Raw genomic sequence first — 72,089 nt, forward strand, 5'->3', positions numbered from 1 at the left:
GGGAGTAGCTCTGGGAATGCTCAGGAGTTTGTACAAGCTCCACCCTTGGCTCCGCCCATGACTCCTCCCCCTAGACTGCTGTATAAATACTCTTGTCCAGAGCCAGCCTGCAGTTCATCGAGAGTTCAACGGGTAACAGGCTGGCTCTGTAGTAAGTAGATTAAAACCACTTTTCATATCTTAAAGCACGTGTCTAGTGAATTGATGGTTCCATCACCGACTCAAGTGAGAGCTGCCAAATGTGCGACCGCTCACTCCATGGCCGCCACCGGAAGTCCACAAAGCAATGTATGAACGTACCTATTCGGGTGCTTATGACTTTTTTTTTACAATGAGCAAAAGAAATGCAGTATTGAAACAGGTTGAAAAGCCAACACGGTTTAGAAGCAATCTAAAGAATGGCTGGATTGGAAAAAAACTCCTCGTTCACCAAAAATTACCCGGCAGTATTCATCATTTTAAGTCACTGAGCATCCGAGAGCGCCAATTCACTACTATCGTCATCTGTGCCTTCAAATTCCACACTGGAGAAAAATTTCCATGCTGCCTTTCTGTAGTTGTTATCCATGGTGGTTGTATAAACTGTCCAGATGCATCTTAAATTATGTTTTTGCTGCCAATATGTGAGTCTGAGATTAAACCAGGCTGTTTCCAAGCTTAGTGTCATATTTGACCCGAAGATGAACTTCTGACCTCATATTCATGCTTTCACTTAGCCGTCACAAAGCTCAGTCCATTACAGGAGCCGCTCTTCCATCTATTGAGTCTGTGTATATTCCTTGCTGCCTTGGTGTCTTAAAGGAGAGACACGAAGTAGAAAGGCAGAGAATTGCAGTGAGGGTATTCCAGAGCTTGGGAAACATAAAAAGACCCCTCACATCCTGTTTATTCTTTTTTTCCAACTTCTCCCATCGCACAGAAGATACAAAAGCTTGAGAACCCGTTCTAGCAGATTCAAAAACAGCTTTTTTTCCTGCTGCCGCTCGACTCTTGAATGGCCCATCTATACTTTAAATTTCGATGCATTTTTCCTTTTTCACAGGTGATAATTATTTTTTGTATGTTGTACTTATGTATAGATGTATGGGGTGATCTGTTAGGTCTGTATGCAGAATAATACTTTTCACTGTACCTTGGTACATGTGACAGATTTTATCAATAAACAAGAAACAAATAAAAGTGCCTGTTTCTCCCTTTGAAGCATTGCCCACATGCAACCCTGTCTCAGCTTATCTGCTGCTGAAGCCGTCATTCATGTCCTCATTACCTCTCGACTTGACTATTCTAACAAACTGCAGGCTGGTCTCCCCCTCTGAAATCTTGAGATCAATGCTCTGTTACCTTCCTACCCTGTGCTCGCTGACCTGCATCGGCTCCCGAGCAAGCAGTGTCTTGATTTTTAATTTCTCACCCTTGTTTCCCAGCCTCTTTATGGCCCACCCATCTCTATCTCTGTAATCACCTCTTGCCACACAAACTTCCAACATCTCTGCTCTCCTCTACTTCTTGTGCCTGTGTATCCCCTATTTCAATTGCTCCGTTACTGGGACCAGGCCTCCAGTTGCCTAGACCCCAAGCTCTGGAATACCTTTGCTACACTTCTCTTCCTCTCTACCTCGTTTCTCTCCTTTAAGACACCTCTGAAGACTTACCTTGTTGTCCAAGCTTTTGGTCATCTGACCTTATGCTGCTGGGTGTCATACTTTGTTTCGTACGTTGCTGTGATGTAACAAGTCTAACCCCAATATAGTGCTTCTCCTATGTGCTAGAACACAAGCAAAAGTCACAACAAATAGTCCCAAGAGGGAGACCGACGGCTGACTTTGTCTCTTGGGCTGCATGAGAATCTAAGGAGGCTGGCAGGAGGGAACAGCCACCTTGAGAGACAGTAAAGCCATGTATACGCATTCCTCTTATCTGACCTCCTCGAAAAACTCTATCAAGTTAATGAGACACAACCTCCCCTTCACAAAACCATGCTGCCTCTCGCTAATACGACCACTTGCTTCCAAATGGGAGTAGATCCTGTCTCAAAGAATTCTCTCCAGTAATTTCCCTACCACTGCGTAAGGCTCACCGGTCTGTAGTTCCCTGGATTATCCTTGCTGCCCTTCTTAAACAAAGGAACAACATTGGCTATTCTCCAGTCCTCCGGGACATCACCTGAAGACAGTGAGGATCCAAACATTTCTGTCAAGGCCTCAGCAATTTCCTCTCTTGCCTCCTTCAGTATTCTGGGGTAGATCCCATCAGGCCCTGGGGACTTATCTACCTTAATATTTTTCAAGACGCCCAACATTTCGTCTTTTTGGATCTCAATGTGACCCAGGCTATCTACACACCCTTCTCCAGACTCAACATCCACCAATTCCTTCTCTTTGGTGAACACTGATGCAAAATATTCATTTGGTTCCTCTCCCATTTCCTCTGGATCCACACATAGATTCCCTCCCCTGTCCTTCAGTGGGCCAACTCTTTTCCTGGCTACCCTCTTGCTTTTTATGTACATGTAAAAAGCCTTGGGATTTTCCTTAACCCTATTTGCCAATGACTTTTCGTGACCCCTTTTAGCCCTCCTGACTCCTTGCTAAGTTCCTTCCTACTTTCCTTATATTCCACACAGGCTTCGCCTTTTCCCAGCCTTCTAGCCCTGACAAATACCTCCTTTTCTTTTTGACGAGGCCTACAATATCTCTCGTTAGCCAAGGTTCCTGAAATTTGCCATATTTATCCTTCTTCCTCACTGGAACATGCCGGTCCTGAATTCCTTTTAACTGACATTTGAAAGCCTCCCACATGCCAGATGTTGATTTACCCTCAAACATCCGCCCCCAATCTAGGTTCTTCAGTTCCCATCTAATATTATTATAATTAGCCTCCCCCCGAGTTTAGCACATTCACCCTCGGGCCACTCTTATCCCTGTCCATCAGCACTTTAAAACTTACTGAATTGTGGTCACTGTTCCCAAAATGCTCCCCTACTGAAACTTCTACCCCCTGGCCGGGCTCATTCCCCAATACTAGGTTTAGTGCAGCCCCTTTCCTAGTTGGACTATCTACATATTGTTTTAAGAAGCCCTCCTGGATGCTCCTTACAAACTCTGTCCCATCCAAGCCCCAAGCACTGAGTGAGTCCCAGTCAATATTGGGGAAGTTGAAGTCTCCCATCACAACAACCCTGTTCTTTTTACTCGTTTCCAAAATCTGTCTACCTATCTGTTCCTCTATCTCCCGCTGGCTGTTGGGAGGCCTGTAGTAAACCCCCAACATTGTGACTGCACCCTTCTTATTCCTGATCTCTATCCATATAGCCTCGCTGACCTCTGAGGTGTCCTCCCATAGTACAGCTGTGATATTCTCCCCAACCAGTAGCGGAACTCCGCCACCCCTTTTTCATCCCCCTCTATCTCGCCTGAAACATCTAAATCCTGGAACGTTTAGCTGCCAATCCTGTCCTTCCCTCAACCAGGTCTCTGTAATGGCAACAAATCATAGTTCCAAGTACTAATCCAAGCTCTAAGTTCATCTGCCTTACCCATAATACTTCTTGCATTAAAACATATGCACTTCAGGCCACCAGTCCCGCTGTTTTCGTCAACATCTCCCTGTCTGCTCTTCCTCAGAGCCATACTGGCCTTATTCCCTAGTTCTCCCTCAATGTTTTCACCTTCTGACCTATTTCCCTGGTACCCACCCCCCTGCCATACTAGTTTAAACCTCCCGTATGACACTAGCAAACCTCGCGGCCAGGATTTTTATGCCTCTCCAGTTTAGATGCAACCTGTCCTTCTTATACAGGTCACACCTGCCCCGGAAGAGCTCCCAGTGGTCCAGATAACAGAAACCCTCCCTCCTACACCAGCTGTTTAACCACGTGTTTAGCTGCTCTATCTTCCTATTTCTAGCCTCACTGGCACGTGGCACAGGGAGTAATCCTGAGATTACAACCCTTGAAGTCCTGTCTTTTAACTTTCTACATAGCTCCCTGACCTCCTGCTGCAGGACCTCATGCCCCTTCCTGCCTATATCATTAGCATCAATATGTACCATGACCTCTGCCTGTTTGCCCTTCCCCTTCAGGATGCCCTCTACCCGTTCTGAGACATCCTGGACCTTGGCACTAAGAGTGAGCGAGGACAGTGATGCCAGGGGTACGGAGGTGGTTACTGACCCGAGCTGATGGAAGGAGGTTATTCAGCTTACGGCATTGCGTGCCGGTCCTCTTGGTGAGGCTGGCAGCAGCCACACCCCCTGCCACCTCACCCCAGGCCTTGTTCAGTATGGCAGCTTGAATCTCTACCCCACCCTGTGGAAGAGGGGGTTCCTCCTCTCCCCAATGCCATCCAGTATTCGGTCAATCTTTGAGTCCAGGAGCCTTGGAGCTAGTCTTTCCGATGCCATCATCTTGGCTGGAATGAGGGTCTGTGCTGAGTGGACTGTTTAAAAACTGCTCCAGCGTGTCAGGCTCTGAACACGAATCCCAACTCCAGCAAATCAGATTCCAGAGGGACCAAGACTCGGGACGGCAGCATGTGGGATGCATGCTGACCCATTTGCATGACATCAATTTTTCCTGGCCGGCCCTCTGAGTGGGAACACACGCGGCGGGATTCTCCAATCCCACGGCAGAGTGTCCACACCGTCGTAAATGCCGTCGCATTTTACAACGGCTTGAACCCCCCTACAGGGGGACAGCACAGCATTGAAGCAGTTCGCGCCGCTCGAGCTGCTGATCCCAGCATGAACTGTGGGCCGCGGGATCCGCGCATGCACAGTGACGCCGGCACCAAGCGTGCATGCACAGTGGCCTCCTTCAACGCACCGGCCCCGACACAACATGGCGCAGGGCTACGGGGGCCGGCGTGTCGGAAAGGAGGCCCCCAGCCAGAGAGGCCGGCCCACCAATTGGTGGGCCTCGATCGCGGGCCAGGCCACATCTGAGGCCCCCTCCGGGGTTGGACCCCCCCCCACCCCCCACCCCCTTACAGGCCGCCACCCGACGCTTCAACGCCGAGGTCCCGCTGGCTCAGAGCAGTTTAGAACGGCGTCGGCGGGACTCGGCTCTTTTCTTACGGCTGCTCGGCCCATCCGGGCTGAGAATCGGGCTGGTTGCGGAGAGTGGCCTGCGACCGGTGCTGCGCCAATCACACCGGCGCCAAAGGCGCTGAGCGGACAATCGTGTGTCAGAGTCAGAGCGGTGTGGCCCGTTCGTGGGGATTCTCCGGCCCGGCCCAGGGCTGGGAGAATCCCTCCCACTGTTCCATGATCCTAAACGGGGGGCAGCACTTCGACTCCAGAATGGAGAATCCTGCCCTATGAATGGTCCCATTTAAAAATAAACCAGGAGACAAGCTTTAGTCTTAAACAAGATATAACCCTACTGCTGAAACTTATTTAGGTCAGATTGATGAAGGTATTAACTAAAATAGATACAAAGATCAAAAACAGATAAAAAATAAAAAGATACTTAAAGATGAGAATTCAAATGGACTATTCAGAGATATCCAGATGGACAAGTCCGCAGGTTTTTGGGAGAGAGGTTTCCTATTCCTTACTATCTCTACGGTTACAGCATTTGCACATTGCCTGGACTCATTTGGCAGGAGAGCGGTTAATTTCTTTTTTTAAAATTTAGAGTACCCAATTAATTTTTTCCAATAAAGGGGCAATTTTAGCGTTATCAATCCACCAACCGGCACATCTTTTGGGTTGTGGGGGCGAAACCCACGCAAACATGGGGAGTATGAGTTAATTGCTTAATACTTTCCTCTTTGTCCTCTCTTGGCCAAGGACCCTCCCTAAAATTATTTCTCAGGGTTCTTCCTGCAGCTCCGCACATAAAATGACAATTCTCTGGCAGATATTGGGTGTGGTTTCACAGCCGCATTGTGCTGGGTGCGAATCGGACTGGCCGGTTAGATCACAGGAAAGTCTGAAATCGGAAACCATGCCAGGCGCCGATTGGTTTCTGAACTGACCGGCCCACTCCCGTTGGTGAGATCTGGATCCTGCCACGGCGTGGTGAAAAACCAACGAAGGAGCCCCTGGAGGGGGTCAGCTGCTGGATCGTGCACACCCATAACAGAGGCAACTCCAGTTTCTGCCTGCCACCCCAACAAACAGCCCCAAGACAGAGCCCTGTCTGTGGTAATACGGTGAACGTGACTTTAACACCCACTGACCGTAACGGCCTCAGGCTATCATTAATAGGGAATTGGCAATGTTAGTAATGTCAGCATTTCACAGCTTCCCAGTGGTTGCACGATGTTTGAGCTCTGTGTTCCTTGCTTTAGGCTGCAGAACTGCATGAAGACCTAGGCCGGGATTCGCGGCGGAGGAGAATGGGGTGTCGGACCCGCGACGCCTTCCCGGGATTCTCCGAGAATCGGCGGCAGTCACGCACGCGCGGTCAATGCGGCGCCGGTCAGGGGCCGTTGAAAGTGGCCCCGACGCGATTCTCCGCAGACGACCAGCCGAGTTCCCACCGGCCTGGTTCACGTATGGTTCCATCCGGCGGGAGCTCGGAGTTGCAGCTGCGGTGGCCGTCCTGGTGGGGGGCGGGGGGATCAGTCACCAGCGGGGGCCTCCACGACGGCCAGGCCTCCGATCGGGGGCCACCGATTGGCGGGCATGCGTGATCTGGGGGGGGGGGGCCTACTTCATCAGCGCTGGCCCCCTGTGTGGGTTCGCCATATCTTGCGGGCCAGCACCGCAGGCAGTCGCCGCGCGCATGCGCGGATCCGCGGCCGGAAGTGCAGGGCCCCGTATCGGCAGCCCGAGGTGTGTGGAACACTCTGGGGCTTTGCAAACCCTCTTACAAATGGAGAATCACCCCGGACTTTGTCACGGCCATTTTCTCACGGGCGTGGGGAGATAGCCCCATTATTGGAGAATCCCACCCTCAGTATTCTGTTTGCTGTTGCCTTTTCTGCTTCTAAAGCCTGGTATGAGGCATAGGAAAGCTGTGAACAAGCCTATTACCAGTTTGACGAAGGGGAAAAGATGTTTTCTCGCTCCACTACTATGCATTTTGTTGGTGTGGTTTTCAGGTAATGACTGTTCCTGTTTTGAGATTCTGCTGCTAGAAGCAGCCCGAGGAGGAGAGAGAGGGGGAAGCATGCTTGCTACAGCGATGCTTGCGGCTGTGTTTCTGGTTGCAGCTGCCATTCTGCTTCTTTGACCTGGAGTGAGGCAAGGAGAGGATTTTGGCTGGCCTACTACCAGGCTGAAGATGGAGCAGGGTTTGCTCTTGCAATATATCTTCATTGGAATATTTTGTTTATTGACTTTTGACTGTTGACTTATGTCTAAAACTGTGTGTCACTTGTTAATGCCTCCATTGTTCAGGTGGTCCGGTCCTAGAACTGGATAGTGTCGGGAGACCAGATGCCGGTACTTTGGGAGAGGAGGGGCGGCAGCTCTGTTCACCTGAGAAGCTCAGAGGTTGTGTCGGGATGCCTTTGTGGACTACTGTGACTTTTTGTGTTAGTGCTCCCGATTTGGGAGCCATGCAGGTTGCTGGTGTTTTTTGTTTTCCTTTTGTACTGTCGTTGGTTTATGTTTAACTGGTGGAGATTGTATGCTTGATATCATGTCCTAGTGGTTTATTGTTTCTCGCCTAGCGGCTGTGTGCTCACCAGTTGCAGCCCCTTCTGCTTCAATAACCCGGGGTGTGGCAAGCTACCCATGCAGGTGAAGGGGAGAGGTTCTCTCTCTCTCTCTCTCGCTTCTGCTTTGCTCCGTGCCATCATTGGGCGTCTTTCCACTGATGTGAGGCTGTGACTGGGACTGGGGGGGGAGGGGGGTTTATGAGGCAGTGCGGGAGCGTGCGCTGATTACGGGTGTTGGCGGCTTTGTTTTCTTGTAGCTTGTTTACTGGTTTTGTTTGTGGATTCTGTAGTTGTTCTGTATTTTGCCTTGACTTTTGTATGATGGACCTGTTCTTAAACTGAACTGTGGGGATGGGTGTTCTCTCTCACTCCCCCGCCGTGCCCCATGTCTCTGTGTCTTTTATCTGGTGGACTGTGATGCTTTTTTCACACACTCTTACAGGCATGCACATGCAGCCATTCACTCATATACTCCTTCATTCACGCACACTCTCACCAACATCATGCACGCACTGTTTTCTGCACACGCTTTCCTATATACACGAGGGGCATCTTTCCACTGATGTGGGGCCTGCTGCTGGGGTGGGGGAGGGGGGTGGGCTGGCTTCGATGTTGGTGGTTTCATTGCTTGTTGATTGTTTACTGTTTTTTTTGTCTATGATGTCTAGTGGGTAATTTCAGTGCATTGCTGCTTGCTCTGTAATTTGTTTTGTTTTTTTGTATTGTGGAACTGTTATTAAACTAAAATATACCCAAAAAGGCCATGTCGCAGGCGGGTGTTGCTGCCTGGCATCCTGATCAGACCGTGAGGCCTGGACACTCTGCCTGAACACTGAAGGCCTCAACACCACAGAGGCAGCAGCCGAAAATCAAACACCCAAGAGTTGGACTTTGCCACTGGGGACATCCCCGTGGCCAGAGGGTGGGTGTGTGGATCAGGGACAGTACAAGGACCGGGCCTCAGGTTGCCCCGCTCCCCGCACCCCTGATCCGCACAGTTAGGGTCTGGGGGCTGGTGCCCAGGGGCCCCTGCTGTGGTTGGGGGAGCGTGTGCAGGATGGGGCCCCCAGCACAACTGGCTTGTTGGATGGCACGCTGAGAGATGCCAGGGAATGTAAGGGTGGGGAGGGGGGGGGGGGGGGGGGGGGGGGGGGGGGGCTCGAACGATTTGAGGGTGCCGGCTTGGCAGCCATCACCGATTGTCCATCGCTCACCCTCCCCGATTCCTGCCAGGTATCACGTTGTGGATGATATTGTGGACTCCATGGCAGCTGCCCTCATGGTGGTGGTGGTAGTCCAGGTGACCAGGCGCAGGAGAAGGCGGCAGCCTGTGTGCAGGATTCCTCTAATCGCCTATGGACCCACTGGAATGTCCCTGACATCCCCCTCTGAATCTCCCAGTCACACCATAGTGTCTGCATCAGCTCCGGGTAAACCTGGTCCAGAGGCTCAGCATCAGGCTGGGACCCAGCTGGGTCCTGGGATCCAGCAGACCTCTGACTGCTGTCTCGCTGGGGGTTTCCTGCCTCCACCTGATGTACATCAGCAACTGTTGGTGCTCATCTAATTGTGCCCCAGAAGCCTGTCCACTAATTCTCCCCACTGATGTGTGTGTCTTTGCATTGGTGGAGATGTTCTATTGGGAGGGGGGGTGGGGGGGGGGGGGGGGGGGGGTGTGGGGGCACCCCAGAATGGCCAGCACCATCAGATGGAGATCCTGCTGGAGAATGGACATGTGGTAAGTGGGACGGAAGGATCATTATCCCTGGCATGAACAACTCATGCGTGACGGGTCATTTGGGCGGGGGCCGGTGGATAATCACCTCTGTGACACAGGCTAATCTGTCCTCGGCCACCCTTGCAACCCTTGCAACCTCCAGGGCCCACTCCTCATAGGGGTGACACCGTGGGCAGCACGGTAGCAATGGGCAGCACGGTAGCATGGTGGTTAGCATAAATGCTTCACAGCTCCATGGTCCCAGGTTCGATTCCCGGCTGGGTCACTGTCTGTGCGGAGTCTGCACGTCCTCCCCGTGTGTGCGTGGATTTCCTCCGGGTGCTCCGGTTTCCTCCCACAGTCCAAAGATGTGCGGGTTAGGTGGATTGGCCATGCTAAATTGCCCATAGTGTCCTAAAAAATAAGGTTAATGGGGGTTGTTGGGTTACGGGTATAGGTATACGTGGGCTTGAGTAGGGTGATCATTGCTCGGCACAACATCGAGGGCCGAAGGGCCTGTTCTGTGCTGTACTGTTCTAATTCTAATTCTAATAAACTCTGATGTCCGGCACATGGCTGCCCGTCTTCCCATCTGTTGTGGGCCATCTTCTCCAGCAGGGCCAAAGAGAGGACATTGTGAGCCGCACGCTTCATGTGTCACGTGGTGGGGTGGGAGGTGAGGGGGTGGCTTTGGCAGGGATCAGGCAAGGGCACCTCTGCCTGTGATGGATGGGGTGCATAGGTGGGTGGCAGGGTGTGCTGGGGTAAAGGCACGGTATTGTGCCCGGGGGGGGGGGGGGGGGGGGGGGGGGGCGGTTCCACACACGGGGTCATCAGTGGGCGGGATGTGGCGGAGGCACCGGGGGTGGCAGGTGGGACCAGTGCCAGTAGGCCGATGCCAATTCACCCGTGTGGTCAGGTGGAGATCGTTGAGTTCTTAAGGCACTGGGTGCCGGTCCTCCTTGTGACACCCCAGAGCTGACGGCCGCTGCCACTGCCTCCCAAGCGGAACTGGCTGCCCTGTAGCTGAATCCTCGTGGGGACAGGGCATACGGCCTGGACTCCACCACGTTCAACAGTCAGGCCAGGTTGGCATCTCCGAATCGTGGAGCAGGTCTCCATGGTGGCATGGCTGCGTGCGGTCTGTGGTTTGCTCTGTGGGGTCAGTTTAAGTGCTGCTTCTCCTTACTAGCGGAGAGCAGCCGAGCATGGTACTGGCAATCAGCAGGTGGGACAGTCATTTCTGACGTGAAGCCTGTGGGGCATCATTACTAATTAGCGTTGGATACCGGTGGTGGTCTCATTGGGTCGGCTGTCTGGAAGCACCCGGCAATTACTGCTCAGAAATGTTTCCATTAGATCGTGCCCATTATATAGTTCCAAAACTTAAAATGGCTGCTATGTTAATTTCTACGAAACATAGGTCTACCAGGAGAACAAGTTAATTCTGCTGAAGTCCTTTGAAATTCCTCCTGTCTTCTGGTCCCTCAGAAGAAAAGGGTTTTCTCACCTTTTAGAATTCAATGAACATCCCTGGAGAAGCTTTGCAATTTTACTGACTTTTGAAAGGCAGCTGTAGAAATGTGAGTCTGATGAGGTTTGAACGAACACCAGAAAGTGCCATGTTGTCTGTCCATACTTCCATTAAAAAAACTCGACATAAGGTTTGAAAACAGAAATGTGCCTTTAAATCAGTGATCCTTAAAACATGTAGTATCATAATACACATCAATGACACTTACTTCACGGATACAGACTAAACTCACCAGAAAATGTTAACACTTTGCCACTCAATTGTAAGTGAAATTTGTATGACATGATAAGTCTGAATTATTGCCAAATGATCTCTCTGACTCTGAAAATTTACTTTTAAAGGTGTGTGGACTCTAATTCTTTCATTTGTTACTTATTATTAGAGACTTTAACAAAACAAGTTAACCCGATGTCTATGTATTTACATTATGGGGGCGATTCTCCAATGTTGAGGCCAAGTGTTCGCGCCGTCGTGAATGCCGACACGTTTCACAACGGCCCATATGGGGCCAGCACGGCGCTGGAGCGGTTCACGCCGCTCCAGCCTGCTTACGTGGCGCGAAACGGGCGCCGTGCCAACCCGCGCATGCGCAGTTGGGGAAGCCCAATCCTGCGCATGTGCAGTTGGGCCACGCCATACTGCGCATGCGCGGGGAACCTCTTATGCGCGCCGGCCCCGACCCAACATGGGGTCGGTGTTCAGGGGCCGGCCGCGCCAGGAAGTAGGCCCGGGGAGGGGGAGAGGCCAGCCCGCCGATCGGTGGGCCCCCCCAGTGAAGGAGCCCCCCCCCCACACGCACCCCCCCCCCCCCCCCCGAGCGTTCTGCAGAGTTCCCGCCGGCAGCGACCAGGGGTGAACGGCACCGGCGGGACTCTGCCGTGTCGGAACGGCCACTCGGCCCATCCGGGCCGGAGAATCGGCGGAGAATCACCTCGGAGAATCGCGTGCCGGTGTCAGGCCATCGTGGCGCAGTTGCGGCGATTCTCTGGCCCGGTGCGGGGCTCGGAGAATTGCCCCTTATGTATTTATGTAGGCCCTATGTTTTTTTTCATGTTTGGAATGATCTGTCTGGACTGTCCACAGAACAATACTTTTCCCTGTACCTCGGTACAAGTGACAATAAAACAAATCCAAGTCCAAATCCATTTTTTGATTGTTTTTCTATCTTGTTTTATCTCTCTCTTTTAATTCAATCTTTCTTTCCCTATTTTGTATTTCACTTTCTCCACCTGATTTGGTATTAAATATTCTAACACTTCCAGGTTCTTATTCTGCACTGCAGTTTAATGATTGTTCAATCTGATTGATTAATGTGGTTTACACAGCTCACAGATGTGCTCTATAAGGTGTTGATAGTTGGCCGACAGGAACATTCAGTGCAAAAGTTCACAAAAAATATAAAGGCAAGAGCAAATGCAATATGGCACTGACTGCAAAATTTGGAAGGTCTTGCGACATCATTCACAAATGTTTGAGATGAAACTCCTCCATCCTCTGGAACATCATGCAGTACATGCCTGGCAGGATTGTTAGTACCTTGCCCAGTTTCCATTGACCTTTTATCATTCTCCTTCTCGTGGATGGACCCCTAGGTTCTGCAGGTATGTCCAGCTCGATGAAGTCAATTCTCCACATCTGTCCTTACCACTACTCTCTGCTTGAGCTCATGTCTGAACTGTGATTCACCTGATAAAATCCCACCTAACTCTCTAATTGGACACATTGAGGTGCTCATATCTGTGTTGATGCCTGCAATACACATGTCCTGTGACAGTGCGCCCTCAGCTGTATTCGGCTCTCCTGAGGAATCGTCTTCAGCTCTGGGTACTGGTTGCTGTTCTTCATGTGATGGCCCTGAAAGACATAAGAGATGAATATAATTTTGTAATGGGAATGGACTAATGCTAAAATGAAAGCCGACACGGTGGCACAGTGGTTAGCACTGCTATCTCACGGCGCCACGGACCTAGGTTCGATCCTGGCTCCGGATCACTGTCTGTGTGGAGTTTGCACATTCTCCCCATGCCTGCGTGGGTCTCACCCCCACAACCCAAAAATGATGTGCAGGCGAGGTGGATTGCCCCTTAATTGGAAAAACAATTGGATACTGAGGGTGCGATTCTCCGCTCCCCACGCTGGGTGTGAGAATCGCAGGGAGGGCCGGGCGACTCACGACACGCCCCCCCTGGCGCACCCCGCAATTCTCCCACCCCCCGCTCGGAAGAATCGCCGCTCGCCATTTTTCAAGGCGAACAGCGATTCTCTGGCCAGGATGGGCCGAGCGGCCTGCCGTTCCCGACCGGTTCACGACGGCGGCAACCACACCTGGTCGCTGCAGTCGTGAACATGGCCACCAAATACTCGTTTGAAGCTTGTGGGGGACGGAGAGGGGAGTTAGCACCACGGCCGTGCTCAGGAGGGGACTGGCCCGCGATCGGTGCCCACCAATTCTCTGGCCAGGATGGGCCGAGCGGCCTGCCGTTCCCGACCGGTTCACGACGGCGGCAACCACACCTGGTCGCTGCAGTCGTGAACATGGCCGCCAAATACTCGTTTGAAGCTTGTGGGGGGCGGAGAGGGGAGTGAGCACCACGGCCGTGCTCAGGAGGGGACTGGCCTGCGATCGGTGCCCACCAATTCTCTGGCCAGGATGGGCCGAGCGGCCTGCCGTTCCTGACCGGTTCACGACGGCGGCAACCACACCTGGTCGCTGCAGTCGTGAACATGGCCGCCAAATACTCGTTTGAAGCTTGTGGGGGACGGAGAGGGGAGTGAACACCACGGCCGTGCTCAGGAGGGGACTGGCCCGCGATCGGTGCCCACCAATCATCGGGCCGGCGTCTCAAAGCGACGCACTCTTTCCCCTCCGCCGCCCCGCAAGATCAAGCCGCCACGTCTTGCAGGGCAGCGGAGGGGAAGACGGCAACTGCGCATGCGCGGGTTGGAGCCGTCAGCCATCGTGACGTCAGCTGCGCATGCGCAGGTTGGAGCCGGCCAACGTGCGTATGCGCGGCTGATGTCACATAGGCGCCGCCGTCGCGTCATTCTCGGCGCGCCGCCTTGACGCGGCCGAGATTTACGGAGGGCCGCTCCTAGCCCCCCAGGTGGGGGTGAATTAGGTGCGAGGAGCGGCCTCCGAGGCCGTCGTGAAACTCAGCCTAGTTCACGACGGCCTTCCCGATTTATTGTGGAGCGGAGAATTCCGCCCTCTAAATTTATTTTAAAAAACAACAAATGTTAAAATGAACATGATTGTATGTTGACATTAGCTCAAGATGACTTTGTTTTGTTGGAGACGTGGTTCTGAGAGATTAATTGTGGCATTCAGCTGCAACGGATTCCTAATATCACCACTTCTGATGCTCTTGGAGACCATTTATCTCCAAAGCTTCCTCTTCTACTGGTTAGAGTTTTACAAACTGTGGTGGTCTGAATCCAGTTCTTGCTCTCACTCCCTCTCTCCCTCTCTCTCCCTCTCTCTCTGGAATTCTGTGTTGCCTTCTCCAGAGAGGGTGGCATGACCGGTGTTGCTCGTTCTGGGTGAGTGTGCTTAACACTCGATTTGGCTCTGTTTCGTTACTTAGCTCTGGAGTAGCCAGGTATCGTTAAGATACCGCCACAAGTTTCAAGGTCAAGTTCAAAGCAATAAAACCATACACCAATTAGTAAGTTCAAACAAATGAGTTTATTATAATACAATTATAATACTACCCATGCACACGCTAAGATGACTAAACTATTCCTACCACTAAATAAACAAATACTTATCTCGAAGGAACTGCCGGATCAGGGGGCAAGGCCTCTTGCTCTGCACTGGTCCGCAGACTTCAGGTTGGTACGGGTTAAAAAGGGGTCAGGAGTGTCTATCTCTGGTAGCGATCGTTGTGAGACACTTACTTGCTGGCGGCTGCTGTCCCAAACCTCTCCTCTCTCTCGGTCAAGGTCTTCTTCGGTAAAAGACTGGTCGAGAGGGAAGGTCCAGAGAGGAGGGCTGGTCAAGAAGAACAAACTAAGTGTAGGACCTCTCTTTTATAGGTCCTAGAGCTTCGCGCCCTTTTGGGCGGACCCCTATACCTGCTGGGAATCGATTGGGTCTCTTCCCAATCGATTTGTTTGAATCCCCCCAATACTGAGGCTGTCTCTCGGCTACTGGGCGGGCCTTCAGGTGCTTTGTTTTCGAACCCCGCTGGTGCCGGGGTGTCTGGTTTCCCATACACTGTTGCAATCACTTCCCTATTTGTGTCCATTGTCCCTGGGATCATTCCATTACTATGTTAACTATCCCGGAGATTGCCTCATTAGTATGCAGAATGTTCGTTTCGGTGCTGTCTGCTCTCTTAGCAGACAGAATACACAGTGGCTTGGTGCAGCCTGCGTGTGCTGCAAACTTTGTCCATTTTAACCTGCAAGCTTTGCGTTCCTCCATTTTGTATTGAGGGAATGGCCAACTTCGGTGGCTACACCGGCCTCTGAGCATCTGTGATGGAGGAAGCCGGAGTGCGGATGTTCACTGAAAAGGAACAATGTTCCTGAAAGTGGAAGCGCATGTGAGGAATGATGTGAATGGAGTACCTTTCAGAATATAGAATGGAAGGGGGTGCACTACAGAATAGAGTTAAATCTCTGGCCAGGATTATAAGGGACCCCCACGGTGTGATTTCCATTGGCAGAGGCAGCTCAATATTAGCCACTAGTGGGATCTGGTCCCACCAAAGTCAATGGTCATTTGCTTTGCTCGTTGGCTACATCACTGGGGAACCCGCTGCGGGAGTCACCTTCAGCGGCACCAGATTGGCGGGAAGGGCCGGAAAACACCCCCCTTTAACTCTGCTGAGCCTTCCTGACTTGTAAACTTTTCGCAATAGTTTCAGGTCCTCATAATTATGTTCTTGTTCCTCACCTCTTGGCCACATGCAACCACAACTACTTTATGATGTCAGCAAGTTTATTTTACCAGTTGCTGTGAAAGAGAACCTCCTTCTGGGCATTTATTGCACCCAGCAGAACATCCATAGATTTCTCATTAAACCTGGAGGCAACCTTTGCTCTCTTTCCATCCATGTCCTTCCAAATACAAAACTACAACTTTAAAACCTCTTCTTTCAATGTATTTAAAGAGCCTTTAAATAGTCACGGTGGAATCAGGTCATGCGGGCCCATGTCATCTATTCATGCCCATGTCACTGTTGTGTTCCGTACGACGTGAGAAGAGATCCCAGAAGTGGGCTGCTTTGTCCTGGATTGTTTCTTGGATGTTGTTGGAGCTGCACTCATCCAGGCAAGTGGAGAGTATTCCATTCCACTCCTGACTTGTTCCTTGTAGATGGTGGACAGGCTTTGTGGCGCCAGGAGGTGAGTTACTCGACACAGGGTTCCTATCCTCTGACCTGGGCCGGAATTCTATGGCCGTTGGAATCTTCTTTTCCCACTAACAACACACCCCGCCCGTGGGTTTCCCGGCGGCATGGGGTGGCTTCATTGGGAAATCCCATTGACAAGCGGCGGGAAGAGAGAATCCCGCTGCCAGTGAACGGCTGGGGGACCGGAGAATCCCACCCTTGTTCTTGTCGCCACAGTATTTATATGACTGGTCCAGTTCAGTTTCTGGTCAATGGTAACCCCTGGCCGAGGATATTGGTAATGAGAGATTTGGCGATGGCTTTGAATGTCAAGGAGAGATGGTTAGATTCTATATTATAGAATCGTAGGATTCCTACAGTGCAAAAGGAGGCCACTTGGTCCATCGAGTCGACACCGACTCTCCGAACGAGCACCCTATCAAGGCCCATTCCCCCACCCCATCCTTGCAACCCCACCTAACCTTTTGGACATTATGGACAATTTGGCATGGCCAATCCACCTAACCCGCACATCTTTGGACTGTGGGAGGAAATCGGAGCTCCCAGAGGAAACCCACACACAGACAGTCACCCGAGGCTGGAATTGAACCTGCGTCCCTGGAGCTGTGGGGCAGCAGTACTAACCACCGTCCCACCAAAATAATTTTATTTTGTTCTGCCCTACGTTGCTGACTGCAGCTTTCCTAACATTTACTCCTACACAAATTAGTTTTAACATTTTTGCTTGTTTTCATCTTTCTCAAACACCATTTTGGCTTTTCACCGGCTGTGAAACAGCTTTGTAAATCATCCTTTCAGCAAAGAAAAATGCAAAATGTGAAGATTTGCAAACAGCTCCATCTTTCAAATCACATCCTCTGTAATTTGACGGCAGTAAATCTGCCCAGTGCTCAGAGAGTTAAAATCTTATTACTCATGACTTACTCTCCATTACTCATCCAGGGCGTAGTTATCTGGTCAGTCTCAGAGCTGTGTTACTCTGCATGCTGACACATGCCTGGCGATGAGCTCACACGTTTGTTTAAGTGTCGGCCTATATGATGACTGCGCGCTTTAAAACTGAAAATCAAAAGCATCCATCCTTGAAAATGTTTATGATTTCCCCCCCATTTCTTTTGGAGAACGAATTTTCTCTGGAATTCAGTTTTAACTAAAAGCACTGACAAATAGGCTGAAGACTCCTCCTTGAGGAGAGGCACGAAAGCCTGCAGTTTTACAGCCAACAGGAGGTGTGGTGACTGCTGTGAATGAATAGCCAATTGTTCACTAGGGTGGGACTCAGCTGCCGTGAGCTTTGGCACCTGGCAAGTGCCATCGTAACCGCCTCTTAGTTAATTAAACACCTAACATATCGGTTAGAGATTCAACCTGAGTCACCAGATTATGAAATATGTGCAATTATGCATTACTAATTTATCCAGAACTCTCTTTTTCCTGGTCTTACTAACTTCAGTGCAATCTCTAGCAAGATGTGAGGCAATAGCTCAGTGTTAGCAGCTTCTTTTCTTGACTAATAGTAATAATAACCTTTGCTATCACAAGTAGGCTTACATTAACACCGCAATGTAACCACTGTGAAAATCCCCTGGCCGCCACACTCCGATGCTTATTCGGGTACACAGGATGCAATACAAAAAAAGAAAGGAAGTGATGCTTCAGGAATACTGAAGAGTCATATGGATTCAAAACGTGAACTCTGCTTCTATCTCTCCACAGATGCTGCCAGACCTGCAGATTTCCAGCCGCACTCAGGCGCCTGTTCGGGTACACTGAGGGAAAATTCAGAATGCCCAATTGACCTAACAAGCACGCCTTTCAGGACTTGGGGGAGGAGACCAGAGCACCTGAAGGAAACCTATGCAGACACAGGGAGAACATGCAGATTCCGCAGAGACAGTGACTGAAGCCGGGAATCGAACCCGGGTCCCTGGCACTGTGAAGCACCCTGCTACCATGCCACCCAAAGTCTTTCAAAGTAGCATTTTGAAGTAAAATATGTAGCCATCTATGTTGGTCACCTGCAAAGGACCATGGGAATTATGGCCAACCCAGGACTCAGACAGATACACAGCCTATGTGTATCTAAAACACAGGTAACCAGACCTGATCGAAACCCCCGCTTGTTTGTATTTTAATGGCCCATTTTCCCAGTACAATAGAACTCCAATCAAGCAACCGATACAGCCACAGACTGATCGGCGCCACTCCCTTTACTCAGAAAGCACAACTGCCAAGGACAATGACCGCTACGGACCCACCCAGCCACCAAGGCATCTGCCCCTTTATTGGCCAAAATCGAAGACAGTGATCAGAGCCCTGTCGAACTATTGGGTCCAAGGTGAAGGACCGCTCCAAAGAGCGCAAAATCCCAGAGAGATAAAAGGGGACACAGCTATGTGTTCTGTCTCTTGGATCCGGCCTGTGCCAGCCTAATTGCAGCAGGAACAGCCAGCTACGTTCAAGACCAACGATTGCTACCTGACGGATGAGCCCAGCAGAGACAGAGCCACTTTCTTCGAACCAGCCAAGTGAAATCCAGATAAAGGCCTTATCCATTTGCACAGTGCCGGTCGCCCTGAAGTTAAGTATAGGTTATTGTAGCCGATAGGTGTAGTTTAACTGGTAGTAGATATTGTGTTTGCATGTTGAGATAACTCTTGTGTATGTAAATAAACCATCTTTTGAACTAACTAACTGGTTGTGTGGTCATTTGATTGACATAAGGGAAGGCTTGTGGTTCACCTAGAAATACCCACAGTATTGGCGACGCTGTTGGGACCGAAACAGAGCAACATTATTGGCGAACTCTGACGGGACTCGATTAGAAATGTCACTTCGAGAGAACCCACAAACTTTGAATCCAATTGCGAGAAAGAGAAAAAAACGACAAATGTAAGTCCCATATCGACCAAATAACCGAATTTCAGAAATTTCAGGTATTAACCCGCATGCGTACCTAACAGGAGGAGTAAGGTAAACTCGTTAGAATTGTGTACAACTATCAAGGGATTGTGAGCTGTAAAATAGCTTAAGCCATACCTGCTGTTCAAATCGACGCTTATTCCCCTGTCCCAGATTAAAAGTAGAGAAAGAGATAAGAGAAGTAATGGCCACTAAAGCAATGGAAAGATTGATGAATCTACAGGAACCCGAGGTCGCAGCGACCAACAGAGCACAGCAATGCCCCATATGGGAGGAAGAGTTAAGGAAATACTTAACGGGGAAAGAATGGCCCCTTTGGTCGAATTTTTGCGCTAATGATGAGTCAGGTCCAGGAAAGATAGGACAGACTTGGTGGGAGAATCTAAGCGAGGTTAACAAGAAAAATGGCGGGAAAGCCAGAAAGCCGATGGCAATAGTGTCCTGTTTGGCACAGTTGCGAGGCACAGAGGAGGTCGTGAAGATGCTCCGTAGGCAGTTAATTGAGAAGGAAGAAAAAAACGAGGGATACAGTAACGAAAGCGAGAAGATAATTGAGCAATTCTGGGAACAGTTAGCAGCGAAGGACAGGAAATGGCCGATGTAAAACGTGCACATCAATCTTGTCTAGTTCACCTTAGTAGCTTCCAGACCCAGTACGATAAAGCCTATCAAGATACACAGCGCGCAGTCCTTGTAAGGGAGGAAAAAGGACAACAGGTCGCCCAGCTAACTAGAAAATGCGCAGATTTAAAAGCAGCTTTGAGAGCGCCCCACAGCTCCACTAAGGAACAGAGGCAGAGTACCGTTGACTATGCTAAATGCCGACAGAAGATAGAAAAGTTACAGTCGCTACTCTCAGTACAGAATGGCTGCAGGTACACTTTCGGCAAGGATTTAGAGGAGGAAGTTGCTCCCGATTGGCAAGAGTTAAACAAAAGCGCCCAAAGATACGTAGAGGGCACGGGAAATCAAAATCGAACCCCTCACGCCCCAAAAAGAAAAGCACCCGCACCACCGACTGCACAGGCAGCACACACCCCCACTCACAATTCTACCCCCATGAATCCGGTTACCACACAACGCAAGTCATCAGATCAGGAGGAGCCTGATATCATTTACACCACTCTACTATCCAATTGAGAGAAGCTTGCACGAAAATTAGTCCGTTCCAGCCCACCGCAGATCCGCACAGCTTCTTTGAGGAGGAGCGCCAACAAAATGTTATGTGCGGTCTAGACGAGAGAGAGGAAGTAAAGCTAATAGTTATGAGCCTTAGCCAGTCCGTAAGGTCAGCTTTGCCAGAACCCCAGAATGTAGCAGGTGGAACCCTACAGGAAATGGAAACAGCCATATTAGACGCCATCAGGTATAAGAAAGGAGATCCAGTTGAGCGTTTAAATCACTGCAGGCAAAAGAAGGGAGAACATCTGACCACATTTGCTGGTCACCTATGGATTAATTTTATGGCAGTCTATGGACAATTGAACCGTGCACACCTAAATGAGGAGGACACCACTAAATGGTCCCGCACTTTAGTCTCGCATGCTACAGACGCAGGTCAAAAGGCTTGTGTAAACAACGACCCCGCAGACCACACACACAATGAGGTTTGGGTATTGAAATGACTTTCTAGAGCATGAGAACGAACCCTATACCGACAGACAGATCAGGACGATATAGAAGCAAACATGCACCCAGTTAGGACTAGCCAGGACCCAGCATGGATAAACAAGGCTAGACACGAGGGACAGCTCTCCAGAGCACAGGCACCACAAGGTTGTTACAATTGTGGCCACGTAGGACATTATGCCTGTGATTGCTGACAAAACCCCCTGAACCATCAACGAAACCAACAACCAAACCCGCCACCTAGGAACAATGTTAGGCCCATGCATAGTGTTAGCGCCCGTTCAAACGACTTAGCGTTTAACTCCCTAGATTGATGGTGTTCGGACTCCCCAACTTGGGTCTGTGACACACGTTGGGACAAATCAGGTAGACCAGCAGTGACAGGCACAGTCCGGGGACATACAGTCAATTTTCTTTGGGACACAGGAGGATCCCGCACCACTTTAAACTCCTCTTCCATGTTTCAACAGGACAAATGGCCCACCACAGACACCATCACCCTGAGTGGATTTACAGGTCACATACAATAAGGATATATCACAGCTCCCGTACCCATCCAGAAAGGAACCATTAGCACTAAACACCCCGTCATTCTGTTGACTTACCCCAAACCGCAGAGCACATTTTAGGCAATGACTTCATGAGCTCCCATAACCATTCGTTTGACCCAGTAAACAAATGTGTATGGCGAATGGCTACGCTCACAGTAGGGGATTATGAAAACAGGATTTGCTCAGTAGGGGACTATTGGTTTAATCCGCAAACAAATAGATAAATAGAAATACCCATAGTATTGGCGACACTGTTGGGACCGAAACAGAGCAACAAATACTATCCCTGGGCAGCACGGTGGTGCAGTGGTTAGCACAGCTGCCTCACGCCGCCGAGGTCCCAGGTTCGATCCCGGCTCTGGGTCACTGTCCGTGTGGAGTTTGCACATTCTCCCCGTGTTTGCGTGAGTTTCGCCCCCACAACCCAAAAATGTTTGGGGCAGCACGGTAGAATGGTGGTTAGCATAAATGCTTCACAGCTCCAGGGTCCCAGGTTCGGTTCCCGGCTGGGTCACTGTATGTGCGGAGTCTGCACGTCCTCCCCGTGTGTGCGTGGGTTTCCTCCGGGTGCTCCGGTTTCCTCCCACAATTCAAAGATGTGCGGGTTAGGTGGATTGGCCATGCTAAATTGCCCGTAGTGTCCTAAAAAGTAAGGGGGGGGGGGGGTGGGGGGGGTGGGGGGGGGGGGGGGGGGGTGGGGGGGGGGGGTTGTTGGGTTACGGGTATAGGGTGGATACGTGGGTTTGCGTAGGGTGATCATTGCTCGGCACAACATCGAGGGCCGAAGGGCCTGTTCTGTGCTGTACTGTTCTATGTTCTATGTACAGGGTAGGTGGATTGGCCATGCTAAATTGCCCCTTAATTGGAAAAAATGAATTGCGTACTCTAAATTGATTTTAAAAAAAAGTAAAAACAAACAAAATACCATCCATAATGCCATGAAAGCCTGAACTCAAATTTAGGTGTGGTTATTAGTCCCCAAACTTTTTAAGCACATGGTCAGAAGCAGCTGAAGAAACCAGCTCATCACCACGTTCTCAAAGGCAATCAGGGGCATGCAATCAATGCTGACCTAGAGCAGCAATATGCACTGTTGCAGACGGAGACAAAGTCCTCTTTTCTCCTCTCCTCTTTATATTCTGTGGGGAGCTCCTCCAATTGGGAGGAAGCTCCGCCCCTGAGTCGCTCACACTGGCGAACCTCAGGCTTGTCATGAGGTTACCGGCTGGGACTGGAGCAGGGGGTGGATTCTGACTGGCCAACTGCCGGGCTGAAAGTGGAGGAGAACAAACTCACTTTTGCAGTTTTGGACTGGATGATGCCGAAACTGTGAGAGCAGCAGGTGGTGGCCCAATTGACTATGTGTACTGCTTGTTCTGATGTTGGTTTTGTTTAGTTTTATTCTTAGGGGATTTTATGGTTATTTATTGCATCTCTGTTGTGTTTTCTTTTGTGCCTAGCGGCTTGGTGCTCACCAGTTGCGGCCCTCCTGCTTCTGTGCACTAGGTGTCCTGCTTCTGTGCACTAGGTGTCAAGGGGTCCCTCCCTGTGCTAGTGAAGGGGAGGCGTATTCGCGCTCTCTCTTCAACTGCGCACTGCCTGTCCTTTTCCAGTGGTCTGTGCTGCTTGCGGGTGCCTCTTCCCCGACATGCGGCTATTGCTGGAGCCAGGGGAAGGGGGGAGCATGCGCTGGCTTGAGTGCAGCTGGTTTTGTCTTGTACTTAGTTGTGAAAAAATGAAAAAATGAAATGAAAATCGCTTATTGTCACAAGTAGGCTTCAAATGAAGTGGCTGTGAAAAGCCTCTAGTCGCCACATTTCAGCACCTGTTCGGGGACGCTGGTACGGGAATTGAACTGTGCTGCTGTCCTGCCTTGGCCTGCTTTAAAAGCCAACTCTTTTGCCCTGTGCTAAACCAGCCCCATAGTTGTTTGTTGGGTTTCTTGTGGTTGCTCTGCATTTTGTCTTGTTTTCTTTGTAAATGGAGTTCTCTCTCTCTCTCTTGCACCATGCCCCCCGTATTGGTGTGTCTTTTTCCGGTGGTCCAAGCTGCTCGGTTTGGTGCCATTCCACCAATGCAAGGCTGCCGTTAGGGAGGGGGTGTTGGGTGGGGGGGGGGGGTGGGGGGGGGGGGGGAGAGGGAGGAGAGATGGCCACATGCTTACTTTGTAGCTGGTGGCTTGTTTAAAGGAACTGTTTTGGTTAGAAATCTTCTCCTTCTTGCGAGTGAAGGGGTGTTTTCTCTCTCTCCCTCACCGTGTCCTGCACCGGTTTCCAGTGGTATGCGCTGCTCGTTGGATGCCTTTCGGCCAATGTGGGGCTACCATTGGGGTCAGAGGGGTGGTGGTGGGTGTGTGCTGGCTTGAGAGCTGGTGGTTATAGGTTTTTTTTGGCGTCTTATAAATGCTTTTAGCATATTGCTGATTTTCGTGACTGTTTTTAGCATGTTGCTGATTCATTTCTGTTCTTGAACTGTCAACAAACTTAAAATATTTGTAGGAGGAGTAGCAGATGATATACAAATTTGTCCCTGTAGGGGTTCGTAACACCCACATCCCATGAATTCATTAATATAAAATGAAGAAACCCTCCTGCATGTTTTTGTGATAGACACATAATGGAATACTTTACAGGTGGTCTCCAAACAGCCACCTTTCATGAACTTCAACATCGTCCCACTCTGTTGCCTGGATCCTCTCCTGCACCAAGGACAGTTTGCAGGTGGGGACCTGTAAAATGCCCTGGGTGGCACTCTCACCACCATCCCACCAGCAAATCTGTCAGCAATTTTACATCGGACGGGCGAGGCCTAGGTCAGGCCACCCACCCCTACCCCAATTGAGGCCTTTAAATTGTCAATTATTGACCACTCAAGGGATGCATCCTGCCCGGCCTCAATTGAGAGTGTAGCAGGAGAGGTTCAAGCGTGGGGGCATGGGAGGAGTCCTGGAAGGTCACTATGCGAGTTGGAGTGGGAAGTGGGCAAGTGCCTTGCTCAAGGGTCCTTTTTCTGCACCAGCCCTCACCCCTAAGGTCCATGTTGTCCGGCCACTCTGTCAAGTCCCCCAAACCCTCCTCCCTGCAGGTCGCACCACCGGGACTCACAGTGTGTTAAGTGGACCAAATAAATTTGAATAGCGTTGTCGGTCTCGCTGGGCCGAGTGCTGGGAAGCTTGCGGCAGTTCCCGCTCGCTACCAAACTTAGAAATCTTTTTGGAGAATCGCACCCTATGTTGCTGTTGGGGGGATGGGGGGTGGCAGATGGGGTTTGGTTGCAGAGAAGTGTTTGATAAAGTTGTATTTTCCTGTTATTTCTGTTAGTCTAGGTGTTTTGATGTCCTTGCGTTGAATATGGGTTCTTGGTGGGGGTGGACGTGTGTGGGGGTTTGTGTTTTGGTGTTGCTACAGCAGGATGGTTGAGTTGGGTGGAAACGTTGTGATTTGTTTTGTTTGAATGGGGAGGGGGTCTCTGGTGGAGGTTCTCCCTCACGAGCATGTCGCAGTTTGCGAGTGAAGGAGCAATTGTGCGTGGCCAACCCACCAACCCTGCACATCTTTGGGTTGTGGGGGTGAGACCCACACAGGCACGGGGAGAATGTGCAAACTCCTCACAGACAGTGACCCAGTGCCGGGATCGAATCCAGGCCCTCAGGCGAGGCAGCAGTGCTAACCACTGCGCCACCGTGCCGCCCTGAATTGGGAGGTTTTACACAAGATGGCAGCCATTTGTCATGTATTTCAAGAAACTGGTCAAAATCAAAAGCTAGGGTGTGTGGGATTGGGGGGGATGGGGGGGGGGGGGGGGGGAGCGGGTCTTCCACCTGTTTAAGGAGCGGGAGTACTGTCTTCCAGCCAATTAACACTCCGCGGAAGGATATATGGTTGCATAACTGCTGTGATCAGTGGAGATGCATTCTTGCTGACTCTTTGGGTGGTAAGGCGGGAAACCTGTCAGCCAATGAATTTTGTCCCAAGTCTAGCTCCTCCATCTCTCCTGTCCTGAGTGACTTATGTTGGTGAGATACCCTCAATTACAACACAGGAGAGAAGATAGGTAATTTAAAGGCTTTAATCATCAGAGAACTGAACAGCAGCCGAGAAGTGTGCTCATCACATGCTGCCGAGTGAGCCCCATCCTATATACCGTTTCCTGGGGGTGGAGCCAGAGGCGGAGTCCCCCAGGGTTCCAAGCCCGGTCTTAAAGGGCCAATGCATTAAAGGTAAGGTACCGTTACAGCAGCTACTGATACCATTCATCACAGTTGGCTTCTTATCCATCAATGCATCAAATTTAATTGTCATCATGTTGAAGTCCTTTTATAGCTTCTTGTCTATCTCTGTAACCTTCTATTACCACCAGCCCCATAAAACTTCCCATAGCTCTGATTCTGGTGCTTTAATGCATTTGTCCTTCCCTTCACTGTACCATTAGCCACCCGTCTTCAGCTGCCCCTCTACCTCCTTAAACTCCTGTATCTCTCACTGCCCCTTTCCTTTGTACTTTCATCAGTTAGGGAGGCTATAGTGACAGGGATGTGTGTGATCGAGGGCATTTATGAGTAGAATGGAGTGAACCTGGAAGAAGGAGGTCAACACATTTAGGTATTTTCCAGTTCCAGGCACAAGCATTCTGGCATATTCATTTCATATTTATAGTAGTTGTGACATAAGACGAAGAATATAATTTACTTTTGCCTTAATTCCATACATTTCTGCAATTGGCTTATTATAGCTCTATGCCTTACAAGATGATCTTTAAAGCAACCCTTCGATGCACCGCTCCAAAATCTACAGGAAGTCTCATTCGTATATAATTCACAAACTGCATTGGTTTTCACTAAAATAACAAAAAGATATAGTTAGCTCAACATATACATAATCATAGTTATCCTACCTCAGCCTGCTGTAGAAACTTGCTTAATATAGCCTTCAACCAAATATACTTCAGCAGTAATTGTAGGCTGGTTAGTCGGTATACCCTTGGGCAACAGCAAATAAAAAGCCTTTGTTTAGAGCGCTATGGGCTATATTTTCTGTCACTTATTAGCAATGGATTATCTCTAGCACTAACAGAGGACTTTATTTTAACAGGTGCATTCAGTTTTTACCGTGATCGGCCGGTGTTATTTCCGCAGAATTTTGGGGAAAAGCGCACTCAGAAGAGAAGAAAGCTTGTCATACGGAAGGGGTCAGGTTGCAACTTGGCCAGTTGTTTTATTACAGGCATGCTCAGATTAAATCAACACCCCTCCTCTGCTGCCAATGTTGTTTCAATATACAAGCTGAGTCCTGTGTAGATCAGAAGATTGCAGGGATGACGCGAGGAACTATTTAAAAAATAAACTGGTAATTCGGTGGCACAGTGGTTAGCAATTCCGGCCTCGGGTGACTGCCTTATTGGAGTTTGCACGTTCTCCCTGTGTCTACGTGGGTTTCAGCTGGGTGCTTCGGTTTCCTCCCACAGTCCAAAGATGTGCAGGTTAGGTGTATTGGCCAGGCTAAATTGCCCTTAGTGTCCAATGGTTAGGTGAGGTTACGGGGTTGCAGGGGAGTAAGCCTAAATAGGGTGCAAACTCGATGGGCCCAATGGCCTCCTTTTTTACTGTAGGGATTCTATGATTCTATGAACTAAAAACTGGAAAATAAGGATATTGGATCATAATTCCACTTAATAATTTCCACTTTTTCCCATCTGCTCTAATATGCTTTTTCAGCAACAAGGTTGGCACCAATCAGCAAGATATTCTTAATATTTAACAGTTATGCAACCAATATATATAAATACTTTGACTTTTCTCCTTATATATTCTTACTGATTTTGAGCAGGTCCAATATTTTCCATTTTAATTTCCAATTTCAGGAACTGGCAGCTTTGTCCTTTTAGGATATTTTATGTGTCCATTTCAGCTAAATATCAACTAAGCAATCTGGAAGTGCGGTTGCCAGTACCTGGCTGAGCAATTCAATTCTGTAGGATATTTGGGAGAGACTTACCATCCAATAAATATTTTTTTCACAAACTTTGACAGTATTTATCTGAGTAATAAACTGAGTAATTAAGCAATCTGAACTTAAATGCAGAACAATCTATACAATCTATAACAAACATATAGACAGTGACAGACTGAATATTGTTTGGTTCATTCAACCTGCCCCACACAATTACAATGGGCGGGATTCTCCCGTACCCGGCGGGGCGGGGGGTCCCGGCGGGATGGAGTGGCGTGAACCACTCCAGCGTCGGCCCGCCCCAAAGGTGTGGAATCCTCCGCACCTTCAGGGGCTAGGCCGGCGCCGGAGTGGTTTGCGCCTCGCCGGCCGGCATGGAAGGCCTTTGGCACCCCGCCAGCCGCGTGGGTCCGCGCATGCGCGGGAGCATCAGCGGCTGCTGACATCATCCCCACGCAGGAGGAGGGTTCACCTACGTGTCGGCCATTGCGGAGGCTGACACAGCCAGCACGTAGGAAAAGAGTGCTCCCACGGCACAGGCCCGCCCAGGGATCGGTGGGCCCCGATCGTGGGCCAAGTTACCCTGGGGGCATGCCCCGGGACCAGATTGCCCTGCGCAATTCCAGGAAAGTTGGAGAATAAAATCTCGGAAATTCCTTTCTGGCAATCGGCCAGTCAATCTAAACTAGTCCATGACTTTCCCTAAATTTCTTACAAAACCTACCTTTTATGAAGTTATAGCCATCTCAAACAAAAACAGATTAAACTCTCCCAAAGGAATTCAGCAAGTTGGCTGGATAAGTTGGCCACCAGTTATCCCTAGGGCATTTTTTAGAAGGGTGACTAGCAGCATCATGAGCTTTGTTTGGGCACATGGGACCCCGAGGGTGAAGAGGGTCTTCTTGGAGCGGGGTAGAGATGGTGGGGGGCTGGCGTTACCCAATCTCTCGGGGTATTATTGGGCGGCCAATGTGTCGATGGTGCGCAAGTGGGTGATGGAGGGGGAGGGGACAGCATGGAAACGGATGGAGAGGGCGTCCTGTGGAGATACAAGCCTGGGGGCCATGGTAACGGCGCCGTGGCCGCTCCCTCCTACGAGGTATACCACGAGTCCGGTGGTGGCGGCTACCCTCAAGATTTGGGGGCAGTGGAGGCGACATAGGGGAGAAGTGGGGGGCTCGATGGAGGCTCCGTTAAGGGGGAACCATCGGTTCGTCCCGGGAACATTGATGGGGGATTCCAGGGTTGGCACAGAGCGGGCATCAGACAGCTGAAGGACCTGTTCATTGATGGGAGGTTTGCGAGCCTGGGGGAGTTGGAGGAGAAATTTGGGCTCCCCCCCGGGGAACATGTTCAGGTATCTGCAGGTAAAGGCATTTGCTAGGCGGGAAGGGGGGAGGGGGGGAAGGGTGGAGGGGGGGAGGGGGAGGGGGGAGGGGGGGAAGGGGGGGAGGGGGGGAAGGGAGGGGGAGGGGGGAGGGGGGGGAGGGGGGAGGGGGGAGGGGGAGGGGGGAGGGGGGGGAAGGGGGAAGGGGGGAGGGGGGGAAGGGGGGAGGGGGGGGAAGGGGGAAGGGGGAGGGGGGAAGGGGGGAAGGGGGGAGGGGGGGGGGAAGGGGGGAGGGGGGAAGGGGGGGAGGGGGGGAGGGGGGAAGGGGGGAGGGGGGAAGGGGGGGAGGGGAGGGGGGGAAGGGGAGGGGGTGAAGGGGGGGAAGGGGGGGAGGGGGGAAGGGGGGGAGGGGGGAGGGGGGGAAGGGGGAGGGGGAGAGGGGGGAGGGGAGGGGGGGAGGGGAGGGGGGAGGGGGGAAGGGGGGAAGGGGGGGAGGGGGGGAAGGGGGGAAGGGGGGAGGGGGGGAAGGGGGGAAGGGGGAAGGGGGGGCGATGGCTATGTTTGTTTATTTAATTTAAATTTATATTTAAGTTCTCTTGTTGTTCACTGGGTTTGGGGGGTGGGGTGGGTGGTGTGATACATGCGTTGATACGGTCTTGGGGGTGTTACAGTTATTATGGGGTTATTTTGTTGCATTTCATTGTTTGTTGTCATATTTTCTGTAAAAAATTCCAATAAGAATTATTTAAAAAAAGAAAAGAAACATAAATGCAAAAGTAGGTGTTAATAAACCCGAGTCTCACATAGTTAGTTGACTGAGTCACTCCAGCCACTCATTCTGACTATTTTTCAAAGATAGTAATGAAGCAATCGAAGGCAATCCAACTTAACTCGTTCCAAATCATTTAAAATATATAATTCAATTGAAGCCTCAGCAAGAGCACATTTTTGTTTATCGAAAAATTATGCCACTTATGATGATAAAATGCATTGTCAAGACCATGAAACCGGTGTATGGATAAAATGGAAATATGTGGGTAGGGTTATTTATAACAAGTTGAGGCATTTACAGTGTAAGATCAGTGCCATCATATGCATGTGAAATGTCACAGCATGCATGAAGAATAGTAAGGCCTGGGTCTGTACTAGTATTACTATTAGTCAACGTGGGTGTTGGCAGTTATTGTATGTAGTGCTGACATAACACAATGAACGACACAGTGCGCAGGTTGCTTTGATGCTTCCATGTTGGGTATGACTAACGTACATTACAGCACTAAATAACTGTAAACTTACATTGAATTTCCCAATATTTACAGCTTTTTAATTTTCTCTGAACAAAGACATTTTATATTGCTTTAGTCTATGCCAATAATTCACAAATGTAGATTTTCTTTTGAAAAGTTACATCGTTGATCACATGAATAAGAAAGCAGTTCATCACCTTACTTTTGAGATGCAAATGCAACAGCCAGTAATCTCACTAACAGCAAATTAGACAAATGACTGCATAATCTGTTTTAGGAGGAAATACTGGTTCCTAATAAATCAGTGCATGTGGTCTTTTGCATTCACCTGAGCAAGTAAATATCTTTCATCCGAAAAATGACATCCCTGACAATGGCTAATTATCTTAGTATTGCGCTGAAATATCAGAATAAGTGAGCAGTCAGTTTGTCAGAAAGAAGAGGAGAGAGTTTTCAGATGCAAGTTGGACAAAAAGGTTTATTTGTAGCACCTCAATTACAATTTTCAGGAATGAGTGAAGTGGTCCAATATTTATAATTGGTATTTAACAATCCTAAATTTGGTAACAGAGATATTTTGTTCAAATCTAATCATTTGGTCATAAGCATTGCCATTGGGCAGCACAATGGCACAGTGGTTAGCACTGCTGCCTCACAGCATCAGGGACCTGGGTGCGACACCATCCTTGGGTGACTGTCTGTGTGGTGTTTGCAAGTTCTCCCCATGTCTGCGTGCGTTTCCTCCGGGTGCTCCGGTTCCCTCCCACAGTCTAACGGTGTGCCGGTTCAGTGGACTGACCAGAACAATGCGCAGGGTTACGACGAGGGAGCGGACCTAGGTAAAGTGCTCTTTCGGAGAGTTGGTGCAGACTCGAGGGGCTGAATGGCCTCCTTCTGCACTGTAGACGTTCTACACTAACACCGAAGACCCGTGAGTCTTTACCCTGCTGAAGGAAGTGAAGGGGGGGGGGGGGGGGGGGGGGAATTAACATCTGTGGTGAATTGGGTACCGGTTGGTGATAAAACTATACAAACATAAAACACTGAGGGTAACTTTCAATTTCTGCGGAGGTGGAAAGCCAACCGTATCAGATCAGTTGGCCTTTATCCATTTGACATTACTTTCTTCTCCACTGACATTTGGAAATTAAAATCAGGTGTATCAGAGATAGCCATTCTGAAAGCATTAGTTTACTGAGGTTACCACAGCTGAAAGTTGCCCTCAAGGATTTTAGAGGTTATTGGTACTACTGATTTTAAGACTTCATATTTGACAGGACCTGAATTATTTGGAAAAGTTTGCAAGGCTCTTGGAAAAGAGTAAGGAAGATGAATTCATTGGATAGTTGTTTCAAAGAGCTGGCACATATATGTTGGGCTGAATGGCCTCCTTCTGTAGTACATAATTCTATGATTCTATTTGGCATTTACAGATTGGAATAAGGCCTGGTCCTGGTACAGTTCCACAAGGTTTCTGTGTTGGGACTATATCTCTTCAGAACTTTCACTAATGGGGGCAGCACGGTGGTGCAGTGGGTTAGCCCTGTTGCCTCACGGCGCTGAGGTCCCAGGTTCGGTCCCGGCTCTGGGTCACTGTCCATGTGGAGTTTGCACATTCCCCCCATGTTTGCGTGAGTTTCGCCCCCACAACCCAAAGATGTGCAGGGTAGGTGGATTGGCCTTGCTAAATTGCCCCTTAACTGGAAAGAATTGATTGGGTACTCTAAATTTATCAAAAATAAAATAAATAAAAAATAAAGTATTTTCACTAATGATTTGAATGAGGCATTACTAAATGATCAGTTGGCATGAAAATGCACACATGAATTAGCAAAATGGACCAAATCTATTTTGGGGCGACACGGTAGCACTGTTGCTTCGCAGCGCCAGGGTCCCAGATTTGATTCCTGGCTTGAGTCACTGTCTGTGCGGAGTCCACATGTTCTCCCCGTGTCTACGGGTGCTCTGGTTTCCTCCCTCAAGTCCCGAAAGACGTGCTGTTAGGTAATTTGGACATTCTGAATTCTCCCTCTGTGTACTCGAACAGATGCCAGAATGTGGCAACTAGGAGATTTTCACAGTAACTTCATTGCAGTGCTAATGTAAGCCTACTTGTGACAATAAGGATTATTATTATTATCAACACGTTGCAAGCTCATTTATATAGATTAAGGTCAAAACCCTGGGCTGGATTCTCCCGTTCACCAGCCGCTTCTTTCTCAGCCGTGCACCGTATTGGAACCAACAATTCTACGGACACGTGCTTGTAGGATTAGAATAGCGGTTTTAATATACTTACAACAGAGCCAGCCTGTTAGCCGTTGAACTTTCGGTGAACTGGCTGGCTGACCCTGTGGCACGGATCTTTATACAGCAGCTCCAGGGGGAGGCGTCCTGGGCAGAGCCAAGGGAGGAGCCCAGTACAAACTCTCGAGTACTCCCAGAGCTACTCCCCCTGGTGGTCAGGTAGTGCAACTGCACTTACAATATTGATACACATATACAGATTATAATACCGTGTGAATCGCATTCTCCACACACCGTTCACTGGGGACAGGATCTATCCTCCCGCTGCTTGTCAATGGGATTTCCTATCGAAACCACCCCACGTCACCATGAAACCTGCTGCCAGAGGTACGCTACCAGTGGGAAAGTGAATCCTGATGACCGGAGAATTCCAGCCTCTGTGTTTATATCATGTCACTAAAGATTCCCCAAAAGAGAGACAGGGAGATAATAAATGATAACTCACTAAAGTTTCACAGGCAGTATTAGGTAACAATAGGCAAAAACAAGTGATGATCCAAATTGATTTGTCTTGTATAAAATAAACTGCACTATAGGCTGTACAAGACTTTGCTACTTCTGAATTTGGAGCATTGCGTCCCGTTCTGGCCCCGGAAGATGGCGACGATATTGAGGCTGCAAGGAAGATGCAGATAAAAGTAACCGGGGCAAAGATTTTCCTCAGGAGTCTGTTTTTATCAGGTAGGCCTGAACAATTAAGGTTATTTACCTCAGAGGAAGAAGCATAGTTTTGAATTATTTTTTTCTCTCGAATGGACTAAATTTGTCTGTTTGGCACTGGGGTTGATTTTCAAGCTTGACGTCTTCCTAACATTTCTTTCTTCATGGTTTGAAATAACTTGCAATCTCAAGAGGGTGAAATTGTGGTCTTTGCTTACAAATGGTTCACTGATTTGTCCTAATTACGTCCCCATATTTGGTAAAACAATAGACTGAGGAAATTTGTAAAATTGCTAATATAGCGTGATTGCACAAAGATATTTTAATAAGTTTTATATATTAATAGATGTATCATATTTTAGAGTTTTTACGCTAACTATTCCAATTGGATTCAGTCATTGGCCATTCCTCCACATGGACCTTCCATTTGCTAAACCCATGCATGCCCAGATCTGTCCAATGTCTAGATATACCAATACCTATGAAATGAGATCCAGCAGTTCAACCAGAAACCTTTGTTACTTGGTCAGCTAACTGGAATATATGACAAGCTGCCACGTGATCTCTCTGATTTTGGAAGACTATACATTCAATTAGACTATGGCACAGAACATAATCCAATAAATACATCCACTTAACAATAAACACTAAATGAACTACTTAAGATAATTGCACATTTATTAATCTCCTAAGGAAGTCAAACAAAATCATTTCTTCTGTGCTAATTCTCATCATAAAACTTGATACTTGAATCAGGTTTCCTCACCTTTTACATGGTGAAATGTGATCACAATCCATGGGCATTTCTGTTGGCTTCAAACTGGCTATTGAGTCTAAATATTAATCCACCAAAATATGCCCCTATATGCAGGTGCTTTCCTTCAAAGGAAAAATAAAGACTCATGGGGGCATCCCACGTTCAATCCCAACTCACAAAGGTGAGTCATGACATCTCAGACCTTTTACTTCAAAACATTCAACAGAATCTCAATTACATGACATGTGACATCATCCATTTTGATCCAAGAAAATTGGAATATTTTATTAATGGTGAGAAACGAAGAGGATCAAAGGAATCGGTACAAAAAAATGATCAAAAAGACTCACGGATTGTTCACTGTTATCTCACAGGAGCTGGAACACAAAGGGGAAGAAGTTAACTTGATTTGTTCAGACCGCTCTAGAGTACTCCGCTCAGTTATAGGCACTTCACTGTTTTATCCACAAAAAGCAGGATAAATGCAACCCAGGCAATTAGCTCCCCTGTAGGCCACTCTGAATCATCAGCAAAGTGATGGAAGGGATCTTCGACAGTGCTATCAAGTGGCACTTACTCAGCAATAACCCTGCTCACTGACGCTCATTTTGGATTCCACCAGCGCCACTTAACTCCTGAACTCATTACTGTCTTGCTCCAAATATGGATAAAAGTGCTGAAGCTCAAGAGTTGAGTTGAGAGTAACTGTGCTTGACATCAAGGAAGCATTTCACCGAGTGTGGCATCAAAGAGCCCAAGCAAAACTGAATTCAGTGGAAATCAGAGGAAAGCTCTACACTGGCTGGATTCATAGCCAGCACAAAGGAAGATGGTTGTGGTTGTTGGAGATCAATCATCTCTATCAAACGATATTGCTGCAGGAGTTCCTCACAGAAGTCTCCTTGATCCAACCATCTAAAGCTGCTTCATCAACAACTTTTCCTCTATTATAAGGTCAGAAGTGGGAATATTCGCAGAGGGCCGCACAATGTGCAGCATCATTTACCATGTCAGATACTGAAGCAATCCATGCCCATATGCAGCATGATGTGGAGATGCCGGCATTGGACTGGGGTGAGCACAGTAAGAAGTCTTACAACACCAGCAGGTTTGTTTCGAATCTAGCTTTCGGAGCACTGCTCCTTCCTCAGGTGAATGCCATAGGCAGCATGACCCAGATAATATTTAGGCTTGGGTTGATAAGAAACAAGTGACGTTCGCGCTGCATAAATGCCAGGCAATGATAATCTCCAACAAGGGAGAATCTAGTCATCTCCCCTTGACATTCAATGGCATTGCAATTGCTGAATCCACCATTATCGATATCCTGGAAGTTGCCATTGAACAGAAACTTAACTGGACCAGCCATACAAGAGCAGAAGCTGGGAACTCTGCACAGATGAACTTGTCTCCTGACTCCCCAAAGCCTGTCCACTATCTACAAGTTGTGATGGAATACTCTCCACTTGCTTGGATGAGTGCAGCTCCAAAAATACTCAAGATGCTCAACAAAACAGCCACTTCATTGGCGTCTATCCACCACCTTAAATATTCACTCCCTCCTCTACCGACACACAATGACAACAGTGTGTACCATCTACAAGATGCACTGCAGCAACTCAGCAAGGCTCCATTAACAGCACCTTCTAAAGATGTTTGGGAACACCATCACCTGTAGGTTCCCACCCAAGTCACACATCATTCTGAGTTGTAATTATATCACCGTTCCTTCACTGTCACTTGGACAAAACCCTGGAACCCTCTTTCTAACACCACTGTGGGTGTTTCTACAACACATGAGGCGTGATCTAATGGGCACATTGCACCAGGCGTGAATCCGAGCGAGCCAGTTAGATCGTGGGAGAGGCCAAAATTGGGAACCATGCTGGGTGTCGATCGATTTCCGATCTAACCGGCTCATTCCCATTGGTGAGATCCGGATTCCACCACGACGTGGCAGAAAACCAATAATCACCAATTAGGGCCAACCTCCATCCCATTAACAGGAAGGACCCCCTAAAATAGTGGGGCCGATCCCGGTCGGGGTTGGCCACCATCGGTGTGGGGGAGGGGGGGTCACTCCTGGGCTGGGAGGGGGTGGGTCGCCCCTGAGTTGGGGGGGGGGGGGGTCGACCCTGGGCTGGGATGGGGTGGGGGTTCGCGAGGGACTCAGTTCCCGTGGGTCCAACATGCCAACCCCAGATCGTATATGCGCATACCAGGGGCAACTTCAGCTGCTGCCTGTCCGTTCCACCGAACACCCCCAGGACTGAGCCCCCCCCCCCCCCCCCCGTGGTAATATGGTGAAGGTCGCTCTAACTCCCACTGACCATGACGGCCACTGGCTGCACAGCTAAAAGTTATTGCAAAGAAGGAATTTGCAATGTTAGCAATGTGAGCATTTCACAGCTCCCAAGTGGATAGGCGTGGCACGTCACAGGCAAGTGTTACTGCCGAGCATTCCATTCAGACCGTGAGACCTGGACACTTTGCCTGAACACTGGAAGCTTCAACACCACATAGGCAGCAGACAACAATCAAACCCAAGAACTGGAATTCAGCACTGGGGATATCCCCGCGTCCAGAGGGTTGGTGTGTGAATCGGGGAGGGGGCCGGCGCCCGGTCCAAGTTCCCAACGAGGGTCTGGGGTCTGCGTCCAGGGGGCCCTGCTGTGGTCGGGGGTGCATGAACACGGCGGGGTCCCCAAGAACAACCAGTTTGTTGAATTGCACCCTGAGAGAAGTTGGGAAGCGTAAGGGTGGGAGGCTTGGGGGATTTGAGGTGTGGAAGCCATAACTGATTGTCGGTCTCTCAACGTCTCCAATCACAGGATGGATGATATTGTAGACCCCATAGCTGCTGCGGAGGCAGTCCAGGCAGCCAGACGCTAGAGAGGCAGAGGCAGCAGCGTCAACAGAGGCTGGCAGCCCATGTGCAAAGGCCCTCCCCACATCTGGAGGACCCGGCCGCCCATCAGGCCAGGGGAGGACCCACAGGGGGAAGCTGGTGACAGCCCTAGTATACAGGCATCGCTGGTCGTTAGAAGAGATGTCGAACAGCATGTGCTGCAGGACACTCCGCCTCAACCACGGGATGGTGTGGCACCTGTGCCATGACCTTGCGGACTTGGCACTACGTGGAGGAGGAGGATACCCGCTCTCGGTTGCCATCAAGGTCACCGCAGCCCTGACCTTTTACGCCTCGGGTGCACTCCAGGGATCGAGCAGGGACATGTGCAGCTTGTCCTAACCAACGGCCCACAGATGCCCTGTTTGCCCAGGCAGCTGACTATATAAACTTTGACCTGGACCAAGCCCATCAAGGTGCCATAGCCGGGATGCCCCAGGACCGGTGGTAATAGATGGCACGCACTGGACAGTCTGGAAGTACCCTTCATTAACATGGAGATGTTCCACTTCCTGAATGTTCAACTTGCTTGTGACCACCACCTGAAGATCATGCGCATGTATGCACGCTTCCCAGTGGGTGTGCGCGACAGCTAAATCCTGGGGCAGTCAGAGATCACTGACTTCTTGGCTCGTGGGGATAAGAGGTAACTGCTGATGTCTTGGCTAATGACGCTAGTGTGGAGGCCAGAGACCGATGTGGAGACCCGATATAATGAATCTCATCAGGTCATCCGGGCTCTAATTTTTTTTTAGATTTAATGTTTTTAATTAAGGGGCAATTTAGCGTGGCCATCCACCTACCCTGCACATCTTTGGGTTGTGGGGGCGAAACCCACACAGAAACGGTGAGAATGTGCAAACTCCACAGGTAGTGACCCAGGGCCGGGACCAGACTAAGGTCCTCGGTGCCATGAGGCAGCAGTGCTAACCGCTGCGCCATCCCGTCGCCCCACACCTGGGCTGTCATAAAGCAGTGCATCGGACTGCTGCAAATGTGGTTCCGATGTCTGGACTGCCCTGGTGGTGCACTGCAGTACACCTATTGGAGGTCACTCGCTTTGTGATGATCTGCTGTGCCCTCCAAACCTGGCACAGCAGCGTGACAACATGCTGGAGGTGGAAGATAAGGAACATGCGGCCTTGTTAGAGGAGGAGGATGAGGAGGAGTGGACTAGCAGGGTCTGGAGGATGAGCCATAGGGGGACCCGCGGGAGCAGCCAGAGATTGCAGGACAGGCAGCATCGGCGAGGGTCTGGCATGCCTGGAGATGCAGGGAGGCCCTCACCCTCGCCCCCTTCTCATTCAACGTGGCTTCATTCATCATCTCAGCCTCTCCCCTTCCCACTCATCATCCCCCGTCCTCTCCCCCCCACTGGTCTGCCTCTCCCTCCACCCCCCCCCCCCCCCCCCACCCGCAACCATTCACACACCCATTCGCCCCATGCCCAACCCCCCCAGTTGCCCTGTTCCACCCTCCCAGGTTCTGTGTTACTTCACTCCAGAGTGATGGACCTGTGTCGGCACTGTCGGTGGCTCAATATACAAGGCAGGAAGGTGATGTTAACCCACTGTGAGCTGTGTTCTTGCTGCTCCTCAATCCATGTCATAGTGTCATAGTCTGACTCCTGTCTGATTGCTCACAGGGCGCTCACACCCATCACCTGCATGTGGTATGCTTCGGAGGGAGTGGGGGAACAAAGTGACAGAGGCTTCACATGTCTTGGGTGTAACGTGTTTTAATGATGAACAGTTGTGACCCTAATTGTCCGTAGCTACCGATGGTGCCATGCCCCTTCCCCCAGTGCCCCCTCGGTGATTCTCAATCTGCTTCATCCTCCGTGCCCTGCCGCTATGTTTAGGTGTAGCCCCATGATGCACATATGAGGTGGAGGCAGCCTGCTATTTACCAGACCCTGTGGCCTTTGCTGCCCCTTGCTGGCATCCAGTGGAGGGTCTGGGGCCGGAGGGCCCCGGCTGGCTTGCCGGCGGCACTTGCCTCACCTTGCCACTCTATTCCACTCGCTGACCCTGAGATATGCTATTGTCAGGTGGGGGGACTCGCCGTTGCCACCCTTAGGGAGCTCATGTTGGCCTCCAGCACTCCAGCTTCCCGGTCAGTGCCCATGGGGCCTTCGGGGTTACCTTGGGGAGGAGGGGCAGCTGGATTCAGATCCAGAGGCCCCTGCAACATCTGGCTCTGTCAACCTTGGCAGCTCCCTAATGTCTGCACCATGGTGTTGCCCCTCTGGACCGGCCCACGCTCTGCAGTGCCTCGCCAAAGTCCACCTGTGTCGGGGCGGCATGTGACGCAGTGGATAGCACTGGGACTGCGACGCTGAGGACCCAGGTTCGAATCCCGGCCCTGGGCCACTGTCCGTGTGGAGTTTGCACATTCTCCCCATGTCTGCATGGGTTTCACCCCCACAACCCAAAGATGTGCAGATTAGGTGGATTGGCCACGCTAAATTGCCCGTTAATTGAAAAAAAAAATAATTGGATACTCTAAATTTATTTTTAAAAAGGGTCTGAATTGAACACGGGTCCCTGGTGTTGTGAGGCAGCAGTGCTAACTTGTGTGCCACCATGTTAAATATGTTTCTGCCTTGTTTATTTCAATTATCTCATTCATTTATAATTATCTCACTTAAATGCTGTGTTGTGATGTTTCAGTAAGATATTTGTCAAAGCTTGTAAAGTTTAATGTGAAAGACATTAACAAAAATAATTTTATGAATCTAAAACTTTGAAACCAGTCAACATTTAACTTAACGTTTAACTTTATCAGCTGAACAATTACATAAAACTGCCTCAACGTTTCCAAATTTCTTGCAATAAAATATATTTTCTTGCTTAAACACAATGGTCCCATCTATTTGTAAAGGGAAGGGGGAGGGAGGGAAAAGGGGGGGGGGGGAAGGGGAAGGTTTTGACAATTATTAATTGACAAGCTCAACGTCCAAAAGCAGCAGCTCATGAAGTGCAGTGTCCTGGCACACACCTCCTCTGACATTATTTCAGGATGTCCTTTGGCAGTACACTCATAAGGGTGGGTGGTTGATTCACTGCAATACCTGTCAGTCAGATAGTTCACATTAGCTCACAGGAGGCTTGCATATATCAACAAGGCAGTAAACTTTGTTAAAGCATTTGAAGTAATCACTGAGACTTCTAAGAATGAACATTACATCAGGGAGACTTGTAAACAACTCAGCTTAAAATACATTGCAAAATCCAAATGTACTTTTGCTCTGAATCAGCTTGGAGGACAGGCTTGCTAACATTAGTGTCCTTGAAGGAGTCAATAGGACCAATATTGAGGCCATGATCATCCAAAACCAACTCCGCTGGTTGCCGATATTCTTAGGGTGTCAGAGTTCCAACTGCCAAAGCAAATCTTCTTCACCCAGCTCAAGGAAGGATCCTGAATAGGAGGAGACCCAAAGAAGCTCTTCAAAGACACCTAGTAGGCTTAACTCAAGAAATGGAACATAGATGTCAATACCCAGGGAGACCTTTGCTCAGAAGAAACCTCAGAAACAAAGAGAAAATCTCAGCAGGTCTGGGAGCATCTGTAGGGAGAGAAAAGAGCTAACGTTTCGAGTCCAGATGACCCTTTATCAAAGCGGCCTACCTGTTTGCTCAGAAGAGACCTACTTGGAGGAACCTCCTGATTGAAGAGTCGCAATTCTTCGAGAACACCCAACGGCAAGAGGAGGCCTGGAAAAGGAGCCTGGAATACCGATGACTTAGAGACCGAGGACTGATGCCACCTTTTGGAAACTCCTGCCAAGTGAGTGATTGAAGATATGGCTCTAGGATTGGGCTCATCAGCCATGTAAGGACCCACAGAACCCGTGATCAGTAATACGGAGTAACTTAGGTGGACCTATTACCCATTACCGAGTGATCATTGCATTCAATTCATTGTAGTTCCTTTAATGGAATTAACATCCTCATTCCAAACCAAAGTTCAAAAAACTAATTTTCACCTGTGACTTCCAACTCACCATATACAATAAAATATCCTTTTAATGGAATTAACAGCCTCATCACAAACAAAAGTTTAAAAAATATATATCTTCCTTTCATTTTATTTGCATTTTAAGCATATTTATAAACACTAAGCACTACTAATATAAAACCAACCAAAAAAATGTCTCCTGCCTCTGCCAGGTTAAAAACGGCCGGGCGTTTAAACGCTGCGTGCTTTTAGTACTTCCATGTCATCACGCGGCTCACCAGTGACTTAGAGTTGTGAACCCTCCAGGAAGCTATGGGCCATCATGTATAATTTTAAGATACCAATAGGTATATACTTCCCTTTCCTGAAGGGTGGTATACCTCTCTCAAAGGTGTCTAGGGGCCCTACCCAAAAGGGTACGTTATCAATGCAAAGGGGTAACCAAACAATTCCACTGTGGTAAACCACTGTTACACCTTTATTAGGTGATGTAAGGTAGGACCTGTACAACAAGTTCGCCGGTAGCCCCTGCCTGCTGGCTCCGCCCAGTAGGAGGAGTATAAATATGCGTGTCCTCTATTCAGCAGCCATTTCGCCAGCTGCTGTGGGAGGCCACACATCTTACTGCAATAAAGCCTCAGTTGTATCCAACCTTAGTCTTTGTACAATTGATCGTGCATCATCCATCAAGCTCAGACCTCCTCCTACCTTACCTATCTACTCTGTGCTCCTGACCTACCCAAAACCCACTTCAATAAAGGCAACTGGTGCTTTAAAAAGTCGGCTCCCTCTGGGAATCGTGCATCCATGAAATCCCACCCAGCACCGCTCCCAGCCCGGCTCCGGTCCCGCCCCTGCAAAGATGGGGAACTCTGAGTTCGTGGCGGCACTTTGAAACTTTGAATTTTCAGTATCTTTGACCTGACGGAGAGACTCTCTATCATGCAGAAATCTGGGCCAGTTGCTCCATCCCTTCCCTTTTAAATCCTTCCAGTATTTTCAGTGCTTCCTTTAATCTTTTACACTCAGGGGGAGATGAATGAAGTAACCCAACCTGTCCTCATAACGTAATCTTTTTTAAAAAGTTTTTCCAATTAAGGGACAATTTAGTGTGGTCAACCCACCTACCCTGCACAATACCTCTTCACTGTTGTATTCCAGCCTGCTTGAGATTTTGGTAAACATTCCACTCGTGTTTTCTCTGCTTTGCCATAGTGTGCGACATGTGGTGAATGAGATTCACACGGCATTATAGTTACCAAAGTCACTCTGTTATACATGCATCGTGGGCAGCACAGTGGCCTAGTGGTTAGCACAGCTGCCTCACGGCGCTGAGGTCCCAGGTTCGATCCCGGCCCTTGGTCACTGTCCGTGTGGAGTTTGCACATTCTCCCCATGTCTGCGTGGGTTTCGCCCCCACAACCCAAAAAAGGGCAGAGTAGGTGGATTGGCCATGCTAAATTGCCCCTTAATTGGAAAAAATAATTGGATAATCTAAATTTTTTTTAAAAAATGTTATACATGTATCAATATTGTAAGTGCAGTTGCTCTACCTGACCACCAGGGGGAGTAGCTCTGGGAGTACTCGAGAGTTTGTACTGGGCTCCCCCCTTGGCTCCGCCCAGAACTCCTCCCCCTGGAGCTGCTGTATAAAGATCCGTGCCACAGAGTCAGCCAGCCAGTTCACCGAAAGTTCAACGGCTAACAGGCTGGCTCTCTTGTAAGTATATTAAAACCGCTATTCTAATCCTGCAAGCACGTGTCCGTAGAATTGATGGTTCCATCACTACATTTGCTACACTACTAACTACAGGCAATATACAGTTGCCCTAAAACATCTAAGGTGCTCTAGGCAATTAGCTTTACTGCAGCTTTTGGATCTGTTTGCAGACATTTTTAATTAATGAATGGTCGATCAGAATTTGCTCAGTTGTTGCCACTCACCTGGCATTGATAAAGAAAAAGAACTGATTTGTGATGGACAAAACTACATCCCATTTTCAGTAATGTGTTAAAAATGGACATGTTCGGTCAAGATACTGGGTGGAATGTTGACGATTGCATGCCTCTCCTGATGGAACAGGAAACGAGCACCAGTTCCACCCTCTTGCTTTTTGCTGCTTTCTGGGTGATTTTAATTTAAAGTACGCACAGGATACCCATGTAATCAAGCAGTGGGTGAAGTTTTTCATTGGTGAACCGTCTGTCAGCAGACAATGCAGCAAATATAGTGAGCTATAAAAGAGCCCACTGGACAAACAGGGAGCACGTTCACATATTTTCTGCCCCAATCCCCACCCCCCCCCAGCAACCACACCCAGCACATCAGGACCTTCCTTATTTCACTTCTCCATGCCCACCCTTTGTCCTCCCTTGGATCCCACTTCCACTCCTCCATATCCATATCCACAGTCTACAGTCAACACTCGAACACCTCGACAACAAGGACACCTATGTAAGACTGCTCATCATGGACTACAGCTCCGCCTTCAACACCATTATCCCAACAAGACTAGTAACCAAACTCTGCAATCTTGGACTTGAACCCTCCGTGTGCAGCTGGATTCTTGACTTCCTCACCAACAGACTGCAATCTGTCAGGATAGGCAACAGCACCTCATCCACAATAGTCCTCAACACCGGAGCCCCGCAAGGATGTGTGCTCAGTCCTCTGCTGTACTCCGTATACACACATGACCGTGTGGCAAGATTTCACTTCAATTCAATCTATAAGTTTGTGGATTTCACAACTGTGGTGGGCCGTATCTCAAACAATGACGAATGTGGCGACTAGGGGCTTTTCACAGTAACTTTTTTTTTAGAACAGTACAGCACAGAACAGGCCCTTCGGCCCTCGATGTTGTGCCGAGCAATGATCACCCTACTCAAACTCACATATCCACCCTATACCCGCAACCCAACAACTTCCCCTTAACCTTACTTTTTAGGACACTACGGGCAATTTAGCATGGCCAATCCACCTAACCCGCACATCTTTGGACTGTGGGAGGAAACCGGAGCACCCGGAGGAAACCCACGCACACACGGGGAGGACGTGCAGACTCCGCACAGACAGTGACCCAGCTGGGAACCGAACCTGGGACCCTGGAGCTGTGAAGCATTGATGCTAATCACTATGCTACCATGCTGCCCCTACTTCATTGAAGCCTACTCGTGACAATAAGCAATTTTCCATTTCCATTTCCATCAGACTACAGGAGGGAGCTAAATCACTTGGTTGTCGGTGTACCGAAAACAACCTCTCTCTAAATGTTGGAAAGACCAAGGAACTGATCATCGACTTCAGGAAGCGTAGCACGACACACACTCCTGTCTGCATCAATGGCTCCGAAGTGGGGACAGTCTATAACTTTAAGTTCCTGGGGGTCACCATTACCAACCGCCTGTCCTGATCCACTCACGTTGATGCAACAGTCAGGAAAACCCAATTAAGTCTCTACTTCTTAAGGAAGCTAAAGACATTTGGCATGTCTGCATTGATTGTTCCGCACTGTAACCAATCACTGTTACTGCCCCTTTTCTATGCTGCTGCTAGAAAGATGGGAAAATGGCAGACTGAGCATGTATAATTGGTTCTCATAACGGAGCATGCTGGAGGTTCATGTCACATGACTTGCATCTCTTCGCATCACCTTTGACAAAAGATGTATTTATCGTGTCGAGGTCCCCAAAATTGTTAAATGTCCCAACCATTAAATATTGAGGAAAGTTCTAGGGTTTCTTCAGAGATAGTGAGGTGCCAATTTCTTCAATACTGTCAAATAGCCCCTTTGTTCAGGGTCACAGGGACATAGCTTCAGCCATTTTAAAAGGTCTTGTTTTTGAAATGTTAGAAATTATCTGAGGAGACAAATACACATATGGTAAAAATATAGACTGAGGTCTGAGCCCCCTTACAAAAAAAAACAGCTTGGAAGTCTAAGACATAAATTTTAAATCCCATAATGCAACTGAAGAGGTGGTACAGTGGTTAGCACTGCTGCATCACAGCACCAGGGACCCGGGTTCAATTCCGGCCTTGGGTGACTGTCTGCATGGAGTTTGCACTTTCTCTCCATGACCGCACGGGTTTACTCCGGGTGTTCCGGTTCCCTCCCACAGTCCAAAGATATGGGGCTGGACTCTCCACAGCCCCGCACCAAAATCGTGTTTGGCGCGGGGGCGGAGAATCAACTATCATGCCGAAATCGGGCCTGACGCCAGTCCGGCGATTCTCCGGGATCCGGGAATCGGATTGTTTGCGGAGTACTCCGCACGGCTGGGAGGCCATTGCCAGAGACCCACCCAGCGATCCGACGCTCCCAACCAGCCGAGTTCCCAATGGCATGGTTCTCACCATCTATTGACTCAGTCCGCAACTGCCCTGGTGGGGGATCGGACATGGGGGGGGGGGCCTTTTGGGTGGCTGGGGGACAGATCGGGCCGGTCGGATCTTCGGGCGTGCGGCCAGTCGGGGAGGGGGGGGGACCTACATTTTGGAGCTGCCTCCACAGTCCGTGTCTGCCATGGCACTCTACACGGCCGCTGGAGGCTGCCGCCAGCATGCGCGGACTCCAGACCGGAAGTGCAGGTGCCCATATCCTCAGCCAATGCTGTGTGAATCACTCTGGGTCCCTGCTAGCCCCCTGCAGGTGAGTGAATCAACTAATCTTTTTTATTAGAAATTCAGGAGTGAAATGCCAGCGTTTTTACGCCGGCGTGGGAACATAGTCCCAATTTGGGAGAATCCAGCCCATGCAGGTTGGAGGTTGGATGGATTTGTCATGCTAAATTGCCCCTTCGTGTCCAACGATGCAGGTTCAGTGAGGTTACGGGGATAGGCGGAGGGGGTGGGGGAGGGGGGGTGGTGGAAGGGGGGGAGAGAGTGGGTCCGGGTAGTATGCTCTTTCGGAGCACCGATGCAGACTCAATGAGCCAAATGGCCTCATTCTGCATTGTAGGGATTCTATTCTATTTCCGAAAAGACTCCACTGAATTACCCTTGGAATTGCTACTTCAAGTGGCAGAGTTGGCAGAACTTACAAGGTGAGCTCAACCTTTTAAAATTCCAGGCTGCAGCAAGTCCCAAGTCCCAAGTATGAAGGTGCCAGAAGTGCATTTGAAAGAAATCCATAGCCAGAATCTGATCCTTGAGCCTGAACACACGGCATTCAAGCTGTCTGAAAAGAAAAAGAGAAGGAATTAATGAAATATTTTGTGAACATAGTGACAGTTCAGCTTGGTAAAAAGCAAGCAGAAGCTTGAATTCAACAGAATCCCTTCAATTCTGAATAAACGTTGATGCCATTGTGAAATCCTGAAAGCTCTTAAAGCAGAACACTATCAACTGGATTAACCTACGGTCCAGATCAATCTCAAATTGGGAGACTTTGGAGCAAAAGATTCTTAAGATATAGCCTCACTTTAGGTTAAGTAAAAAGTCATAAGAAGAGCAGCTGAGTACTGTACTTGGTAGGCCCGATGTGGACAAAACTATTGCAGGACACGGAATTAATTGATCATCCACAATATTCGAAGGGATACTAAAATCATTTGACATTGATTTTGATCTAAGAAGCAAAAAAATACTCAGAGCTAAATTAAATTCAAAAGAGTTAGAAGAACCTGTGGATTCATTCATCTGTACAGGATGTTAGAAGGTCGTGAGTATAGAGATTTAAAATTGGAACTGATCAGACACAGAGTAGCAGTCGGAGTAGCAGCTAACACATTCTCTAACCTCCTGCGAGTAAAGGAAGATCTAACCCTGGAAAAAGGAACCCAGATAGTGCTGTTCTCTCAGCAGCACAGAGCCATTTTAAGGGAAGAGAATAAATTGTGGTGCAGAGGCCAACCCACAGGCCAGCCAGTTAAGCAACATAGACATAAGGAAATCTAAGGCTGGGAAAGCAATACCCAAAATGGCCAGCACAGCAACCATGTCAATACTGTGGAGCAAACCCACCCCCACAAGCGAGATTAATGTCCTGCAATTTCAGCCCAATGCTGTCAGTGCAACAGGATTAGACATTATGCAAGAATAAACCCTGAAATTCACAGAAGGTCCAAAGATTATCCATGGGATCAAAGATCTTGGAATGGGGACATTTCTGTCAACAAATATTAAATTAGATACACGAGCCAACAACAATCCTGTTGGACAAAAAGAAACATGTCTAAAAGATCTCTGGCTTCCTGGGCAGCATGGTGGCACAGTGGTTAGTGTGACATTGTATAGAATGTCTAGAATATAAAGGGTTAATGTAATATCATAATTGACCACTAGATGGAGCTAGATGCAGAACTATATAAAGCATTGACTCTCAGGCTTCTGGGAGAGAGCAGGAAAGAGTGCAGAGGAGAGGTCTAGAGAGTGCAGAGTACAGTTATAGATAGTGAGTAGAGACTAGTGTTAGTAGAGTGTAGATTGTAGATTATTAGATTATTAGAATAAGTGGTGTAATAAATGTTAGCTTTGTTAATGAACTTAGCTTCTGTGAACACTACGACATCCATCCTGATAACAAGAATCACAAAGAACACCACAGTTAGCACTGCTGCCTCACGGCGCCAAGGATCCGGGTTCGATCCCGGTCCCTGGTCATTGTCCATACTAACCTGCCTGGGTGTGTCTTAGTTCAAAAACCCAGAGGCCCCAGAAGGAGACGAGGAAGAAATATCCTAACTAGATGAAAGTTACCAAGTCAATGTGAAAATAGAACTCCAAATGCTGCAGACTTTGTTATGGAATGTAATATTTGAATATGACAGTTTGCCCGGCCACCGGAGAATCCCGACCGAGGTCAGTGGACTTCTCCATTCTACGCAGCTCGCCTATGGAGTTCTTGCGGCGGGCGGGGTGGGGCAGAAGAATCTGGTATTTTTTGTTTGTTCATTGGATGTGAACACACTGACCCAACCAGTTTTTCTTGCCCATCCTAATTACCATTGGGAAAGTGGTGGTGAACCACCTTCTTGAACCGTTACAGGCCATGTGGTGCAGGCATACCCAGAGTGCTTTTAGGGAGGGAGTTCCAGGATTTTGACCCAGCTATAAAACTGGACTTGCATTGAGTTGTAGTTTCATTTTAAAAGGTGACCTATTGCATTTTATTTATGCAGGAAAGCTTGTGCAGCATTCCATAAAAGATAATGGGCGGGATTCTTTGTTTCTGAGACTATGTGTTGATGCCAAGAGAAGTCCAGGAGAATTTGTGGACTTGTACGACAGAACATCCGGCGTCATACCTACTCCGATTCTGCTACTATTAATGGGCTAGCACTGGTGCCGTGTGGAACACAATCGAGTCCAATGAAAAATAGTGCTGGATTTCCCGGGTCCATGATTGACGCTCAGGAGGCAGCAGAACAGAAATGATTCTCCCCCTCACACAAACCATCCCAGTCAACAAGATGGCTGTGAGGAGAACAAGATGGCTGTGAGGTCACTGAGAGAGGGTGTACTCCCTCATACCCCACAGTCCCTGGTGTGTCATCATCTGGCAGATATGTCGCACTGTCTCCCTGCTCAGCTGGTGTCTTTGACGGCATGCACGGTCCGGCAGGCCCTCGAATGACCAGCAGTGCCAGTACACACAAGGCCTCATGCGGCGCCTCCTTGGCACCTCCTCCTCCTCAGCCTGTTGGGAAGCTGGCTCCCCATCCTGGGTGGCAGCCGCCTGCCCCTCCGCTGCTACACCCTCCAATTCTGCAGCTTCCTCTTCCTTCTCGAGCAGCTGCAGCTCGTACAGCCGTGGGGCATTCCCCAGAGCTGCGGCGATCAGCAGAAAGGCCACCATTTCTGGTTGAATTCCAATAGACATTGTCTGCAAGGGATGAAAGGCTGACATGTTGGCATGGTGCATACCCCTGTGCCCAGCCAGGTCCACCGGGGTACATGGTGGTCCCAGTTGGCACTGCAGGATTCGTCCCCGCATCTCTCTCCCCCACATTCCCTCACCCCTGGCCTCGCCGGTGGCCTACAGCATGGGGCCTCTGGCACTGGCGCCTGTGCCTGAAGCCAGGGGTACCATTGGCTGGCACTGCCTTTGCCAGAGGCTATTGTGGGTGTTGCCCTGGGTGGTCTGCCGGTGGCTGGCGGCCGGGTTGGGGGGGTGGGGTTTGAGGCGGGGGGGGGGGGTGTTGGGGCAGGGGGAGTTGTGTGGCGGGGGGAGGGTGGGTGTGGGGGCACCCATATGGTGGTGACACAGGTCAGAACCAGGGGCCAAGGTGGGTGGTCAGTGGGTGTGCAGCAAGATGGCCGCCGTAATGGAGGTCCATACCTGGACACCGTCCCAGTCCTGTGGGGGGTCACCCGGGCCACTCGGCCTTCCCCCACCGTCCCCCGCTTCCCCGGCCCTGGCAGGCCCCCCCCTACCCCAGCCAGCACAGCCAGTGTCTGGCCCGGCAGCCCCAGTTGCTTCTCTCCGTGTCATACCTTCTCTCTCTCTCTCTCTCTCTCAGCAGCCACCATGCCAGGTTCACGATTTTAAAAGCACACGTGAACCGCACTGTCAGAAACTCGGCCCATCGAAGGCGGAGAATTCGCGGGCGGGACCACTAATGTTAAGCAAACGATATTCAAAGTACGTGCGGAGTGAAACGCATTGACGCTGTTTTTGAGGTTATGGGGAATCGCGGTTTGGCCTCAAACCGACGCCTGCCGTGATTTTGGCGTCGGAAGCTATTCTCTGCCCAAACACCGTTCCCGATTTCGACATCGGCCAACAGAGAATCCCGGCCGTTATTTAATTTAAGGATCAGGATGCCAGCCCAACACGATAAGCACCATGGTAGCTTTGCGCAACAGGCTTCATCAACAAGGAACCATCAAACTGACTCTTTTGAGGAGATGGGAAGTAGTCACAGACCAGATAGTATATGAAAAATTCATGCTCAGGTTGCATTGTTTAGAAACATTTCTCAGACAAGTTAAGACAGCGAAGCAGTCAACTGCATTCAAAGTCAAATGGAGAATGGTGATCCACAGTAGGAAGCGGGAAATTTGAAAAAATCTGATCTTGAGCTGAAAACATTGCACTTGCAAGTCATGAAGTGTAATATAATACTGAATTGGAGTTGTAACTTTTATTGCTGTGCCGGAGGGACGTGTGGGTGTTGACATAATCCTGGTTTCCTTTTTATGCAACAGAACAAGTTAATGCATTATGAGGGGAAGCAAAGTGAGAAGTAAAGTGGAGGGCTAGTGGAGTCTAAGAGGACTGTATGTCAAATCAACCAGAGAGCTGATATTTTATGATCTCTTATGTCATTGCAAAACATGGTGCAATGTACTTACATACCTATATATATATATAAAGAGAAAAGACTTGCATTCATATAGTTTCTTTTATGAACTCAGGACATCCCAAAGTACTTGATTACAGACAGCAAAATACATCTTGGATATGCAGTTACGATAGTAATGTAGAAAATGGAGCAGCCGATGGGCATATGGTAAGACCACACAAGCAGCAAAATTATCATGACCAGTTATCAATCAGTTTTTAGGTGTTGATTGAGGGAGGGATGAATGTTGGCCAGGGTACTGGGGAGAACTCCCCTGCTCTTTCACAGAATTCACAACATTGGAACAAGCCATATAGCTCAACTGTGGAAAAGTAAGAATAATATTGCAATAAGGAAATGGAGAAGAGTGTTGGTGTGATGGCACAACCTTCTTTGACTCCAGTGTTCACTGTGATAGGGTCTGTGATGGGTCTGTTGGTCAGGGCTATGGTTGCCTGTCATTATGGAGTAAGTGGGGGTTGGCAAAACATTCTGATGCAGCCAAATTTGAGGAAGATACTCTAGGCTTCACAATTGATAGAGTCAGAGGTTTACGTGAGGTCAAAAGGGGAGGTGGTGGTGTAGTGGTATTGTCACTGGACTAGTAATCCAGGGACCCAGGATAATGCTCTGGGGTCCCATGTTCAAATCCCACCCTGGCAGATGGTGGAATTTGAACTCAATCAGTAAAAATCTGGAATTAAAAGTCAAATTATGGCCATTAAACTATTGTTGATTGTAAAACCAATCTAGTTCACTAATGTCCTTTAGGGAAGGAAATCTGTCACTCTTACCTGGTCTGTCAGTTTCTATCAAACAGATAGAAAACCCATAAGAATTAAACCAGACAGACTCCCTGCATCAACTTAGGCACTGGAAGCAACAACATCAAACCCAGCACTGTCGACCCTGCAGAGTCCTTGGGGGGGTTGGGAGCTTGTGTCAAAATTGGGAAAGTTGTTCAATAAATGGATGATCCATCTCAGCTTCATCTAGAGGTCCAAGCATCACAGATGCCAGTCTGCAGCCAATTCAATTTACTCCACATGATCTCAAGAAATGGCTGGAGGCACTGGATTCTGCAAAGACTATGGGACCTGGCAATATTCCAGCAATAGAGGGCGACACATGGGACTATGGCACTGAGGACCTGGGTTCGAATCCCGGCCCTGGGTCACTGTCTGTGTGGAGTTTGCACATTCTCCTCATGTCTGCTTGGGTTTCACCCCTACAACCCAAAGATATGCAGGTTAGGTGGATTGGCCATTCTAAATTGCCCCTTAATTGGAAAAAAAATATATTTGGATACTCTAAATGTATTTATTTTTTAAATATTCCAGCAATAGTACTGAAGGCGTGTGGCCCAGAACTTGCCTTTCCCCTAGCTGTCCCAGTACAGCTACAACACTGACATCTACCCAGCAATCTGGAAAATTGCTAAGAAATATCATGTACACAAAAAGCAGGACAGATTCATCCCATCAGTCTACTCTTAATCATCAGTAAAGTGGTGGAAAGAGTCAATGACAGTGCTATCACGTGGCAATTGCTAAGCTATAGCTTGCTGACTGGTACTTATTTTGGGTTCTGCAAGGATCACTCAGCTACTGACCTCTTTCCAGCCCTGTTTCAGACATGGACAAAAGAGCTGAACTCCAGAGGTGAGGTCAGAGTGACTGCCCTTGACACCTAGGCAGCATTTGACTGAATGTGGCATCAAGGCGCCCTGGCAAAACTGGAGTCAATGGGAATCAATGGGAAAACCCTCTGTGGGCTGGAGTCATACATGGCACAAAAGAAGATGGTTGTGGTTGTTGGAGGTCAATAATCTCAACGCCAGGACATCACTGCAGGAGTTCCTCAGGGTAATGTCCTAGTCTGAATCATCTTCAGTTGTTTCATCAATGATCTTCCTTCTATCATAAGGTCAGAAGTGGGGATGTTCCAACTGATTGTATAATGTTCAGCACCAGATAGTGAAGCAGTCCATGCACAAATGCAACAAGACCTGGACAATATCCAGGCTTGGGCTGACAAGTGGCAAGAAACATTTGTGCCATTCAAGTGCCAGACAACGATCGTCACCAACAAGCGAGAATCAAACAATCGGCCCTTCAGTAGCATTATCATCACTGAATCCCCCACTATCAACACCCTGGGAGCGACAATTGATCAGAAACTGGAGTGGACTAGCTATAAAATACTGCAGCTACAAGAACAGGTCAGAGGTTGGGAATCTCCTGACACCCCAAAGCCTGTCCACCATCTACAAGGCACAAGTCAGGAGTTTGATGGCATACTCTCCACTTACCTGGATGAATGTAGCTCCAACAACACTCAAGAAGCCCAACACCATCCAGGACAAAGCAGTCCGTTTGATTGGCACCCCTTCCACAAACATTCCTCCGCCACTGATGCACAGTGGCAACAGTGTACCATCTACAAGATGTACTGCAGGATCTTACCAAGGCTCCTTAGGCAGCACGTTCCAAACCCACAGACACTACCGTCTAGAAGGAGAAGGGCAGCAGGTGTATGGGAATACTAGCTTACTACCATGTGGAGGTTTCCCTCCAAGCTACACATCATCCTGACTTGGAAATATATCAGTTCTTCCTCCCTTTTACTCTTAATATCTCCCAGCAGGCTCTCTCCAATTCCATCAATTCCTTATAGACATCCGACACCTTCCCCTAACCTAATTTGTCTTTTGACAGCACCTTGTCCTGCAACCCGGGAAAGGACGGCACTGATCTCCTCACAAAGCCCCAAAGCTAAAGCCACTCCCCCTGGGCAACCCATACACTTCCCCCAGCTCATTGCCCCAAAGCTAAAGCCATTCCCCCTGGGCAACCCATACACTTCCCCCAGCTCAATGCCCCAAACCTAAAGCCATTCCCCCTGGGCAACCCAAACACTTCCCCCAGCTCAAAGTCCCAAAGCTAAAGCCATTCCCCCTGGGCAACCCATACACTTCCCCAGCTCAAAGTCCCAAAGCTAAAGCCATTCCCCCTGGGCAACCCATACACTTCCCCCAGCTCAAAGAACAAAGAAGAAAGAAGAAAGAAAAGTACAGCACAGGAACAGGCCCTTCGGCCCTCCAAGCCCGTGCCGACCTTGCTGCCTGACTAAACTACAATCTTCTACACTTCCTGGGTCCGTATCCCTCTATTCCCATCCTATTCATGTTTTTGTCAAGATGCCCCTTAAATGTCACTATCGTTCCTGCTTCCACCACCTCCTCCGGCAGCGAGTTCCAGGCACCTACTACCCTCTGTGTAAAAAAACTTGCCACGTACGTCTACTCTGTACCTTGCCTCTCGCACCTTAAACCTATGCCCCCTAGTAATTGACCCCTCTACCCTGGGGAAAAGCCTCTGACTATCCACTCTGTCTATGCCCCTCATAATTTTGTAGACCTTATCAGGTCGCCCCTCAACCTCCGTCGTTCCAGTGAGAACGAACCGAGTTTATTCAACCGCTCCTCATAGCTAATGCCCTCCATACCAGGCAACATCCTGGTAAATCTCTTCTGCACCCTCTCTAAAGCCTCCACATCCTTCTGGTAGTGTGGCAACCAGAATTGAACACTATACTCCAAGTGTGGCCTAACTAAGGTTCTATACAGCTGCAACATGACTTGCCAATTCTTATACTTAATGCCCCGGCCAATGAGGGTAAGCATGCTGTATGCCTTCTTGACTACCTTCTCCACCTGTATTGCCCCTTTCAGTGACCTGTGGACCTGTACACCTAGATCTTTCTGACTGTCAATACTCTTGAGGGTTCTACCATTCACTGTATATTCCCTACCTACATTAGACCTTCCAAAATGCATTACCTCACATTTGTCCAGGTTAAACTTTCTCTGCCTCCATCGTCCCCATACCATCCATCACCTCCCTCAGCCCAATTGGGGCCCCCAGTCCATGAATCAGCCCCTCCTCCACTTTGGGAAACTCTAACCCATCCAGGAACTGCCATGTCCCCTCCTCCCAACTTGGTGGCTCCGATTCGTACAGCCTCCTATAAAACCCCTCGAACACCCATTCATCTCCTCCAGGTGCATCATCACTTTACCCTTATCATCCCTAACTCTAGCGATCTCCCTCACCACCTCCTGCCTTCTCAACTGATAGGCCAACATCCTACTCGTCTTTTCCCCATTCTCATACACTGCCCCTCTGACCCTCCACAGTTGCCCCACCGCCTTCCCCGTAGAAACTAGCTCAATCTCCATCTGGAGCCTTTGTCTCTCCTTCAGCAACCCTGTCTTCGTCGCCTCCAAATACCTCCTGTCCACCCTCAAAATCTCATCCACCAGCTCCTCCCTCTCCTCCTGTTACGTTTTCTCCCTGTGCGCCCGAATTAATATGAACTCCTCCCCCGAACTGCAGCCTTGAGTGTCTCCCACAGCATGGTGGCTGTGACCTCTCCCTGTCATTCAGTCCATGAAGCCCCGAATGGCAGCCCTCACCTGCTCACACACCTAATGCGGCACGTGGCCGGAGACCACAATTGCCGAATACTCCAAGGAGGCCACCCCCGCGTCTTGTCCAACACAACAAAATCGATCTGGAAGTATACCCGGTGCACATGGGAGAAGTATGAAAACTCCTTCGCCCTCGGCCTCTCAAACCTCCACGGGTCCCCCCCCCCCCCCCCCCCCTCCCCATCTACATGCGCCCATAAACCCCCTCAGCTCCTTTGCCACTGCCGACACCCTTGATAACTTGGGAGCTGACCAAGCTCAGATCTATGACCGTGTTAAAATCACCCCCCATAATAAACCAATGCAAGTCCACGTCCAGGATCTTCCCCAACACCCGAATCATAAAATCCATGTCATCCCAATTCAGAGCATAAATGTTTACCAGAACCACCAGCAACCCCACTAACCTCCCACTAACCATCACATATCTCCCCCCGGATCGGGCACAATACTCCCCACCTCGAACGCTTCCCGCATATTAACCAACACCACCACTGACCCCCCCCCCCCCCCGCCCTTGTCTTCATATCCAGCCCCGAATGAAACATTTGCCCCACCCATCCCACTCTCAGCCTCATCTGGGCCCCAGCATCAAGTACGACCCCTGCAAAAAACTATATCCCTCTTTGGGCCAGCACCTGGCCAGCGACCCTCCAGGCCCGCCCTTGGATGTCCACCGCCGTCAATCCCTTCCCAATTGCACCACACCAACCACACCCATGTTAGCAATCCTCTCCCTCCCCCAACCGTCAAATAAAAAAACAACACCGCCCCTCCCAGGCCTTCCTCCTGGCAACCCCCACTGCACTCCCGTTAACGAGCCCACCCAGATAGCAAGGGCTCCAACCACCCTTCCTCCCTCCAGTTCCCCTCCCCAACCCTCTCAGCCGTCGATCCCTAAACAGTAACAAAAGGCACACTCACCATCTCTGCTCCCCCATCAGAACCTTTCCAGAAAATCCACCACCAAACACTTCAAAGAGCACACAAAACTCCTCCAAAATTCAATGTCCTCACATTTCTCCCAGTCCATTGTCCCTCATAAATTCCATCGCCTCCTCTGGCGTGTCGAATGGGCCGGGTACAATACACCAAACTTCCCCCCCTTTTCAAAGAGAGCTCCCTTAATCTGATTTAACCTGGCTCTCGCCTTCGCCAGTTCCGGACCCAGATCCTGGTACACCCGCAGCTCACTATCTTCCCAGGAAAATTTCCTGGTCTGCCTCGCCCATCGAAGGATCTTCTCCTTCTCTAGAAGCGGTGCAACCGCAGCACTATCACCCTTGGCAGTTCGCCCACCTGCGGCCTCCTCCTTAGCACCTGTGTGCTCAATCCAGCTCCAAAGGCCAATCGAAGGCTCCCTCTCCCGTCAGTTTCTCCAGCATCCTTGCCACTTGCACAGCAGCCCTCGCACCTTCAATGCCTTCAGGCATCCCGACAATTCTTCGATTTTGACTCCTGGAGCGATTCTCCAGATCCTCCACCTTCTCCCTTAGCCTCTTCTGGCTCTCCTGCATTGCTCCTAACTCCGCCACCAAGGAGGCCAACTGCTCCTCGTGCTTCCCCATCGCCTCCTCCACTTTCTGGATTGCCTGGCCCAGGGACTCCAGCGTCTGCTCAACTCGCTTGATTCCAGACCTCAGCGGTTCAACCAACATGGCTAGGTCTTCCAGGGCTCTTTCCTCTGTTGCCAAAACTTATTGTTCAGGAACTCTACCAACCCCTCCGTCGACCACTGGGCAGGGAGCGCGCCTCCCTTGTTCTCCACCATTTTTCCCTGCGGCGCACCACAAAAACCCTCCTGCTCCCGCAGCTCGCTCTTTCTTACACCACTCCTTGTCCCCAGATCCAGATGAGTATTATTTTCCTCGGGCACTCCTGTACCTCTTGCCCTCAAATACTATGTGTGGTAGGCTATATATGGGGCATTGCGGTACCTAGGTGGAATGTACCTTATACTGTAGTATGAGTGGTAGAACCTGCCTGCTGGTTCCGCCCAGCAGGCGGAGCATAAGAGTCTGTGTTTCACCCACAGCAGTCATTCTGTACCGGAGGTGCTGGGGTAACTAATTGTTCATTAAAGCCTTCAATTGGACTACAATCTCGCTTCAGTAGTGATTGATCGTGCATCAATTTAATGAACAAAATTGAAGAATGGCTGCTCTCCGCACCAAGCCAGAGTGTCTACAAATCAACCCCCACGCGGCAAATGCAGCAGCAACTTTTAAACAATGGCTGGCATTTTTCAACGGGTACATCAGGACAGCCCCGACTACCCCCACGGAGGAACAGAAAATGCAAGTCCTCCACTCAGGGGTGAGCCCAGAAATCTACACGCTTATCGAAGACGCGGACGGTTTCGAGGACGCAATGACTTTGTTAAAAGAGCACCACGTCCGCACTGTGAATCAGGTATACGCTCGGCATCTTTTAGCTATCAGACGGCAGATCCCAGGGGAATCACTGGACGATTTTACCGCGCATTGTTCGTGTTAGGTAGAAACTGTAACTGTTCAGAAGTCTCAGCCAATGACCACACCGAACTCTTAATACGGGATGCTTTTGTTGCGGCCATGCTGTCCTCTAAAATCCGCCAGCGACTGCTGGAAAACGACACGCTAGGGCTTAAAGAGGCACGGAAACTTGCGCACTCCCTAGATGTAGCCTCCCGCAACACCCAGGCCTACGTTCCCGACCGTGCGGTACCCGCATGGACAGGGTGGACTCCACCCGTGGCCGATTCCAAAGTACCCCTAAATTCCCCACAAGCTCGTGCAGTGCGGCAGCCGGGAAACCCCCGGGGGGGGGGGGGGGGGGGGGGGGGGGTGCTATTTTTGCAGGCAAAACAAACACCCCCGGCAATGCTGCCCGGCCCAATCCACAATCTGCAAGGGCTGCGGGAATAAGGGGCACCTCGTGGCAGTATGCCAGGCCCGGTTGGCTGCCGCTGTCTCCACAGGCGAACCGGGCCCACTGCCATTCCTCTCCTCACAGGCATTGTGCGAGTCATGGCGGCAGCCATCTTGGATGACGTCTCAGGACCCCGACTCATGTGGCCGTGTATTGCCCGACGAGATCTCTCAGCTTCTGCCACAACTTGCCTCACTGACACTGGACCAGTCTCGGCCCCGAACGCTTTCAACCGCTACGACGTTGGAACTCATCAACAGGCACAAGACATCCTGCTTCATGGACTCTGGGAGCACAGAGAGCTTCATCCATCCCAATACGGTTAGACACTGCTCCCTCGCTGTATACCCGATTAAACAAAAGATCTCCCTGGCCTCTGGGTCCCACTCTGTGGAGATCCGGGGGTACTGCATAGCCAACCTCACGGTCCAGGGCGTGGAGTTCAAAAACTTCCGACTCCATGTCCTCCCCCATCTCTGCGCTGCCATACTCCAGGGACTGAACTTCCAGTGTAACCTGCAAAGTTTAACGTTCAAATTCAGCGGCCCCATACCCCCCTCACTGTCTGTGGCCTCGTGACCCTCAAGGTCGACCTGCCTTCCCTGTTTGCAAACCTCACCCCCGATTGCAAACCTGTCACCACCAGGAGCAGACGGTACAGTGCCCAGGACCAGACCTTCATTAGGTCGGAAGTCCAATGGTTACTAAAGGAAGGCATTATCGAGGCCAGCAACAGCCCCTGGAGAGCTCACGTGGTGCCTGTTAAAACCGGGGAGAAGCATAGGATGGTCATAGACTACAGTCAGACCATCAACAGGTATACGCAGCTCAACACGTATCCTCTCCCCCGCATATCTGAAATGGTCAACTAGATAGTGCAATACAAGGTTTTCTCCACAGTAGACCTTAAATCAGCCTACCACCAGCTCCCCATTCGCCTGGACAACCGCAAGTTCACTGCATTCGAAGCAGATGGGTGGCTCTACCACTTTCTAAGGGTTCCATTTGGTGTCACAAATGGGGTCTCGGTCTTCCAACAGGAGATGGACTGAATGGTTGACCGGTACGGTCTGCAGGCCACGTTCCCGTACCTCGACAATATCACCATCTGCGGCCACGACCAGCAGGACCACGACACCAACCTCCGCAAATTCCTCCAAGGATAAATGTGTGTTTAGCACCGATCGCCTAGCCGTCCTCAGCTACGTAATGCATGATGGTATCATAGGCCCAGATCCCGAACGCATGCGCCCCCTCATGGAGTTTCCTCCCCCACCGCCCCGAGGCCCTGAAACGTTGCCTGGGCTTTTTTTCTTATTACGCCCAGTGGGTCCCCAATTATGCGGACAAGGCCCGCCCACTAATCCAGTCCACGGTTTTTCCCCTATCGGCAGAGGCCTGCCAGGCTTTCAGTTGCATCAAAGCAGACATCGCCAGGGCGACGATGCACGCAATCAATGAGTCCTTCCCCTTCCAGGTCGAGAGCGATACATCAGATGTAGCTCTGGCTGCCAGCATCAATCAGGCAGGCAGACCCGTGGCCTTCTTTTCACGCACCCTCCACACCTCGGAAATCCGCCATTCCTCTGTCGAGAAGGAGGCCCAAGCCATCGTCGAAGCTGTACGGCATTGGAGGCATTACCTTGCCGGCAGGAGAGTCACTCTCCTCACTGACCAACGGTCGGTCGCCTTCATGTTCGATAATGCACAGCGGGGCAAGATAAAAACCGATAAGATCTTACGGTGGAGGGTCGAGCTCTCCAGCTATAATTACGAGATCTTGTATCGTCCCGGTAAGCTCAACGAGCCTCCTGATGCCCTATCCTGCGGCACTTGTTCCAGTGTACAAGTAGACCGACTCCGGACCCTCCACGACAACCTCTGCCACCCGGGGGTCAACCAGTTCTTCCACTTTGTTAAAAACCGCAATCTGCCCTACTCCACTGAAGAGGTCAGGGCTGTAACCAGAAACTGCTAAATCTGCCCGGAGTGCAAGCCGCACTTCTACAGACCAGAGAACGTACACCTGGTGAAGGCTTCCCGCCCCTTTGAACGCCTCAGCTTGGATTTCAAAGGGCCCCTTCCCTCCACCGACCGCAACACATATTTCTTAAATGTGATTGATGAGTACTCCCGGTTCCCTTTCGCCATCCCCTGTCCCGACATGACGGCTGCCACCGTCATTGAAACCCTCCACAGCAACTTTACCCTGTTCGGTTTCCCCGCCTACATCCATAGCGATAGGGGGTCCTCCTTCATGAGTGACGAGCTGCGTCAATTCCTGCTCAGCAAGGACATTGCCTCCAGCAGGACAACCAGTTACAACCCCCGGGGAAACGGGCAGGTAGAGAGGGGGAACGGGACGGTCTGGAAGGCCGTCCTACTGGCCCTACGGTCCAAGAATCTCCCAGTGTCCCGATGGCAGGAGGTCCTCCCCAATGCACTTCACTCAATCTGATCACTACTGTGCACTACTACCAACGAAACACCTCATGAACATCTCCTTGCCTTCCCTAGGAAGTCCTCCTCAGGGACCTCGCTCCCAACATGGCTGGCAGCCCCAGGACCCGTCCTACTCCGCAGACACGTACAGGCCCACACGTTGGACCCACTGGTCGAGAGGGTACATCTCGTCCATGCTAACCCCCCAGTACGCCTATGTGGCGCACCCCAACGGCCAACAAGACACGGTCTCCCTCCGGGATCTGGCCCCCGCTGGATCCCCCCCACCCACCCCCCCCCCCCCCCCCCCCCCCCCCACCAACCCCAACCATTTTTTCACTGGCGCACACCACCGCAGCCCCCTTCCCAGGAGGATCCGTCCTCCCACTGGCCCCATCCGGATGCGATGAAGCTGAAGACGACACGCTCCCAGAGCTACGGATGCCCAAGCTGACGCCAGCATCACCGCCGGGACGACCAGGGCCCCCGACCGGCTGATAGTCTCATTGTAAAATGAACTTGTAAATAATTGTCTGTAATTATGTGTATTGCATGTAAAGGCACCGAAGGGTACCTCTATAACCTCTACCACTGTAAAAGCAAGGCCACCACCCCCGCCGGACTCTTTTTTAAACAGGGGGTGAATGTGGTAGGCTATATTAGGGGTATCGAGGTACCTAGGTGGGATGTACCTTATACTGTAGTATGAGTGGTAGAAGCTGCCTGCTGGTTCCGCCCAGCAGGCGGAGCATAAGAGTCTGTGTTTCACCCACAGCAGTTATTCTGTACCGGAGCTGCTGGGTTAAATACCTGTTCATTAAAGCCTTCAATTGGACTACAATCTCGCTTCAGTAGTGATTGATCGTGCATCACTATGCTCTACAGGTAGGAAAAGACCAAAAAATCTGCCTTGAGCGGGAGCCATTCAATGTGTGACCGCACACTCTATGGTCGCCACTAGAAGTCCACTCGTCCAAAATATTAACATATAATGTGAAGATATAAAGGGGCCAGAGCGATACCCCACTAGTTGCTGCCTGTCAATCAGAAAAGACACATTTATTCCAACTTTTTGCTTCTTCACTGTTAACCAGCTTTTTATCCATCTCAAGACACCACCTGCAATCCTATGCGCTTTAACTTTACATAGTAATCTGCTATGTGAGACATTGTCGCGAGCCTTCAGAAAGTCTAAATAAACCACATCCACTGGTTTACCCCGGTCAACCCAACTGGTTTCATCTTCAAAGAATTCCAATAGATTTGTCAAGCATGATTTCCCTTTCATAAATCCATGCTGCCTTTTGGCAACTTTGGAAGGAGCTCTTTGGCCACTGGGAGGAGGTAACTGAGAAGGATTCTTGTACTGATCTCATCTGTGGCAGACAGCAGGGAGATGTCTCTGTCGTTATCGCAGTCAGACTTGTCTCCCTTTTTGTATATAGTCATCATAATCACAGTGTCCCCAAGATGCCCCAGCTTGCACTCCTCTTCCTGGATGTCATATTGCGGCGTGTAATGATAGTAGCTAAGACTGTAATATCAGTACGAGAAAATTCCTTTAATAAAATACTCACTGGAACTACAGAAGCCATGTTAGAACTGTTTGTTAACAACATAACTTGTTGTTGTCAGAGAACATTTAATTATCTTGGCCCAGACTGGAAGTATTTGGGTGAGTTTTCCTGTTTATAAAAAGCGAAAATGTGTTTATGATTCTTGACCCAAGAATATAAACCTGTATGAATAAGAGGTTTCAAACATCTAGAGACATTTCATTCAGGTAACAAGGGGTTGATGACCTAGTTGTTACCTCTTGATGCATACATGCCACAACCTTTCAGCGACACATTGACAGTAAAATCAGATGTAGAACAGATGTTAACACACTAATTAACTCTGAAGCAAACAGTGGCATTTTCTCCACCAGGAAGTCTCACTCCCTTTGCTCTGCTGTCTGGTTGGGCCATGGCTTTGTATTTGCAATTGAATTACACTATCCCGGCAATGATTTCACAGTGGATTGTCACTGCAGTTGTAATGTTACTGCACTGTTTGTTCCTAGAGTCGGAGAATTCAAGGCCCACTTTTACAACAACCTCCCTTCTCCGTACTTACCATATTTGTTTTATGCAGAAAAATGTAGTCATTGTGCCCATATCAGTATATCTGTCAAGTCATCCAATGATCCAGAAATAGGCAGTTCCAATCGTACTGGTCTGATTAGTTTAGCAGAAACATTTTTCTGGTGATAGCAATGGAATAGAGAAAGATATGCATCGGGCAGCATGGTAGCACATTTGTTAGTACTGCTGCCTCACGGCGCCGAGATCCCAGATTCGATCCCGGCTCTGGGTCACTGTCCGTGTGGAGTTTGCACATTCTCCCCGTGTCTGCGTGGGTTTCGCCCCCACAACCCAAAGATGTGCAGGCTAGGTGAATTGGCCACGCTAAATTGCCCCTTAATTGGAAAAAATGAATTGGGTACTCTAAATTTATTTTTTTTTAAAGGAAGATGTACATCTATATAATCTCGAACCCTGTCCTGTGTTTCACATTTCAAGCTCACAAGTTTTGCTTAGTGAAGGAACGAAGAAACTTAAAACCATTTGGTAACTGGTCTCAAGATATGGGAAATATTTGTTGGCCACCGGCAGTTTAAGCACATGATTGTAAATTTAATTTAAAAAGACATTATAATCTTTAATTCAACCTTTCATTTCTTGGTATTGTCCTCCTGACAATCAGACACACCAGCTATTTTGATCCATGTCTTTGGTCCTACCTTACGCTCCGTGCCTATATCTCTCGTGTGTGCGGTGCCTCAGGATACTTTTCTTCATTAAAAGATGCTCTGTAACACAAGTATGCTATTGTCATTGTACCTGGGAATCATTTCGAATGGAATAGTAAATGATTGGCATACTGACCGTGGAACCACAGCATAGATCATTGTGGAATTGCTCTTGCTTCATTTTGTATATCGGAAACCCCCCATGAGCATAATCTGCATAATCTGTCATTCAACCAAGTGGAATGATTTATATCTAAACTGATTTGTTACCTGAGGGAACTGGACTTCCCACAGCCCGCCACACCCCCTGCTGACCCCCCCCACCTCATTCCCCCCATTCACCAATGTACTGATATTTTATTTTTTATAGCGTACTGTATTTCATTGAGTCATTACGGCACATAAGGAAGCCTTTTGGTACATGCCGCCTGTTGTAACCTGCCCGGATCCTGTTGGCTGGGGACAATTGGTTACTCCATGATTCTTGGGAATATGAGCACCCTCGATAAGGGGGTAAGGCAATTGTAAACCTTTCAGCTGTACAAATAGAGCTGACCAGTGTGGAATCAGCTAGCGAGAATACCAGTAGTGAACTACAGGTCCTGTGTAAATATTGTTGTAAATAAAGTTACTTGCTGTTTGACTGAACAAACCCGTGCTGGATTCTTTGTGGTCCTCACAAAAGTGCCCATGCCATATTTTGATTTTTATTCCCCTTAAGTTTATATTATTGAACATAGTGCAACATTAGAATTAACATAAAATCAGATAGCAACATTACTAACATTCTGAACCATCCATGCCTGTTCAATATAATTTTGAACTTCTTTGAACCATAGCATTTCTCTGCGACAAGAATGTCAATTTTAACAATGGTTTAACATTAATCACTTCATCAGATTGTCCAATTACATTAAAGAAAAAAAGAAAGACTTGCATTTATCATGGCTACCTGATGTCTCAAAGTGCTTTACAGCTAATGAATTACTTTTTCTTAGAAGTGTAGACATTATTGTATGTAGGTGTGGTGAATGTAACTTAGTAATTCACACTGTATTTACCAATACCATTGTAAGCGCAGTAGCGTTACCCGACCACTAGGGGAGTAGCTCTGGGAATGCTCAGGAGTTTGTACAGTGCTCCACCTTTGGCTCCGCCCATGACTCCTCCCCCATGACTGCTGTATAAATACCCTTGTCCAGAGCCAGCCTGCAGTTGATCGAGAGTTCAACGGGTAACAGGCTGGCTCTGTAGTAAGTAGATTAAAACCACTGTTCATAACTTAATGCACGTGTCTAGTGAATTGATGGTTCCATCAATTTAATCTACTTAAGAACAGTCAGGATCGATCATGGAATCAGCCCTCAAGCCTGGACGCCTGGAACTAGACCCACAGGATGCAGAGGCAAAAGAAATCTTCTCCCACTGGCTGCGGTGCTTTAAGGCCTACCTGGCAGAAGGGAGCACAGCCGAAACAACAGAGGAACAGAAGTTAAGTCTACTGCACGCGAGGGTGAGCCACAGAATCTCTACGCAACTAAACTCGGCCGGTTCATATACTGCAGCGTTAGCGATACTCGATAAAATGTATGTAAGGCCCATTAACGAAGTTTACGCACGCCATGTGTTCACGACTCGCCGCCAGCGGCCTACTGAATCACTCGCCGAATTTTTAAGAGAGCTCAATAATCTATCAAATGACTGTAACTATCAAGCGGTTACCGCGGCTGAACATAGAGAACTTGCTGTACGCAATGTTTTTGTAGCGGGCCTCAGGTCTAATTATGTGCGCCAACGACTGCTGGAAAAGGGGGCCCAAGACTTAGAAACAACTGTGGAAATTGCTACCACGATGGAGGTCTCCTTCCGCAGCCTCACCTCGTTCCCCGCGACCCAATCATGGGCCCCCGACCAGTGACTCCTCCAGGCCTGTGCCACGCGGCCGCCCAGCCACCATGCTGCCCCAGCCAGCCACTATGCTGCTCCAGCCAGCCACTATGCTGCTCCACCCAGCCACCATGCTGCCCCAGCCAGCCACTATGCTGCTCCAGCCAGCCACTATGCTGCTCCACCCAGCCACTATGCTGCTCCAGCCAGCCACTATGCTGCTCCACCCAGCCACCATGCTGCCCCAGCCAGCCACTATGCTGCTCCACCCAGCCACTATGCTGCCCCAGCCAGCCACTATGCTGCTCCAGCCAGCCACTATGCTGCCCCAGCCAGCCACTATGCTGCTCCACCCAGCCACTATGCTGCTCCACCCAGCCACTATGCTGCTCCACCCAGCCACTATGCTGCTCCACCCAGCCACTATGCTGCTCCAGCCAGCCACTATGCTGCTCCACCCAGCCACTATGCTGCTCCAGCCAGCCACTATGCTGCTCCAGCCAGCCACCATGCTGCCCCAGGCAGCCACTATGCTGCTCCACCCAGCCACTATGCTGCTCCACCCAGCCACTATGCTGCCCCACCCAGCCACCATGCTGCCCCAGGCAGCCACTATGCTGCCCCAGCCTGCCATTTCTGCGGCCAGAATCAGCACCCGCGGCAGCACTGCCCGGCCCGCAATGCGACCTGCAGCAGCTGCGGGCGGAAAGGCCACTACACGAGTGTGCCTCGCAAAAAGGGCCCCAGCTTCCAACTCCCCAGCGGCACGAAGTAATCGCTCCCCACACCCGCAGGCCCGCGGGGCCCGAAATGCTGCGGCTTATGCCCCGACCCCGCCCCCTCCCGCCACGTGCGATCCATGGGGGCCGCCATCTTGGCAAACCTCCACTACGTGGCCGGCCACGTGCGACTCATGGGGGCAGCCATCTTGGACGCCATCTTCCTCGCCGCCCGCCACGTGCGATCCACGGGCCCGACTTGCATCTCCACGCTCGGACAACTCATTGGAAGAGTACGACCTCCCCGGGCGCTCGTCACGCGGCCCGCAACTCGGCGCAGTCACCCTGGATCAATCACGCCCGAAGCATCTGCGAAATTCGATGGCAGAGGTCCAAATCAACGGGTACAACACGCCAAGCCTTTTCGACTCCGAGAGCACTGAGAGCTTCATACACCCAGACCTGGTAAGACACTGTTCGCTCCCCGTTTTCCCCGCGCGGCAAACGACCTCGCTCGCTTCAGGCTCCCATTCTGTCCAGATCCATGGGCGCACTGTCACGACACTCACAATCCGAGGCGCTAGCTACTCAAAATTTCAACTCTACATTTTGCCCGACCTCTGCGCGCCACTCTTATTAGGCCTAGATTTTCAGTGTAACCTTAAGAGCCTCACCCTCAGCTTCGGGGGGCCCCTGCCCCCACTCACTATCTGCAGCCTCGCTATGCTGTGAATCTCCCCCCCTCCTCTCTTCGCCAATCTCACAAAGGACTGTAAACCCGTAGCCACTCGTAGCAGGCGATACAGCCTGCAGGATAGGGTATTTATCAGATCGGAGGTCTGAAGGCTTCTCAGTGAGGGGATTATAGAGCAATAGTCCCTGGAGAGTTCAGGTGGTGGTCGTTAAGACCGGGGAAAAATTCCGCATGGTTGTCGACTATAGTCAGACCATAAATAGATTTACGCTCCTCGACGCGTATCCCCTTCCCAGGATTGCAGACATGGTAAATCAGATCGCCCAGTATCGGCTCTTTTCCACGGTGGATCTGAGGTCTGCATACCACCAGCTCCCAATCCGCCCGGAGGACCGGCACTACACGGCATTCGAAGCAGATGGCCGCCTTTTCCATTTCCTCCGGGTCCCCTTCGGCGTCACTAATGGGGTCTCGGTGTTCCAACGAGCAATGGACCGAATGGTGGACCAGTACGGGCTGCGGGCCACTTTTCCGTACTTGGACAACGTCACCATCTGCGGCTATGACCAGCAGGACCACGACGCCAACCTCCACCGTTTTCTCCAGACGGCACAGAAATTAAACCTCACTTATAACAAGGAGAAATGCGTTTTCCGCACAACCAGATTAGCCATCCTCGGCTATGTCGTGGAAATCGGAGTCCTGGGCCCAAACCCGGACCGTATGCTTAGAACTCCCCCTCCCCCATTGCCCCAAGGCCCTCAAACGGTGCTTGGGTTTCTTTTCCTACTACGCCCAGTGGGTCCCTCAATATGCGGACAAAGCCCGCCCACTCTTTAAGGCCACACGATTTCACCTGTCAGCTGAGGCATGCCAGGCCTTCAACTGCATCAAGGAGGACATCGCCAAAGCGGCCATGCGGGCGGTGGATGAGTCCACTCCATTCCAGGTTGAGAGTGACGCCTCAGAGGTAGCTCTAGCAGCCACACTAAATCAGGCAGGGAGGCCAGTCACATTTTTCTCCCGTACCCTCTCCGCTTCAGAACTCCGACACTCCTGAGTCGAGAAAGAAGCACAAGCCATTGTGGAGGCTATTTGTTACTGGAGGCACTACCTCGCAGGTAGGAGGTTCACCCTCATCACCGACCAAAGATCGGTTGCCTTTATGTTTGATAACTCGCAAAGGGGCAAAATAAAAATTGATAAAATTCTTCGGTGGAGGATGAACTCTCCACCTATAGCTACGTTATTAAGTATCGAGCCTCCGGATGCCCTATCCCGCGGGACATGCTCCAGCGCGCAGATTGACCGACTGAAAGTCATCCACAACGACCTCTACCACCCAGGGGTCACTCGGCTCGCCCACTACATCAGAGCCCAAAACCTGTCTTTCTCCAACGAGGAGGTAAAAGCGGTCACCAGGGACTGCCCAATCTGTGCGGAGTGCAAACCGCACTTCTATAGACCAGACAGGGCCCACCTGGTCAAGGCTTCTAGGCCCTTTGAACGCCTCGCGATCGATTTCAGTGGGCCACTCCCCTCAACTAACAAGAACATTTACTTTCTAAACGTCGTAGATGAGTTCTCATTTTTCCAATTTGCTATCCCGTGCCCCGACAGGACCTCCCACACAGTCATTAGGGCCCTGCATAGCATCTTCACCCTGTTTGGTTTCCCCAGCTACGTGCACAGCGACCGGGGTTCGTCCTTCATGAGCGACGAGCTGCATCAGTACCTACTCGACAAGGGCATTGCCTCGAGCAGGACTACCAGCTACAACCCCAGGGGTAACGGGCAGGTGGAGAGGGAGAACGCGACGGTCTGGAAGACCGTCCTACTGACCCTCCGGTCTTGAAAGCTCCAAGTCTCCCAGTGGCAGGAAGTCCTCCCAGACGTGCTCCACGCTATTAGGTCCCTTTTGTGCACGGCGACCAACCAGACCCCTCACGAGAGGCTCTTCATTTTTTCCAGGGGCACTACCACGGGGGTCTCACTTCCGGCATGGCTGAGGACACCGGGCCCGGTACTCCTGAGGAAACACGTCAGGGCACACAAAACCGAACCCCTTGTTGAGAAGGTGCGCCTGCTCCACTCCAACCCCCAGTACGCCTTCGTCGAGTTCCCTTACAGCCGTCAGAACACAGTATCCCTCCTGGATCTGGCACCCGCCGGATCCAGCGCCCCCTCTACCCCCACAGAAGGACCCCTCACCCTACACCCCATGCTGCCGCCCCCTCACGCTCCCGAGCCCACGAGCTCGCTCCACCAGTTCCATGCACCCGCGCCGGCCAGCCCCCAGCGCCCCCGGTCCCCGGTCGAACCAGAAGAGTATGAAGCTCGGACACAGCCCTTCCTGGAGTCCGCCATCGTACCCCAGCACACAACACCCATCCTGCCACCGCAAGCGGCTGCAACCCCGGTGCTCCGCAGATCACAGCGGACAGTTCGACCACCGGACAGATTTTCTTTGTAGACCACCACCCCCGCCGGACTTGATTTTTTTGCAGGGGGTGAATGTGGTGAATGTAACTTAGTAATTCACACTGTATTTACCAATACCGTTGTAAGCGCAGTAGCGTTATCCGACCACTAGGGGGGAGTAGCTCTGGGAATGCTCAGGAGTTTGTACAGGGTGCCACCCTTGGCTCCGCCCATGACTCCTCCCCCTGGACTGCTGTATAAATACTCTTGTCCAGAGCCAGCCTGCAGTTCATCGAGAGTTCAACTGGTAACAGGCTGGCTCTGTAGTAAGTAGATTAAAACCACTGTTCATATCTTAATGCATGTGTCTAGTGAATTGATGGTTCCATCAGTAGGACTGCTGCAGCCAATATGACCTCAATCAGCAGCTGATAATCTGTTTTGTGATGTTAATTGAGGGATAAATATTGCCCAGGATACCGGGATGGCTCACCTGCTTTTCTTCAAAATCACTCTATGAGATCTTTACCATCCAACCATGCAGGCAGATAGGGGGCTGGATTCTCCGAGCCACCACACCAAAATCGCGTTCGGTGCGGGGGGGGAGAATGGCCGTTCATCCCGAAACAGGACTGGCGCCGCTGGAGCGATTCTCCGGGAGTCGTTCACGTGCGATCTACGTGGCGCCTGTAGGGGGTCATTGACAGAGATCCCCCCCCCCGCGATTCTCCGCGCAAAACTGATCGGGTTCCCGACGGCATGGTTCTAACCACATATCGGCCATCGGGAACCTCGGGTGGGGGGTGCGGACTCAATCCGTAGCCTGTGGGGGGATCGATTGCCTTGGGGGGGACCTATATGGAAGGCCAGGGGAGCGATTGGGCGGCATGGACCCGCGGGCACACGCAATCTTGAGGGGGCCTACATTTTTGATTACGGTCCACGGTGCGAGTCCACCATGTTGCACGCCACGACCGCCGCTGTGCTCATGCACGGACTCCCAACCGAAGTGTGGGGCCCCATATCCGCAGTCAGAGCTGCGAGAAGCACTCCGGGGCCCTGCCAGCCCCCTGCTGGTAGGAGGATCGCTCAGGAATTTCTTAAGGAAAGTCCAGAGTGAAACACCAGCATTTTTATGCTGGCGAGGGGACATAGCCCCATTTTTGAGAATCCAGCCCAAGGTCTTGGTTTAGCATCCCTTCAGAAAGATGGTGTCTCTGACAGTGCAGCACTGTCAGTATAGCACTCTTGATTTTCTTCACTCAAGCCCTGGAGTATGATCTTGAACATTGAACCTTGTGAGTTGGAGATGAGAATGCTACCAACTGAGCCATGGCTGACACATCAATAAGATTTGATCATTTACTTCAAGATATATCATTCTCCTGGGCAGCTGTTTTTAACATGAGAAATGGGAAGTAAAATAAAGCATTACACCGAGCACACTGATCTCTCTTTCGTAGTTCCCATGGCACCAAGCAGAGATGGTCTACTTTTTAACTAATACTCCATAGGACAGACAATCAAAGAGTTTTTTGGGGTTTTTAAAATTTAGAGTACCCAATTATTTTTTCTTTTCCAATTAAGGGGCAATTTAGCGCGGTCAATGCACTTAACCAGCACATCTTTGGGTTGTGGGGGTGAAATCCACGCAGACATGGGGAGAATGTGCAAACTCCACACGGACGGTGACCCAGGGCCAGGATTCAAACCAGTGTCCTCAGTGCCGCAGTCCCAGTGCTAACCACTGCGCCACATGCCGCCCCAACAATCAAAGATTTGACCCACAAATTCAGTATGCATGCTTGCAGAATTGAACAGGTAGGTTCAAGCACTGGCAGCACCATGCAACTCATTTTGCAAATATTGCATGTTAAGATTTTTTGAAGTCACCCGAGAAGCACACATGTTCTCATTATAGCTCCAGACTTGATGCAAATTAGGATTAATAGGTTCCATGCAGCAAAGTGCTGTGTGCCCAACCATACCCATAATCAAGTCTCACCAAAGGTTAGTATTTATCTTTGATGCTGGTGGTACCCAGAAATTAGAAACAGCCAAAGGAATCTTTTCTCAAGTGAAATATTGGTGCCTCAAGTTACTCGATTTATTTTGTAATGTTACTTCCGACCGCAGCTTTGCAGTCGATGGCAATCTTGGAACATAAAGTGAAATTAGATTTTTGATCAAGATGTTGCCTTTGTTATGCTTCTTGTTGTTGTTTTTGTTGTTACACTTGTAGTTTTTGTTGTTGTTCTTGTTGTGCTTCTTGCTGTTTTTGTTGTTGCTGTTGTTGTTGTTGTTTCTGTTGTGCTTCTTGTGATTTTTGTTGTTCTTGTTGCGCTCAATGACTGTTCCGTGTGGATAATTTGAGTCATTCTCAAAGTTATTTATGTCAGTGTCATTTCAGGTTCACTTGAATCATCTTTGGTTTCTTGGTGCTCCTCTTTTGGAGTCATTTCAGGTTCATTTGAATCATCTTTGGTTTCTTCAAGATTTCATTTTCTTGTGGGTAGTTAAGAGTAGATGAGGTTTTAATTGACGTGGTCTCACTGGACTCAAGAGTAGTTTCACTTTGACTGTTGAGTGCTTCTGTACGTATGAGCTGAGATCTGTCAGTCTCGCTGTGATCTTGCACATCTTGTATGGGAATTGTGATTTCTTCGTCACTTCATAGAATTTACAGTGCAGAAGGAGGCCATTCGGCCCATCGAGTTTGCACCGGCCCTTACAAAGAGCAACCCACTGAAGCCCATGTATCTACCCTAACCCCGCGCTGGTTCCACAATTCTCCGGCCCCAAGAAGCGGCGTACTCTGCTCTATTCCAAACTCTGTCATGGTAATAAATTCCCAGGAGAGCAGTGTGGTGAATGTAATTTACACTGTATTGTATTGTATGGTATTGTGTCCTTGTGGGCTCTGTCTGTGAGCCGTTGTGCGGCTCTGCCCATAGGGGGAGATGAGGAACTTGTACAGGGCTCCACCCTCGGCTCTGCCCATGGCTCAGCCCATGGCCCCTCCCACTACTGGAAGTATAAAGTGCTGCAGCCGTGTGAGCCTGCCCTCAGTTCTTCTGGTCGCAGGCAGGCTCAGTTGTAAGACTATTAAAACCACAGTTTACTTCCAATCGTGTTCCGAGTGAATTGATGGTCACATCAATCTAATAGTCTTAGAAAACTTGAAGAAAAGTAACTAATTAGGGATATTCTTACAGCGTCCCTGGAGAGATCAACCACGCCCACCAATTCATGGGAATTTCTGACCCACGAATGCCCAAAGTGGAGAAGGAGCAGTCAGAAAGGCTGTGAGTATCTCAAGAGACTTTTATAGCCTGGAGACCAAGTGCGGGCAGCTCTTTAATTGATCATTCAAACACCCCCTGCCCCATATATGGTAGAGTCTGGGGATCACACATTGGACTCATTGACTTTATTAAAATACATAGAGCAGGAGTGGAAGCAAGTTAGTCTTGATGCTGAGGGATTGCCTAAGAAGATGAGATGAATGCGGCCAATATTATAAAATATTTTTTACAGTGTGAGAAATACTGGATACCACATGACTTACTGCTTTGACACAATGAGGGAATTTTCCGATATTTTTTCAAAGTTCTGGTCCCACCGAGAAAACCAGGCAGGATCCGGGAAAACTCACCATATATTCAGCCTCTTTAACAATTTTTCTCCGACGTGTTTCACGGTGCACTCATGGCAGCTTGCCACTGATTCGTTCGCCCTGGGAAAGTTGACCTCTGCAATCAGTGGGGTGCTCCTTTTAAACATCTCCCCAGCACTTGTTCCAAGCCCGGTCAAGGGGGTTAGCTGCTAAGAGGACAGCTCACGTTTCACAGACGCAGCAAACCTGTAGATGGTGTGGAGCAGTGGCATGATACCCTCTACCTGTGATTGGCCAGATGTCCAACAAGCAAAATCCCCAACTCAGCCAAGGAGGCTGTGGTCAAGACAGTGAATGCCAGCTCACTCCGTAAGAGGACGGGGTCC

At 49.8% G+C, this 72,089-nt stretch overlaps 1 long non-coding RNA gene across 1 annotated transcript; it reads right to left on the reverse strand.

The window, feature by feature from the left end:
- Positions 1-12,054: 12,054 nt before the first annotated feature.
- LOC119966841 lies at positions 12,055-26,358 on the reverse strand. Its single transcript, XR_005460853.1, has 2 exons — positions 26,217-26,358; positions 12,055-12,715 (listed from the first exon to the last, which is right to left on the reverse strand). It is a non-coding gene; the product is annotated as an uncharacterized LOC119966841 (long non-coding RNA).
- Positions 26,359-72,089: the final 45,731 nt, after the last annotated feature.

This window comes from Scyliorhinus canicula, chromosome 6 (assembly GCF_902713615.1).
Source record: "Scyliorhinus canicula chromosome 6, sScyCan1.1, whole genome shotgun sequence".
NCBI lineage: Eukaryota > Metazoa > Chordata > Chondrichthyes > Carcharhiniformes > Scyliorhinidae > Scyliorhinus > Scyliorhinus canicula.